This window comes from Babylonia areolata, chromosome 18 (genome assembly GCF_041734735.1).
Source record: "Babylonia areolata isolate BAREFJ2019XMU chromosome 18, ASM4173473v1, whole genome shotgun sequence".
Classification (NCBI taxonomy): domain Eukaryota; kingdom Metazoa; phylum Mollusca; class Gastropoda; order Neogastropoda; family Buccinidae; genus Babylonia; species Babylonia areolata.
The window spans coordinates 9757362-9820844 of NC_134893.1; the positions used below are offsets into that span (position 1 = coordinate 9757362).

General features: G+C 41.8%; 2 protein-coding genes across 3 annotated transcripts in view; both read left to right on the forward strand.

Moving 5' to 3' along the window:
• Window positions 1-1265: 1265 nt before the first annotated feature.
• LOC143292425 (protein flightless-1 homolog) lies at window positions 1266-34263 on the forward strand. 2 transcript variants are annotated; one of them, XM_076602693.1, is made up of 34 exons: window positions 1266-1347; window positions 3048-3155; window positions 3358-3510; window positions 4480-4565; window positions 5784-5860; window positions 6356-6440; window positions 6883-6986; window positions 7624-7740; window positions 8057-8115; window positions 8867-9024; window positions 9390-9474; window positions 9895-10048; window positions 10813-10892; window positions 11257-11327; window positions 11635-11717; window positions 12396-12446; window positions 12997-13109; window positions 13494-13679; window positions 14303-14359; window positions 15128-15243; window positions 15984-16113; window positions 18053-18094; window positions 19947-20031; window positions 20756-20843; window positions 22117-22230; window positions 22897-23089; window positions 25655-25751; window positions 27051-27234; window positions 27638-27866; window positions 28929-28969; window positions 29589-29712; window positions 30279-30461; window positions 31085-31198; window positions 31497-34263. In XM_076602693.1, exons 1-34 carry the CDS (start codon window positions 1288-1290, stop codon window positions 31629-31631), a joined length of 3762 nt encoding a protein of 1253 aa, XP_076458808.1. In that variant the 5' UTR covers window positions 1266-1287; the 3' UTR covers window positions 31632-34263. The 2 variants fall into 2 exon arrangements, with proteins under 2 accessions (XP_076458808.1, XP_076458809.1); XM_076602694.1 differs by lacking the exon at window positions 18053-18094.
• An 8112-nt stretch (window positions 34264-42375) lies between these two features.
• LOC143292426 (uncharacterized) overlaps window positions 42376-63483 on the forward strand; it is a 91440-nt gene continuing 70332 nt past the window's right edge. The window contains exon 1 of the mRNA XM_076602695.1: window positions 42376-42949. Within this exon, the coding sequence (XP_076458810.1) occupies window positions 42490-42949 (460 nt within the window). The 5' untranslated portion in view covers window positions 42376-42489. The remainder of the gene's footprint in view (window positions 42950-63483) is intronic.

Below are 63483 nucleotides of genomic sequence, written 5' to 3' on the forward strand. Positions count from 1 at the left end.
TTCAGGAATATGCAAGCACTGTGTGGGACCCGTACAAAGAAAGGCCGTGCAACGAAGATCAGCACGTTTCGCTTTAAATCGCAAAAGAACCGCCAGCGTCACCGACAAGTTACACCACCTCGGATGGACATCCCTACAAAGCCGACGTAAGGTCGCAAGGCTTACCATAATGTACAAAATCATTGAACAACATGGTCCAGGTGCATTTTGGCAAACTTAGTTAATCCCAGGAACCAAAATTGAGAGCACCCAAGAAGAAGGACAGAAGAGCACATTCAAGGCAGCTTGCCAGACGGGACTACCGGATTCACTCGTTCCTCCCGCGAACCATCTCTGTGTGGAATAATACTTTGACCGAGGCTGTGGTTGGAGCTGCGTCCCCTGGCGTGTTCACGTTGGGAGCTCGTAAACTCCACCAGTAGTGTGTGTGTGTGTGTGTGTGTGTGTGTGTGTGTGTGTGTGTGTGTGTCAGTGTGTGTGTGTGTGTGTGTGTGACGGTGTGTGTGTGTGTGTGTGTGTGTGTGTGTGTGTGCATAGTACTCCCCCCCCCCCACCTTTAAAAGTGTCAGAATAATCAGCCTGTTGATTGTGGACACTCTACGGATGATGATGATGATGATGATGATATAGTATTTGGTAGATCTGACCAAAACCTGAACTACATTCAGCACTGCCGGTGACAAGACTTCTACACGAAAAGAAAGAGCACTTCGTTTTCGTGTCCGACTATGACCATCAGAACAGCAGAGGAGGCAACTGCTTCTTGAATTTGATTGTGGTGGAGAATGTCTTGCCCCCAGTCACATCCCCACTCTCACGGCCAAGAGGGTTTTAGGACAGACGGCGTTCAGTGGGATGGTTCGCAAAGGCCAACTGGCCCCCAAGGCTGCAACATTGAGAGCCAGTGCTGTCTTGCCTCCTAGTTTGAACAGTCAGCCTGCTAAGCTGCGCACACACCCACCCGTGGCGATAATGCCATAATCTTGGCGACAGCGATGTATTCAACAGATACAGAGTTTGAGAATCGTAGTCCTTCACAAAAGACTAAGCTGTAAATGACCTCTCTTTGTAATGGAGAAACCATTGATCATGCAGCTCTCACATTTTGTGTTGGCCATTGTATTACAACGGAAAGGACACATCAAGAGAGAGGGGGAGAGAGTGGGGTTGTTTCACGGACGTGTCCGTGTAGTGGTTGTTGCAGACGACTAATAACTTTTGCTCCTCACTTTAAGAAGGGTTTAGTTTAGGGGAGATAAGTCGCATGGTGTCAGAGAAAAAGCAAATATGGCGACAGGGGTGCTACCTTTCGTGAGAGGGATAGATCTCACAGGGAATGATTTCAAGGTTGGCGATCCGTTGTAAAATATCATTTTCACACTAACCATATATGTCTGAGTTATGTGATAGGTGTTAGATGGCAGCGGAAAGATGATGTTCGCCCAAAATGATAATCATTTGGCGCTGAAATGCCAAATGATTGAATCATGAAACGTTCGTCTGCTTAAAACTGGTTTTGGATGGGGAAGTTGTTCATTTCAGGGAATGGACGGCATTTAATTCTTTTGTCATCATGTTGCCACTACAACAGTTTAAGGCAGGTTAAATGTCAACAAACTGAATAGGTTGTTGCCTGTTGATGTCATTCTTAAAAAAAAATCTTTTGGGGAGTGTGGGCGGGGGGGTAGAGTAGGGTTCGGGGGGAATGGGGGTTGTCACATCATGTTTACAATCCCCTTCCCTCGGACCCCATCCATTCTCGTGTTCTTTTCTATTGTGCTAGTTTTAATCTCATACCAGTCCTCTTAATCGCTTTCTCACTCATGACTCAGTAATGTGCACACCCACACAAATGTGTGTGCATGCATCCACCTTCACCCACTTGTAAACAGACATGTATACACAGACACTTTATCTGGCCATTCTGTCTTTCACATAGGGACATGCTCACAGAAACAGATGTTCATGCACTTGTGTGTGCACATAAACACACATCTATTACAGAATACAGTGAATTCACATAATTGTCCATTTCCAAGAGAATGAGCAGTATTTGACTTCTGAAAACCCATGTTTCTGCAGTTGACTAAGAAATGCATGTAGATCAGAAATTGTCACAACTCTGATACTTATTTAAACATTTTTTTTTTAATGAACCTTTATATTTATTTTCTTAACGTCAAAGAGAAATAAAAGACAAACACAAGCATAGCAACATTATTTTATAATACTAACTATATGTTGTATCATTTGAGGTCTTTTCATAATACTAACTATATATCATAATCATTTCAGCTGCTTATATATACCAGCTACATGTATACTGTGTATACATGACTCACAGATGGGTAGACTGACATACTATCAACTGTACTCTATAGTCACCTTTTATACACATATTTTCATCCATTAGTGATTACATGAAATGTATACAATATGCATCATGGTATAAAGCATTCATGTCTTTATTACAATACATGATGTCATTAATAAGCAGATAGTAAATAAGTGATAAATAGTTGCATATATCCAGACTTTTTCAGTTTTGTCAGGACTCCCTTCATCCTTCCTTAATTCTTCACTCATCACAGTCAAGGTAGCCTATAGTATTAACTGAGAAGAGAAAACAATGAATGCCAAAGAAAGTACACATCAGAAGTAAGTACATTAATTTTAACATGATCCTTATGTATTGATCAGTTACATGTATGGAAACCAATTGTAAGCACATTTAATGACATATTTGTAAGAGAGATATGTTTCTCTGTATAGTGTATATCCCCAAAAACAGAGTATGGCTGCCTGCATGGTGGGGTAAGAACAGTCATGCACATAAAAGCCCACTCATGTACATGCAAGTGAACGTGGGAGTTGCAGCCCATGAACAAAGAAGTTTCTCTGATCATATACATGTTTTGGACATTATGATACTCTTGGCAAGTCTATGGGAGTACATTTTATTGAGTCCATATGTGGCCATAATGCAAATCAGTTTCATGGAATATGTGTGAAATATGCTTATTTAGTTTGTGTTGAAATGTGTTCAGGAAACCTTTCCTGCCCAAGTGCAGGAAATGACAGGACTGAGATGGCTTCGTCTGAGCAACACAGACCTGCAGGCAATGCCGACTGCTTTGGGGAAACTCAATAAACTGGCAAGTTTTATTATAAGATTTTAAACATGTATGTTTTTTGTTTTTTGTTTTTAAAGTTCACTAGGCATTTGTTGTTACAATATTTATACTCATATACCTTTATTAAAGTGTGTGTGTGTGTGTGTGTGTGTGTGTGTGTGTGTGTGTGTGTATCTACCTGCCTCTGATATGATAACATTGTGAACTTGGTGCTGGGCTATAGGAGGACCTGACCTTGGTGCACAACAGCCTGCAGAGCCTTGGGAAAGACCTGCCTCAATTGCCTTCTCTGCACATGGTGAACTGCCGCTACAACAAACTGACTGATGCAGGGGTGCCACAGCAGCTGTTTGCTCTCAGTGATCTTTCCATTGTTGTAAGTTTCACACAAAATTCAAGTTCCAACTGGCATCTGCTTTAAATGTCTCGCTAGCAACCTAACTTTAGTGGGTAACTACCAAAGTCAGTATACTGTATTTTGTCTCCCAGTTTGGTAGTTATGCAGTATCGTTCATCCTGTCGCTGGTAGAAATAACACACAGTCCACAGCTTATTGAGCTTGTCTGTTTCAGGCCTTCATCTGTAGTCTAGATTGAGAATGCATATCTAGAGTTCATATTAAGAATTTTAATTTTTTCAATAATCATAACATGGCATTTTCCTTCAAAACTGGTCAGAATATCATTTCACTTTACTATTTTTGTTATCTAACACACATGTGGATTGCAGATGACATTTTTGCAAAGCAAATGAATTAACTCACTCAGCATCTGTTCAGCAGGAAAAATATACACACAGGTAAGATTTAGAAAGAATTGTGCAGAGTAAAAGGTGAGTTTTAGAGCTCTTATCTTTTGTGATAAATGTCATATATATTACCTCAAAAAGAATTGTGCTTTATACTTTGTTTTATTCATTAATTTGTTGCTGTTTTATGTGTGTGTTAAGTATTTTTATACAGCACCTAAATTTATATAATTCATGAATTTGTCTTGGGAACCAGAAAATTAAAATGAAAAGCAATAACAATTTCACCTCAATTGTAGATGAACTTAAGAGGATGTTAAAAATGGATGGTTTTAGGATTCATCACGCATTGTCATAGTGGTATAATGTTTATGTTTTTTAGAATGAAGCATTATGCTCTTCAGCATTGTGCTCTACAATTCTTCATAACAGGAAGGTATTATGCTTGTGAAAGTTTAATAGTCATGTAAAAAAAAAAAAAAAAAAAAAAAAAAAAGGCTTGTAAACTGTATGCATATGAATGTGAAGATAATGCATACAGTTTGGAATATTTTTTATGAACATGAAGATAAAATTCTGGACGGCTTTCATGTTGCAGGACCTCAGTCACAACAACTTGAAAGAAGTTCCTCCTGAGCTTGAAAATGCTCGCTCTGTTCTTGTGCTCAACCTCAGCCACAATGAGTAAGTCACACTTCTGATACTTTTTGTATGCTTGTAAAATTAACAAAACGAATGAAAACAACTTATCCATCCAATGGATGGGCTAAATAATGAACCAGATAACCAGCCAACCAAATACAAGCACGCATACAGGCAGACCAGTTGTAAGAAAGATGTTTATGAGTACATGACTGAATGTACACACAAAGCTACGAAGCACTCACTGCACACATGTACACATGCTTGCATAGATGATTGAAAATATGTCACAGAGAGAGAGAGAAAGATAGAACAATCATTTAAACTAGAACAGATTTTAAAACTGCACATTAACAGCCAAAGAAAAATATTCAAAAGTAATTTTTTAGACTCCCAAAATTTTCATTGCTTGTTTACTGGATGTTTTTTTAGTTGTTTGTGTGTTGACATTTTTTCATTTATGAAATGTGGAGAAAAAAACCCACCACGGGTTGAATTTACTTCAGTTGATTACTTAATAGACTGCTGGAGAGTTCCGTGGCCATCTTGGATCTTGCGCATGTGCATCTAACTTTTACTCAAAATCGCAAGCAATGCAAAAGACGATCGACATAGGCAAAAGCAGCAAACCTTTGCTGTCCCCCATTTCTTCTGTTGGTATACTCCATTGCTACAACAAAACACTGTACAATATATGCACAATAAAAAAGAACAAAATATGAAGCAAAAAGTCAAAGAAGGAAGCCTTCTGTTTCACACGTTCTGCATGTGTGTGTGTGTGTGCGTGCGTGCGCGCATGTCATTTTTAGTAATCTATACCCTTTTTTGTTGGATGTTTTCATTTGTTTATATTGCTGTGCAATACCCTATTGTCTTAACATGAGTATGTGTGTGTGTGTGTGGGGGGGGGGGTTAGTATATCGTCAGCTATTGGGAATTCTTATTTGACTAGTTTTAATCTCTTCTTATGTTGCGCATGATGATTTTATGCCAGTGTTTACAATGAGCCTGTGATTGCACAACTTAATTTCCATGTGGATTAATAAAGTGTTTTTGATTTGATTTGATTTGATTTGATTTGATCTCTCGATCACCTTGTTGCTCAAAATTTCGGAGCACAGATCATGTGACGCGCCTCGTAAGTCAAGTCAGCACGGAACTCTCCAGCGGTCTATTGTCCAAACAATATTAAATATATAACAATAAAAGTTTATGCAAATCCATAACATGAATGACATAATTTTTCTTTCTTTGTGGCAGGATTGAAATGATTCCCAACCAACTGTTCATCAACCTCACAGATATTGTGTTTGTGGACTTCAGCAATAATAATCTAGGTGAGCTGTTTTGCATTAGTAGTATTGGTTAAAAATATTTAATCTGTTCTGCAATATAAAGAAAAAATTTGAGGGTAACATGGTTGTTGAAATTGATTGTCTTTTGACAAAAATGGGTGTATCAAAATGCACAGCAAGATTGTGTAATGAAGGACATGGAAATTGGTAATTAAAGATTCTTGGTTTGAACCTACTCTGTTTTTTTTTCCCTTGAAAGTCTTCTTGGTTTATTTTACATACTTTTTGCAGTTTCCAGTATGAATATTATGCAGATATTGAACGTTTTGAAATGTGTAAAGTATATGAGAAGAAGTAAAGCATAATCATTCACCAGTTCACAGGTGTAAGACATGTAAAGCAAATATTTGATGTGGTTTTTTCTCAATACGAAACTGTCAAAGAATATTTGATGACATCTTAAAATTTACACACACATACCCAGCTCTATTGTTGTTGTGATAGATGGTTTGTGGAATTTTGTGTACCCTTGTGCAGAAATGCTGCCACCCCAAATGAGAAGGCTGACTAGTCTGCAGACCTTGATACTGAACAACAACCCTCTCATTCATGCTCAGCTCAGGTTTGGTCCTTTTCTCATTGACATGTTGGTGACATGGAATATTAAAATAATTTGGAGGGGTAGTGGGGATAGGGGAGGATGGAAGAGGAAAGAGGAGGAACAGTTGGAACTGGACAGAGAGAAAACAGGTTGACCGGTTTCAAACATATCAACAGTTTTCTTGAAATAATTTGTTAGCCTGAATGGGCGTGTGTGGTAAATTTGCTTGGTGAGCTACATGTGTCCAGTAATGAAAGCTACTGGGGATGTATGTCACATGTCTTGGCCTGAAATTCTTTTTTGTCCAGTCCAGTTCAGCTTTGCAATGATTTACGTGATACAGGCTTCCTCTTATAATGTGTGGTCTTGAAAGAACAGTATGATTTCATTGGGTCTTGAGTTGTGACATGTCCATGATTCTTGTGGATGTCAGCTATACATATCACGAAGGGTGTGTGTGCAGACAACTGCCTGTGCTGACAGCACTGCAGACACTACACATGCGGAACACTCAGCGCACATTGAACAACTTTCCCACTGGCCTGGATACTCTCACAAACCTGCAAGGTAAAGTGTATTGGTAAATCATGGGATGGTTTGGCGGGTTGATTGGTGAACAGACTGATTGATTTGTGAACTGACTGATCAATGTGTTTAGTTAAAACAAGGTGAGTTCTGTGAGTCAGCCTGATGTCTCCCATTTATTCACTTTTTCAGCTCTTCATTTAGCTTCACTTATCCAATGTTTTGTGAGGTACTTGAATTAGATTATCCAGGAAAAGGAAGCAACAATTGATGACAGGTTTTTGCAAGATTAAAACCAAGAAATAATAAATGTTATTGAAAATGCTGTATCCATACTTGCTGCAGCCTTGGGGGCTAGTTGGCCTTTGGGAACTATCCCAATGCCGACTATCCTGAAACTGTCTTGGCAGAGAGAGTGGGAATGTAACTTGGGCAAGACACTCTCCACTGTAATCAAATCTTAGCCCAGATAGTTCGGACACCAGTTGCCTCCTCTGCTGTTCTGATGGTCATAGTCGACAAGACTGACTATCATACATATACGAAATCATCTATCTAAATTTATTTGTTTTCTTCTGTGATACTGCTGACTGATTCAGCAGACAGGCTTTGCTTACTGATTCATAGTTCTGTCATAAATGTGCACGATTTGATCTGAATACATGGATGTGTTTTGCAGATGTGGATCTTTCTGAAAATGCTCTACCGAGAGTACCTGAAGCCTTGTACAAACTTGGATCTCTCAAACGCTTGAATCTCAGTGACAATGAAATTACTGAGCTTTCTCTTATGATTGGTAAGTTTATTATAGCATATGTTTGTTTAGAATTTTGTTTATACCTTTTACACATGCAAATACACCACATGCACGGTTAGGCACATGTACACACACACACATGTCTGTGCCCATGCATCTTGTCAGTCATCCATCACTCATCCATCCACATGCTCTCGCACACTGTTGTGTATGATCAAATATTTCTGATGTCTACTTAGCTGTTCCAAAAGTTACATGTTTCATACATTTATTGGTATTTCTGTTTTTTATTCACTCGTGTAGTACTCATGAAGTACTAGGAAGTAACCTACTAATTAGTTTTTAATTGTTCCAGATGTGTGGGTGAATTTGGAGACACTGAATCTTTCAAGGAATAAGCTGGCAGCTCTGCCTGTAAGTTCATGGGTGTTTATATTTTCAGAGAACAAAAGAATTTTTGTTTTGGATGTTATTGTTCATTCCTCAGTAGTGTTGAAAGGTAGCATTAATCAACTAGTAGGTTATTTATTGAGACATGTACGCCTATGAGGGGATATCTCTATCTCTGTTTGTATCTATCGATCTATCTATCTATCTATCTATCTATCTATCTATCTATCTATCTGTGTGTGTGTGTGTGTGCGTGAGTGTGCATGAAAAAATACGACAGATGAAAGAGAAAAAAAAATTGACTGAGGTTTTTACTGGAATGAGTCCCGTGTTATTCTGTAATTTGTCACAGTTTGATTTTCATTAATCATCTCATAATATAACCACTGGTGTTTCATTTAAATTATGAATGTTATGTTAAATAGAACCAAAACTATGTTCCTAAGCACTGTCAATGCAGGCTTATTCATGGAGATTTGACTGGAGTATGGTTTGTTCTATGATAATTGCTATAAAATTGCACTCCATTGTTTATGTTCTCAAGTTAATATAAAAATATTTTCATTATTGTATGTTCTGTCACAATTGATAGCAGCAATAGTATTACAAGGAAAAAAATGCAGGTCATGGGCGCTTTATATGTATGCATTCTTTTGCATGCATGTTGAAGTTACGCATACACGTTTGTCCATCCTTTTGAGTATGTACAGGATGTGCGTTCATGATTTTGTGTTTCTGTAGATGTGTGTTTCTGATAATGCTTTTATGTATGCAGGTGTCCATTCACAAGTTGGCATCACTGCGCAAGCTGTATGTCAACTGCAACCAGCTGGATTTTGAAGGGATCCCTGCCAATATTGGCAAGCTGCATGACCTGGAGATCTTCAGTGCTGCCAAAAACAACCTGGAGATGATACCAGAAGGGCTGTGCAGGTTAGACACAGCAGCTCTTGATAAGAGTGTTATGCTGTTGTTTGTTTAACTTATCAGTTATGTTATTGGATGGATGAGAGATGATAATATAAATCTGTTGAACAGTGTTTCGTTTCTGTGCAACTGATGACTGTTGCTGTTTTGAATTGAGAGACTGAAATGAGATTATTTGTTATTGGGAATAACTGCTTTGTTTGATTAGGAAGGCACGGTTATGTTACGAAAAGACAATGATGAAAGTACTGATGAATAAAAAAAAAATAAAGTTCTTGTGTAATTTGTTTTCATGTATTTTATTTATTTCTTCACTGGTCATGATTTTTTATAACCTGCAGTCAGGCCTTAACATTCTGTTTTGTTTACAGATGCGGAAAATTGAAGAAACTGATTTTGAACAACAATCGCCTAATAACACTGCCAGATATTCTTCACTTGTTGCCTGAATTAGAGGTATGATCATCAGCCTTTTGATATGTTCATCGGGGACACACATAAAGTAACGGAATACATTATTAATGGATTAAAAAAGATCTAGCTTTCATTTGCCTTGTGGAATGCATTTATTGGCTTTTAAGATTGTGTGTTTATTAGGTACAGATAGAATTAATGGGAGAGTACATTGACTGTATATGTATATGCATAGTGGTGTCCATTGTATTGGCCAAGATAATGGATGCTTTAGATATCTGGCTTACAATATTGTTTGTTGGCTGCATTTACTAAGTGAATACTACAGCTAAGCATAACAGCGGACGGCATAGAACACAGTTTAGTCACTTCACTGTTAAGAATATGATCTGTGACAACTCAGTCACACACCAAAAATCCAGCAGTTTTGAAAGCTCAGGTTGGTGTTTTGTTCCCCAACAGACGTTGGATGTGCGTGACAACCCTGACCTGGTCATGCCCCCCAAGCCAGCAGAACTGAGGAAGAACATGGAGTTCTACAACATTGATTTCTCTCTCAACACCCAGCTTCGTCTGGCAGGCGCTGCACCTGTGCCCGCCTCTGGCAACACACCTCGTATGTTTGTGCTTCTGAGAAACCTGTGACGTCTGTGTCTGTCTGCGTTTAACCACTGTTTTGTGTCAACTGCAAGACACCATTACCGTTGCTCTTTTCACTAGGACTAAGGTGCACAACTTCAGTTAAACTAAAACTATTGCTGTATAACGCTTTCCATTAACATGCAGGTAAATATGGAAAGAGGTACATAGTAGCAAACTCAGAAACTTTATATGGTAATTGTCAAACTGTCCGTTTTATGTCGGTACTCTTTTTTATTTTCGTTCGAGTGTTCGATTTTCTGCTTTTATTATGGTACTGTTTTTGTATACTTGATCTGCTTTGGTTGTTGTAGGTCTATTACTCTACTGTGTTTTTCATTGAGCTTTCTTAAACTTTTCATGCATTCAGAACAATTTTTCGCAATTTGCTTGAAGCTTCCATTGTATTGGATAAATAATGATTTGGCAAGATTTCAAGCCCAAGCCCTTGGGATCTTTCCTTTATTCTGTCCAAGATGTAACTGTTCATGAAGGAGTGTTTTTTTTTAAGTTCTTTGTGACTTTTGTGGCAGACATGATAGTAAGTTACAGGTTCTTTATGTTGAAAAGCCCCAGACGATGAAAATAACTTTTATGATGAGTGATGAATGCAGGAAGTGCTGGTGATAAAAAGTGTCAGAAACTAGATCATCTGTTTTGTATTGTCTTGCCATATGTTTTTCTGTCTTAATTAATTTTTGTACTCAGAGCAAACATTCATGAGATATGTGGTCTCTGTAGCTGTGAAGAGCGACCCTGTGGCCAGGAAGTTGAGACTGCGCAGACGGCGAGACGGCCAGGAGAGCGAGAAAGTTCTGAAGGTAGGAAAGACAACTGTGTATCAGCCAAATAAATCATGGCAGAATTACCATTCATGATCACACCATCTTTGTTCAGTTGGCTGATCACTGAGCTCCTTATGAATGACAGTTTTATGTTTGTTTTACTCCTTTGACTGATCATAACAAAACAGTTGTTTTCTGATGCTATCAGTATTCATGATACCAATGAAATGGGGTTGTCTGTGCTAATTATGAAAGATTATGTGATAAAAATGAAAACATATCATTATACCAACATTGACAGAGCATGCATGATAAAGATGAAAATGGATGTGCATGTCAACCCTTTCAAGCGTATTGATGTTTAAAAGTGGAAACATGCTCTGTATGTTGACACTGACAGGGTATGCGTGATGTGGCCAAAGACAAAGCAGAGGGGAAAAACAAAGACGATGAAGAGAAGGAGCCAGTGAAGTAAGTACACGGCTATGCTGATAATTCCTTTTGTCTGAAGTAACATCTTTTGTGACTGTGCATCGTCTGAACTATTGTGATTATAATTTCAGTTATGTTTACAGTTGGGTTTGTTTGAGTTGTTTACTTAAAGGTAACATCTCGTGTAACTGCGTATTGTCCTGACTGTTGTGACTGTTATAGTTTCTGCTGAGTTTTTTGTTTTCCATTTTTTTTGTTTTGTTTGTTTATTGGTAAAATCTTCTGTGCCTGTGCATTGTCCAGGCTATTGTAGCTACTATGGATTTTATTTAACCTGTGTGGGCAGACCAAAGAGATGGGATGAGCATCTGGAGCGACCTCATTTGGATTACAGTGAGATTTTTGATGAAGATGTGGGACAGATTCCTGGTGAGTTTAACAGGCTTTTTTTTTTTTTTTTTTTTTTACTTAATTTCTTTTTCAGCAGGCTTTTTAATCCTTTCAGTGCCAATCCTATTTTATGCTCAGTGATAAATATTCGTCAAGGGATTTTGGTCACAGAGGGTAATAATTTTTTTTTTTTAAATAATAAAATCTTCCATAAATCCTACAATGATGCAGATGGATAATGTCATCTTGGGGCACCTTTTTGCACACTGGAAGGGGACGGAAATTTTGGTCCTGAGGCACTTAAGAGGTTGATAGTAATGAATTACTAGTATGGGCAAAAGTATACTTGAGACAGTGTTACTGTGATTTTTGTTATTCCTGTATTTGATTACAAGGTTTATGTGTTTGTCAGTGCTTGGTATTCTGTTTTATAAAGTACTTTGTATCATTTTAACACCTCTTACTGAATGCAATAACCTCAAGAGGGAAGGTATGTGTGTGTAGGTGGGGAGTCAGTCTTAAGCTGGCCTCTCTCACCCAAACATTTGATCTTAGAAGTACATTTTAATGTAAAAATAGAGGCTGGTTGACTCCTCATCAGAAAAAGGTGAATCTGGCAGTTGTTATCATTGTAAGTAAATGAGATTGATTATATTCTTGACATAAAAAGTGAAGTGGTCATTGAAAGAGCTGCAGACTGACTGACTTTGCTTTCAGGAATTTCATGCTGGGAAATTGAGAACTTTCTTCCAAATCCAGTGGAAGATGGTAAGTCTGAACGAAAAGGAGAGATTGACTTGCAGTGTCCATGTACAACAGCTAGTGTCAAAGCCTAAGATGGATTTGTATTCTAGAACTGGGCCATTGTACTATTTGTACTCTTAACAGTAAATTGTTTTTGTGTTGGTTTTTTTCATCTGAAAGGGTAAACGTCTGCATATTTGTGTTAAAGTGTTTGCATGTTTATTTGAATATTTTGTGTGTTTATGAGAGCCTGAATGAATACACATGGAGGGGAGTGGGGGCAGGGGGGGGGTATGTTTGTGCATGTGCACATATGCTTTCATGGTTTTTAGTGGTGCACAGAATGATTCACTACAGAGAGATTACATACAACTAAGATTTTTGAAATTTCAAATGCATGTAGGTACACATCTTCATGAGTAAGGTGAACATAATGGACATTACTGCATAACGCCTTAAAAGAATTTTGGTATTCAGGACTCATACATGTTTTGTGTAGCACTTTGTATAGATACAGTGGACATAATGGACATCAGTATATAACACTTTAAAACAAATCTGCGTGTTTGTGTAGGGCTGATTGGCAAGTTCTACGAGGGTGACTGCTACATCATCCTCAAGACCTACATTGATGACACCAACAGTCTCAACTGGAGTATATGGTACTGGATTGGAGAGAAAGCGTCTGTGAGTATTCTTTATAGTGTACCCTCTGGCTCTCTGTCTTGCTCTAGCTTTCTGTCTTGGATCACGCTCATCATTTCACATGGGCGCATGCATGCGTGTGTGCATGCACAGTCACACACACACACACACACACACACACACAAACATTTACACATGAACTAATACACATACACACACATATAGATAGACACAGACACAGGTGCACAGTCACACACACACACACACACACACACACACACACAGATACACAAGTGCACACACACACACACATACACCCTCAGCCCCCCCACACACACAAAGATACACAGACCCAGGCACACAAACACACACATACACACACACACACAACACCGTGGTCTCTAACTACCAGATTTTGTTGGACAGCTGGACAAGAAAGCCTGCTCTGCCATTCATGCCGTCAACTTGCGGAACCTTCTGGGAGCCCACTGTCGCTCCATCAGACAGGACATGAACGATGAAGACGAAGAATTTCTGAACCTGTTTGACAACGGTGTTTCCTACATTGAGGGGGGTCGTACAGCCAGTGGATTTTTCACCGTGGAGGACCATGTGAGTTTGGGATAGTGGTTACACAGCTTTTTTTTTTTTTTTTTAATCTTTTTATGCTGTCAGATTTTTTTGTGTGTGCAATAATTTTGATTACACATACTTAACCGTGACCCACTAGTGCAGACTCCGGCAGGGGTCTGATATTCCTGTACTGTGCAAACTACTATCCGCCTATGCGGAGAAAACGAAAGTAGCTATGGCCGATAACCTCCTGGAAGTAGGTAACCTCCCCTTTGCCCCCCTGACTAGCGCCCTCTTTTTCTGGCAGCCATCTTGACTCCTGTTCCTGTGCTCTTCATACGGCTAAGTTTTTTTTTTTTGTATTTTCTGTCTGTCTGTCGATTCTCTGGCGTTCTTGTTTTTTTTAGTGTAAGGAGTTAAGGGCCAAAACACTTGATGGAGGGGGGCTCCTTCTCTGAAGACTTGTATTGTCCAGCTCTCCCAAGAGTTTCTTATCACTATCAGTTTGTGACAATGGTTCAATATTATCTTAGTTCTAGTGTTTGGTATTTTGTTAACTGTTTGTTGTTAAATTTCACAGTTGCTTTTGTTGTTTATTTTGTTTATTAACTGATTTGATTATCTATTTATGATTTCATTGTGTATTAATGATTTATTTGCAGGAATATGAGCTGAAATTGTATCGGGCAACAGGAACTCAATCTGTGCACATGGAAAGGGTAAGTATGTTGGTGGTGGTGTTTTAATGATGTTATATTTTGTATATCAGTGATAAAACACCAGGAAGAAGTAGGGCTTCATGCTTCAAGAGTTATGATTCGTGCAGATACAACACACAGCAGCTCACATGTCACTGCACACATGTGCACGCACATGTACTCACACACACAAACATATGCACTCGCATGCATAAACACACACGAAAACACACACACACACACACACACACACATACTCATTCACTCACACACACTCACTCTCTCATACAAACACCCACTTTCACAGATATACAGAACTCTTAATTAAGGTTCTTCCACAGACTCGCTCTTTACTCCTTTGAGTCAAAATTGTATAGAATTATCCATACTTGAACATACACCACAAGAACATTAGTGGCATGCATTTGCGTATGCTTTACTGTTGACAGAGCTACTTGTGTAAGCCAGCCATGGATGCAAGTGCTGAGGAAGAGAGCTATGCTGTTGTCTCGCATCCTGAAGGCAAACATTAACAAACATTATTCAGGGAGAGTATAGGTACAAAACAAAAACTTAAGACAGGACAGAGAAATTTATACTAAAAAGGTAACATGAAGATAACTTAAATTGTGCTTGTTATGAAAAGAGAGAGAGAGAGAGAGAGATGCACTTCTAGAAACAGAAAGACACAATAAGAGAATCAAAGTTGACAAAACAATCAAGCATACTGACTGTAGCGACTCTACGTATTGAAGCATTATATAGCACTGTCTTGTCCTTATCTGTCAGGTGCCTGTGGTTGTGGATGCTCTGGATAAACGCCATGTGTTCCTGTTGGACGGTGGGATGAAACTGATCATCTGGGTGGGCAAGAAATCCAACCTGGTCACTCGCACCAAGTCCAGGTCAGCAACTCAGCTCTCTCTCTCTCTCTCTCTCTCTCTGTCTAGTTCACACAGATGCACAGAGTTTCATATATATGAGTAAATGTAGAGACTTGTGAAAAGAATGTAGAATGTTTATATTAATCCAGATCAGACATAGAGGATAGAAACAGCGCAAGCATGCTCACAAACGCTTTTATTTCTCCACAATGAAAGTACCAGGTGGACAAAGGGGAGGTTACCTACTTCCGGGAGGTTATCAGCCGTAGTACTCTCGTTTTCTCCGCATAGGCAGAAAGTAGTTTGCACAGGACAGGAATGTCAGACCCCTGCCGGAGTCTGCACTAGTTGGGTCACGGTAGGTATGTTATTTAAACTTAATTTTAGGTAGAAAAATTTCCTGTTTGGTTTATGCAAGGAATCAAATCATTTTGTAACGTGTTCCGTTTTGATAAATTCCAAACTGTTCTAAATACTCACTTTATTGAATAGAAACTTAGCCAACAAGAAACTTGCATAGAGTATCACTGTTCATTTTCACCCGAAAGTAGTTAGTACAGAGCACATAATAAATTCAGATCAATGTGAAAAGCTGAAAGTTGTTAAATGTGGTGATTGTCTGATCTTGAAATAGAATTATTTCAGGTGTGTAGGATGAGGGCATATAGGGCAGTAAGTAAGTAAGTAATGTAAGGTAAACAACATTACAAGAATGAACAGGAATGAGCTCTTTCCAATGGTCTTCCCTGTGTTTGTTGCAGGCTGATAGCAGAAAAGATCAACAAGAACGAGCGGAAGGGCAGCGCAGAAATCACAGTGATGCCTCAAGGGCAGGAGACGGCAGAGTTCTGGAAGTTTGTGGGCGGTCCTCCTGTCAATCTGGAGGTTCAGGTCAGGTCACGCAATCAGCCTGGGTCATTTGGTGACCTCTGGCCTGTCCTGTCCTGTCCTGTCTCTCTCTTTTATCTTTTATTTTATAAGATTTTTTTCCCTGTAAGATATTATTGAAGTATGATTTCTCAGAGAAGAAATAAGTGTGATTTGTTGTTAAGGTAGCTGCCTTCTACTTCAGGTGACGGTGGACAGAGTTTGTTTCAATTAGATATTTATATTATTAATATTTATTCGAAAACAGTTTTTTATTAGTTAAAGTATACTTTCAGGATGTGTGTGTCCTGTATGAATGTGCATCTCTTTTTTTACATATCTGCTTGCATGTGTATTTTTTAGTTTGCCTTTACTTTTTTAATATACACATATTTTTGTTGTTGTGATGATGAGTCACACATATTATGATAATATTCATCATAGATGGACAACCCTTTTTAACAGGTAACTGAACATACGTAGATAATGGTGGACAGTTAGTTTGTTGATATAATCTTGTTGAAGATAAAAGGGGTTAGGTGTACAGGTGCAACATTTCCAGTGACCCAAGCTTAGAATTGATGCTCAGAAAAAACACCCAAATCATCCCTTGTGCACCCATGTCAGTATTTTATTGCAGAAAAATGTGCCATGAAAATTCTGAAGAAAATTATAACTTCCAGGTTTGACAGAATAACTGTACCAGTAACGAGATTTTCTTTGGTGGCAAGAGAATTGAATATGCTGCCTCTGCAAAACATGAAACATGCTCTTAGAGGATGAAAACCAGTGCAATGTATGCATCACAAAAAGAACATTTTTTACAATCATCCTTTACAGTGATTTTTTCAGTTTTGTCATCAGAGTTTTAGAAACACTTACTTTTCGAAAGAAAAAGCCTCGTTTCTTAGTAATAGGCTCTGTTTTTGCAAAGTAACATGTGTCGTTTTGATTTATATTGTTCCTGTTGATTAGCAATGAGGCATTGAATTTACAGTTTTATGTATTATTCATGTGTACACAAGAGCTGACGTGTATGTGTGTGTGTGTGTGTGAACATGTATGCACATGTGTGTGTATTTGTGTGTGTGTGAGTGCACATGCGTGTGTGTGTGTGTGTGTGTGTGTGAACATGTATGCACATGTGTGTGTGTGTTCAGTTGGATATACATACGTTTGGTAGGGAAGAATGGATTTTATGTTTGCCATTTTTAAAAACCTGTATCTTAATATGATTTTTTTTCTGTTTTGTTCTCATCTTTCCCTGTCTCTTCCCGTTCTCCATCTCTTTGTGTCACTGTTGTAAACGTGTTTGCCTGTTCCTAATGGCAACCCCCCTTTCATTCTTCGTGGTCTCTTTGTGCTCTGTGTTGATCATGACAATATTATTATTGTCGTTATTATTGGCATTTTCTATGCTTTTTGCATATCACTCGGCTGATTTGCTCGCAATTTTTTAAAACATATTATTCATTTATAACATATATTTTGTAAACATGCGCTTCTTATTCAAATGTTGTGAACGGCTTCATGTCTAATTGTGCCCTTGTCTTTGATATTGATCATTTCGTTCATTTTGCAACATATCATATAAACATGCGCTCTTTAAAAAAAAAACCCAACTTCACAAATGGCTGCTTGTCTAATTCCGCCTTGCCATTTTTGATATTGTACTTGGTCTTTGTTTATGATACGTTGTAAAAACACACGCTGTTATAAAACAAAACTTCGCGAATGGCTGTGTCTGTATGATTCACTGCGTGCTGTTATTGGTGTACCTACCTACCTACCTTCCCTGGAATGCAACTGCTTGCTTCCCCTTGCCTCCTGCTTGCTTGTGTTTTCATCCATCCTCCTTCCCCTGTGGTAACTGTCCCTCCCCCATCCTATCCCCATCCCTACCCTCACTCCCCCTTGTGTAAGGTGTATTCGGGGACCTCGGTGTACTGTTGACGGCAAAAAGGCCAAGATGAGAGCTCATGGTGTGGCTATGAGAGAAGAGGAGGTGAGTTGTACTAAACGCCGTCACCATTCCTTCACCTGTCAAAAGACCAGTCTTATCTGTATAGTTATCTCATGTTTTGTTTTTGTTTTTGTCACTGTGATGGTGAAGATCGTTTTTGTGTTCAAACTTTGTTGGTTTCTGTTTTTCATTTTCCTGGTGATTATAGGTTGCTTTATTTTTGTAATCTCTTATTGTGTGTGTGTGTGTGTGTGTGTGTGTGTGTGTGTGTGTGTGTATTTTATTATTTTATTTTATTGTTGTTGTTTTTTTAAGCTCCAATAATTTTTTTGCTCTTCACATTTGAGTAAAAAAACAAAACCACGTTCTTGTGTGAGAATTTACTACATTGGTCTTTTGTGTGTTGTGAGTTGAAATTGTAGTGTGTGTAGCATGGCAGAACTGAAAAACAGTTCTTACTACTTTTGTAATACATGTATGTGAAGAAATGAGTGTGGGATTCATACACACACAAAAAGAAGCCATGCACACTTCTTACTTCATGCACACCTGTATCCAAGCATGCTTGCTTGTCACTGCACTACTGATGTAAATGAACTTTCCTCATGTATCAAGTACTATCCAACAAACTGACGTCAGTATGTATGAGATGCAATCTGATCTGCTTGATGTGGCCATCGCTGTTAACTCGGTTTCTTGTATATTACTCTTATCTGATGTAATGTGGATCACAATGTTGCTGACCATGCTTTATAGAACCAGAGGAATCACACTGCTACACAGGACTTCGGAGAGGAGAAAAAAAAGTTTTGTCGCAGCAGAACTGCCAGCTTTGGGTGAAGAAAACATTGGACATTTGTCGTTCACAGTTTTCAGTTTGAAGTGGTCTGCCGTGTATCCTCCCCTTTAGGAACAGTGTGTGGAACATGTAGTGTTTTGATTCCTTTAAAACAGTGACAGAGTGTCTTTGAGTTACAGTTTAGAAGAAAACGAGTAGTTTTGTGTTGTTGTTTTTTTTTTTTACTTCCTTTTAGTTTTATTTTCAGTTGATTGAAAGTTTATTTTCCAGTAGATATAGCCTTCAGTTGCATTTTTGCAAAAGGGGTGTGTGAAGAGAGCAGTCGGCCCTCTTTGATCCAGTGGCAGTGAAGCAGTTGACAGTATATCGCACTGAACTCGTGTAACTCTAAGCCTGTTGTACTCCAGAAGCAAAGATACAGGTTTTCAACAGGTTTTCTGCTGGAACCCAAGTATTTCCAACAGTGAAAACTGGGAAAACCTTGACTGACTGACTGACCCTGTCTTTGACCACCTGTAAACAGGTGCAATTGCCACCTTGCTCCTGGTCAAGTCAGACAGGTCAAAGGGTAGTGGCCAAAGGGCAATCCACTTGTCTTCCAGGTTGGACACAGGGCTAGCAACCAGTTCCCATAAGAAGAATTATGTTATCGAAACAGCAACAGAAGAAATCAACACTACGGTGTGTGAAGGGGAAGATACTCGAATGAATGACAGTGGTGAAAGCCAAAAGGGAGCCACTGACAGGAAGACTGGAACTCAAGACCCTGAAACATACCTGGGGTACCATTGACAGAAAAGCCCAAAACAGACAAAAGTGGCTGATTTTTGTTGCTGCCCTACATGCCAGAAGATATAACAGGCAGTAAGTAAGTAAGGCTGTAAGTGAGTAAATTGACTGACTGAAGAATTGTAGATGTACAAACTATCCATATCTTGTATTTTTCTTCCTATTTTCTTTGCAACTAGCTTATCGATAAAATGTTTGTTGTGTCGTCCTGTTGGTCGCTTTGTGTCTGTCTGAAAGCAGTTGTAGATATCACTAAGTAAACACATGTATGAAGCAAATGTAAAACCAATCCGGGTCTGTCCACAGGAATCGGACTATACCACACTGGACCTTCCCACACCCAAACTGTATCGTGTGGGTCTGGGTAAAGGCTACCTGGAGCTGCCTCAGGGTAAGTCCCGCAGAAAAGTGATGCACTCAGTGTGAAAGCCTATTTCAGTGTTTAGAATAAAGAGAGAAAATGCTGCATTAATTGATTGAAAGTATCAGAAAATGTATTCGTCATTTCTTCAAAGCACATTATTTTGTTTCTTGGTGGTTTTTTTGTTTTTGTTTTCGTTTTATTGTTGTTGTTTTTTTAGTTTCTGTGGGGAAGTGTTTAAAAAGTGATAGCAAATTTGTGCTTTTCAAAAAAAAAGATAGAAAATGAAATTTATGGATTATTTGCACAAGAGGGAGATGATAGTTGAAAGATGAACACCTACTTTTCTGCTGTGTTTGTTGGTGTGAGTGTGTGTGTCTGTATTTGTGTGTAGGTGAATATATTCTGTGTCATGTTATTTTGTCAGCACAATGATTTTTCTTGTGAAGCAAATAGAGTTAACTCACTCAGTACGGCCAGTCCTCTCTTCTCCTCTACACAGACCTATCGGATGTCCAGTGGGTGTCTGAATGACCCAACCTTTAGCTTCCGTCATCAGAATTGTGGTATTCTTTGTCAACATTCATGTCTTCAGTATAAGAACCTTCCGCTTGCAATATTTTGATGATGGTAATTGGGGTGAAACGCTGTTAACGTCGTCTGTTTTGCCGTTCGTATGGAGAGAGTTAAACAGTACACTGGAGGATGGCAGTATAGAAATGTTTCTCTTTTTTTTCTTTTTTGCGCATTCCAGTTCACATCCCGAACAACCGCCTGGTCAACAGTATACTGGATACGAAATGTGTCTACATTCTTGACTGCTTATCAGATGTTTTCGTTTGGTGAGTTTGTTTTTTATTTGTTAAACAGCAAGTGCTGTATCTGTGTTGTGTGAGAAGATATTGCAAAAGATGGCATAGAATACCTTTTTGTCTTGTCACAAGCCAGAGTGGATCACCATGACATATTTATCAGTCATCCAGATCCTTGTCAGTCATACTAGAGTTAAGAAAGAATATTTCTGAATAGGTAGGTCGCTATGTTGAGTACCTGTTGTGACCATAGGTTTCCATCTCACGTCAAACTTCAAGCCTGTGGCAAGTTCAAGTCAAAGCCTTCAATCTTGTATTCTGTTGTATTGTATTACTCTTTTTGTCATGACAGATTTCTCTGTGTGAAATTCAGGCTGTTCTCCCCAGGAAGAGCATGTTGCTAAAGTGAGAGCGCCACCCATTGTTTTTGTATTTTTTCCTGCCTGCAATTTTATTTGTTTTCCAGTTGAAGTGGCTTTTCCAACAGAATTTTGCCAGGGACAACCCTTTTGTTGCTGTGGGTTCTTTTATGTGCATTAAGTACATGCTGCTCACAGGACCTCGGTTTATCATCTCATCCAAATGACTAGTTTCCAGACCACCACTCAAGTTCTCGTGGAGTGGAAGAAAATACTGGCGACTGTAGGATACGAACCAGCACATTCAGATTCTCTTGCTTCCTAGGCAGATGTGTTACCACTAGGCCAACAGTCCATTATATTGGTGATTGATAGCTGTGGTAATTGAAATCTAGTTGTTACAATGGTCTCCTCTTGTTTAGGGTACTTGGTCAGTCTGGCCATATCACAGAACATTTATGGTCATCAGTAAGGGCCTTGTCAATACTGTCTCAAGGAAATGAAACAAGAATGATAGCCAATAAAATGCTACTGGAATGAGTCAAAATCATTTCAGGGTCTGTTCTGGCAGGTTAGCTTATTACTTGTCAGACATTTATCATTCTCTGGACTGCTGACACTTACTGGAGCAAAATGAGCCTGTATCAGCGCATGTGAAATTTTTTTGGGAGGCAAGATATATGGCCTAGAATTAACTTCACATACAGGGTAGATGAGACAAGACAAAATCTGTACAGAAGGTACAGAAGATTTGACGCACACACGCTAAAAAAAAAGATTGGCTTAGTTCTCATAGTTCTCTTTCATTTTCAGCTGATAAACTTGGTGAGTAAATTGGTCACGAACAGTCATTTTTTTAGCTTATCTTTACTGATTTCTATGTCTTTTGAAACAAGATTTGTGGAAGGTCTGCATGTCCACCAATGTTCTATGTTATGAAACAGGATCGGCAAAAAGTCAACACGTCTTGTGAGAGCTGCCGCACTCAAGCTTTCCCAAGAGCTACATGCCATGATCAATCGTCCAGAGTATGCAACCATCAGTCGTTGCCTTGAGGCGTGAGTCACAGATTTTTGTTGTCTTTGACCTTTTTGAAATACTGTGTGTCTTGATATAAAATGGGTCAGTACTTTGCTTTGAAACTGTTATTGTAGTGAACTGCTCTTTGTTTCATACAGGTATGAATTGTTGACCTTTTTGGTTTTCGTTTTTCTTGTTATTGGTGGGTTTGGAGACAAGGGTGGCTGGGTTTTTTGTTTTATTTATATTCTTCTTTTTTTTTTAATAAAAAAACCCCAACTTGTTTGCTTACCTTTGCATCCCATTGCTATCAAGACTTTGAACAAAGTGCATCAGTCATCAACGAAAGAAAGGAAACATTTATGGCAGTCATTAGAAATTAAAACATATCAAAACTGTTTTGATCTAAACTGTGAATTACAGAAAGCTTGTGATTACAAGGCGAAGGCTGTTTAAACAAAATTCAGGAGTTGAGAGGTGGAGAGGAGCAGGAGGTTAACGCATGTCTGGTTTCTGAACTGAATCGTTTGTAATTTGAATGATGATAAATTTACTTTGTCACCTTTATTCTTAGCTTGAACGACTTTCATTCTAAGATGCAGTCAGACTTTATTTAAAAAGAAAAAAGAATTGTAATATGTGAAAATGGTGAAAAGCCTGTTCACTGAGATCTGATTTGACATTGTGCCCTGTGGTCCAACCAGAACCGAACCTCAGATCTTCAAAACCAAGTTCATCGGCTGGGACGACGTGATCCCTGTGGACTACACCAGGACGGCTGATTCGGTGATCCGTCGCGGGGCGGACATGAAGGTGATCATGGAGCGTGACAAGCTTCAGACGGACCTGTCTGCCCTCTTCATGCCCCGACAGCCCACCATGCCTGCTGAAGAGGCTGTAAGTGTGTTGTGTGTGTGTGGGAGGCAACTCAAATAGATTGGCGGAAAGTGGTCTTGGAAAGTGTGATTCAGTTCAACAAAGAATGGTTTACACCTCCTTTTTTTTCCAGGTTGACAGAGGTACACAGAGACTGTCTGAAACAGCTAAAGCTGTCTTGGAACTAACGATTCAGTTCTACAAAGAATGGTTTACAGTTCTTAAGGGTTTTTTTTTTCAGGTTAACAGAGGTACACAGAGACTGTCTGAAACAGCTAAAGCTGTCTTGGAACTAATGATTCAGTTTTACAAAGAATGGTTTACAGTTCTTAAGGGTTTTTTTTTCGGGTGAACAGAGGTACACAGAGACTGTCTGAAACACCTAATGTGGTCTTGGAACTTATGATTCAGTTCGACAAAGAATGGTTGACAGCTTCTTTTTCTCAGGTTTACAGAGGTACACAGAGACTGTCTGAAACACCTAATGTGGTCTTGGAAATTATGATTCAGTTCAACAAAGAATGGTTTACAGCTTTCTTTTTTTTTCCAGGTTAGCAGAGGTACACAGAGACTGTTCGAAACATCTAAAGTGGTCTTGGAAATTATGATTCACTTCGACAAAGAATGGTTTACAGCTTCTTTTTCTCAGGTTTACAGAGGTACACAGGGACTGTCTGAAACAGTTAAAGTGGTCTTGGAAATTACGATTCACTTTAACAAAGAATGGTTTACAGGTTCTTTTTTTTTTAGACTAACAGGTACGCAGACTGTCTGAAACAGCTGGGTTACTAGGATAACACATGGGAAGTGTCACAGACAACTGGGTCACTAAGATAATACATTGTGATTTTGGATTATGATTACCACTGACAGTTTGTTCTGATTAGTGACCGACAAAACTGATGGAAAATATTGGTAACATTATTTAAGTTTTTACTTTCATAGGAGCAGTAGTCAGTGGATTGTCTTCAGTGAACTACATACTGTCGTTGACCAGAAAACAAAACAGATGTGACTAGTTCAAAGTGGTTTTAATCACATATACCTTACTGTAACTCAGCAGCATATTCAATGTGGATGTGATTGTTGTTGGGGACAGGAAGTACAATCCATGCCAGATACTGCATCATTGTATTTGTATTTCTTTTTATCACAGCAGATTTCTCTGTGTGAAATTCGGGCTGCTCTCTCCAGGGAGAGCGCATCGCTGTACTACAGTGCCACCCATTTTTTTGTATTTTTTCCTGCGTGTAGTTTGATTTGTTTTTCCTATCAAAGTGGATTTTTCTTTAGAATTTTGCCAGGAACAACCCTTTTGTTGCCGTGGGTTCTTTTACGTGCACTAAGGCTGCGGCCATAGTAAACCCGGCCGTCCGGAGTTTTGACGGCCGTCTCTTTAGCCAGTAGAACGGGTCCGTCAAAGTGGCCATAGTAAACCCGGCTTTCCGGAGTTTTGACGGCCGTCTCTTGCTGAGGCCAAGTGCGGTCAAGGGAAATGTGTCGTCATTATCAAAATGGCGCGGACGAAACGGAACAGATCGTTGTTGTTGCTGTGGTGGTGGTGGAGAAAGAAAAGAGGGAGCCTACGACGTTTCGCTGTTCATCCTATCAACAGATGGAGACACATGTATGGAGAATATCACCATCTGATGCCCCAGCTGCGCAATCACTTGGAGAAGTTTCATCAGTACATCAGAATGACACCTCATTCTTTTGATCATCTTCTTGAACTCTGTGCACCTGTTCTTCGAGAAAAGTCAACTAACTTCTGCCGAGCAGTTCTAGTGTGTACATCTGCGCGCACATATGTGTGTGTGTGTGTGTGTGTGTGTGTGTGTGTGTATGTGTGTGTGTGTGTGTGTGTGTGTGCGTGCGTGTGTGTCATGCGTGCGTGCGTATGTGTGTATATGTGTGTGTGAGAGAGAGAGAGAGACATGTGAATTTTAAAAAAAACAGCAATTTAGTGTGCACACTTATCATTTTCCCCATTTTCGCAATGTTCTCCCATGCAGCCGCCACAAGATCTCTGTCGGCATGTCTTTTGTCACTCCTGCTGTAAATAAATGTTCTGAGCCTCACAGCACTCATCAACTTCTCTTCGTCCATGTTTGCAAGGGAGATAAGTCATTGAAAAATTAGGAACGGAGTTCTTCACCTTCCCCTTTTCCTTTCCGTTGACCCGGCAAACGGACGTTTTGCACGAAAGTCGAAACGACGGGATGAAAATGCCGGGCTGGGCCTGCTCAACTATGGCCACCCACATCCGTCATCGGTGACGCCACAGAGCAATTAAGCCAGGCAGGTTCTTTTACCCGGGCCGGCAAAAAAGACGGCGGTAAAAAACCGGGTTTACTATGACCACAGCCTAAGTGCATGCTGCACACGGGACCTCGCTTTATCGTCTCATCCGAATGACAAGTGCCCAGAAAATATCGGCGGCTGAGCTGTGATTCAAACCAGTGCACTCAGATTCTCTCGCTTCCTAGGTGGATGCGTTACCTCTAGGCCATCACTCCACACATTATGTGGCACATTATGTATCTTATATAAAGCGTAGATTTAGAGGGAAGAAATGTCCTTTTGCAGGAGCAGCTGTCTGCTGACTGGAATGAGGACCTGGATGGCATGGAGTCCTTTGTGCTGGAAGGGAAGAAGTTTGTGCGTCTGCCTGATGAGGAGCTAGGTGAGTGAAACACCTGTTTGTGTTGGTAAAGTGCTTGTTGGAAATTGTTTTGGATCCCTTTTCATGACGTGGCATTCCTGCTCAGTTGTGAACTGAGTTTACTTTTTGACAAAAACATCAGGCACCTCAGTTCTTCCTGTAGATGACACTCATTGGCAGTGCTCGACGGGCGCAATAGCCGAATGGTTAAAGCATTGGACTTTCAATCTGAGGGTCCTGGGTTCGAATCACGGTGACGGCGCCTGGTGGGTAAAGGGTGGAGATTTTTACGATCTCCCAGGTCAGCATATGTGCAGACCTGCTAGTGCCTGAACCCCCTTCATGTGTATATGCAAGCAGAAGATCAAATACGCACGTTAAAGATCCTGTAATCCATGTCAGCGTTCGGTGGGTTATGGAAACAAGAACATGCCCAGCATGCACACCCCCGAAAACGGAGTATGGCTGCCTACATGGCGGGGTAAAAACGGTCATACACGTAAAAGCCTACTCATGTGCATACAAGTGAACGCAGAAGAAGAAGAAGAGGCAGTGCTAAGATTTGGAATTTAATGCACATGATTAATGAGGGGTGTTTTTTTTTTGGAAAGGGTGGTTTGCAGAAGTGAAAGAGAAACATAACTAGGCCATCAAGTTGATCTGATGGTTGACAGCTGGTCAGCAGGAAGGAAGGAAGTTTTGAATGACCCTATCTTTGTGGGAGGCAAGGCACGTGACATCCAGTATCACAGCTGAAATGTGGGGTGGAGGTGGTGGGGGTGCTGTAGACTACTATTTTTATGGACACTTTGCTAAAAACAGCAACAACTTTTTGACTATTACAACCACATCAGGGGAAAAAGAGGAAAAGGAATCATTGGCAGTGGGTTGAGTTTGTGGGCAGGCATGTTCTGTTCAGAGGACTGCTACGTGTTCCTGTGCCGACACTGAGTAAAAAAAAAAAAAAAAAAAAAAAAAAAGTATATATATATATATATAAAGGAATGATTGTCAGTGGGCTGAGTTTGTGATCAAGCATGTTCTATTCGAAGGATTGCTGTGTGTTCCTGTGCTGATACTGAGTAAAAAAAACATAAAGAGGAAAAAGAATGATTATTTGTGGGTTGAGTTTGTGGCCAGGCATGTTCTATTTCGAGGATTGCTGCATGTTCCTTACCGATACTGGGTAAAAAAAAGGAGTGATTGTCAGTGGGTTGAATTTGTGGCCAGGCATGTTCTGCTCAGAGCGCTGCTACATGTTTCTGTGCCGATACTGGGTAAAAAAAGGAGTGATTGTCAATGGGTTGAATTTGTGGCCAGGCATGTTCTACTCGGAGGACTGCTATGTGTTCCTGTGCCGATACTGGGTGCCGGTGGAGCTGCCAGAAGGGGAGGATGAGGACATTGACGAGGACGACCTGCCAGAGGATGAGTACAAGTGCATCGTGTACTTCTGGCAGGGCAGGAATGCTGGCAACATGGGCTGGCTCACCTTCACCTTCAGGTACTGTCTGCATTGAGTCCACCACTTGAGATCAGTGCCATGCACAGTTCAAATGCAGATGTGTTAGCGATGGTGTGTGTGTGTGTGTGTGTGTGTGCGTTGGGGCAGGGTAACAGAAGCTGCAGATATTTTTATGTGAGCTTTGTTTCTTTCCAGTGAAACATTGCATTTCATTTTTGTCTTTGTTGAAGAAGTTTGAATTGATTATTTGTGACAGGTATGTTGTGTATAGTATGTGTGCGAGGAGAAAAAGAGAGTGTATGACAACTTGAAACTTGTGGTCCATGAGGCTGTGATCCTTAACCACCAAAGAAGATAAGATTTGTCCGTTACCACTCTTTAAAATAAACTTGCAGAACTATGAGTATATAAAACATTCATCATCATTTTCTTCTCCCCCCAGCTTGCAGAAGAAGTTTGAGTCGCTGTTTGGAGACAAGCTGGAGGTGGTGCGTCAGCAGCAGCAGCAGGAGAACCTCAAGTTCCTGTCTCACTTCAAGCGCAAGTTCATCATCCGCATGGGCAAGAGGCCCTCGCGGGCAGGCTCCCCTGCTCTGACCCCCGTCAAACCCTCCACAGAGTTCTACCAGCTGAGGGCCAATGGCAGCCCCATTGCCACCCGCTGTGTGCAGGTCAGTGGGACAGGGTTTGTTTCTGCTGTTTGTGGTGATGTGTGTGTGTGTGTGTGTGTTTATGTGTGTTAGAGAGAAAGAGGTAGTGACAACAGTTAAACTCTCCGAGGTGATGGGCGCAGTAGCCGAGTGGTTAAAGCATTGGACTGTCAATCTGAGGGTCCCGGGTTCGAATCACGGTGACGGCGCCTGGTGGGTAAAGGGTGGAGATTTTTACGATCTCCCAGGTCAACATATGTGCAGACCTGCTAGTGCCTGCACCCCCTTCATGTGTATATGCAAGCAGAAGATCAAATACACATGTTAAAGATCCTGTAATCCATGTCAGCGTTCGGTGGGTTATGGAAACAAGAACATACCCATCTTCCATTCAGTTGCAACTTTAATCATCTGGATGAGATGAATAACTGAGGTCTTGTGTGTAGCATGCACTTTGCCCATGGAAACAAAAATATTGTCCCTGGTAAAAAAAACAAAAAAACAAAAAAATTGTCCCTGGCAGAATTCTCAAGAATTATCCACTCAAATATGCATGTGTGTGTGTGTGTGTGTGTGTGTGTGTGTGTGTGTGTGTGTGTGTGATTGAAAGCCTGATTGAATGACACAGGAAACGAATAATGAGTGTCTTAAGGCAGCTGTCAGTGACCCTGGTAGGCAGCCTGTTTTGCAAATGACGTGGTCAAGTGCTAACAGTTTGGTCTGTGGTTGAAGATAGGTGCTATAAATGTATCAATGATAATCACTTCGAGAAACTGAAAAGGTGTATTTGTGACAGAGTGTGGGCAAATGAGTGAGCAAACGTGTGTTAGGGGAAAAAAGAAACTGTGAGGATGGGTGTGGTGCGGGACGCTGAGTGGATGATAGTGCATAATGAAAATATTTAATGTCCGTTGTTACGACGTTCAGGATGTTACAGCTCTTCAGCATATGCTGTTGTTTTTCTGAAAATTGTACAAGATTCTTACACAATAATGTTGTACATTTTATCAATTGGAATATACAGTTATGTTCTTTTCAATGACCTGAATATATGGTTATTTTATAACGTTATGTTTGTTTCAGTTGCTGAAACCTGATTCATCTCTTTTGAATTCTTGCTTCAAGTAAGTTAAGGTTTGGTTAGAGATTGTTCAAACACAAATGAACAGTCAAGTCAAAAGAGTATGTGAAAAAAAATCTTGAACACTTGCACACACACACACACACAAAAGAAAAAGAAAAAAAAAAGAAAGAAAAAACAACACACACACACACACAAACACACACACACATGCACACGCGCACACACATGCACTCAGTACATCCATGCAACACATGCTCAAAACACATGCCCACACATACATATTTACACACACACATGCATACAAACGTATGGGTACACACTCACACACATACCACACACACACATGCTCAAACACATGCACTTACATGTGCACATACACAAGCAAACACACACACACACATACAGTGATACTCTCACACACACTCATGCTCGCTCTCTCTCTCTCTCTCTCTCACATGAAAAGACCAGGGCCGGGTTGTATGAGGTGATCTTTGCTGCGTTAAGTTTGCTTAGAGTTAAGAATGTTCCTAAGTATATGGAATTTGCCATGGAGTTGGGAACATTCTTAGCGATTTGCAAACTTAGCACTGCTAAGTTCACTCATGCTACCCACCCCAGGTGAAGGACTGCAGCCTAGTGGTGTGATGATGTTTGTGCAGCTACATCCTGATGGTGCCGTTTGACAGCGAAGACCTGAAGGGCATCGTGTATGTCTGGGTGGGCAGCAAGGCTGATCATGCTGAAGCTCAGATTGCTGAGGACATTGCCTACACAATGTACAAGGTAGCTTTCATCTTTATATGGCGTTCATCATACATATAATGTTAGATGTTGATTTGAGGAATTATAATGCATCCTTTTGAGTTGTTGGAAATACGGAAGTGGTTTTTTTTTGCTGAGAGAGAGATTAGATAATAATGATAATAATAATAATGGATACTTATATAGCACACTATCCAGAAATCTGCTCTAGGTGCTTTACAAAAACGCTTTGTCAACATAAAACATTACATCTATGTTACATACACACACCACACACACACACACTGCGTACATACATTTTAACAATACATGTGTATCTAACAGCTACCCTAACACATACACACACATAGGCAGGCACAAACTTACATAAACGCACGCGCACACAATACACATTCATATGTAGATTAGCAGGTTAGTTGTTTGGTGCAGTCTGTAGCATACTGTGCCTTCTTTATATTCATTTGAAACTGAGAATGTGAACAAATTATTATGTAATTTCTGATACATGTGGGAAGGCAGGGGAAACTACATGTCAATAAAAGGTGAAAGAGGGAACTGACTGTGAAAACTTCCCCCATGTATTCCAGGACAACTACACCATCCAGATGATCAACGAAGGGGAAGAGCCGGAGAACTTTTTCTGGGTGGGCATCGGAGGCAAAAAGCCCTACGACAAGGACTCCAACTTCATGAACTATGCCCGTCTGTTCCGCTGCTCCAACGAGAAGGGCTACTTCTCCGTGTCTGAGAAATGTGCCGACTTCTGCCAGGTGAGATCTGTCATAGGGGTGTGTGTGGTACAAGAAATTTATTTCATGCCTAATAGCTTTTACATTTGTTAGTATGCTTAAGAGAAAAACAACAACAAAAGAAAAAAATAGAAAAAAATCAATGTTAACATTTAAAAAAAATTTTTTTTAAATAATTTTAATAATTTTTTATGTTCACATTTTATTATGGAATGATTCCATTCACTGTGAGAAAATTTGTTTATATCTGCTTTGAAACCGTGCAGATCAGCTGTCTATTTTGTTGTTCTTTGTGTGTGTGTGTGTGTGTGTGTGTGTGTGTGTGTGCTTTTTCAGGCTGGGTGAAGGTAGTGAAAATAAGCTGTTCAAACATTAGCATCCTAATAATTTTGAAAGTGTTCATGTTTTTTTCACCTCTTAAGGGTACATCTCCCCATAACTTTTGTTGTATCATTCTGGTGCATTTTAACTAAGGTTGAAAAATACTTGTGGATCAATGGGACAATGGCTAATCATGATGGTCAGTAAATTTGAAAAATACCTGTGGATCAGAGGAACGATGGCTGATTGTGATACTCAGTTAATTTGAAAAATACTTGTGCATCAATGGGAAAATGGCTGACTATGATGGCACTGATACTCAGGATGACCTGGCCGATGACGATGTGATGATTCTGGACAACGGGGAGCAGGTGTACCTCTGGGTGGGCAAGAAAACCAGCGACGTGGAAATCAAACTGGCCTTCAAGAGTGCACAGGTGAGTGAATTGTCCAAGCTTGGGTGAGGTTAAAACTTTCTAGGCCTTAATAATTGCGGTAGAAGGTTGCGGGAAGATAAAAAAAAAAAAAAAAAGGTGGATGGTGCTGCATTGTGGTGATGGATACTCTCTTCATAGAGAGCAGCTGAATTTCACACAGAGAAACCTGATGTGACTAGAAACGATACAGTGCAACACAGCACAGCACAATACACAGTAGTATTTACATGCAGACACGTCTTCATACACAAGCACCTACACATGCTCACACTGTCTGAGAGTTTGTGTGTGTGTGCAGGTATATATCCAGCATCTGCGCAACAAGCAGCCAGACTATCCCCGTAAACTCCTGCTGGCCATGAAGTACAAAGAGAACCGCAAATTCACCAAGTGCTTCCACGGCTGGGGCAAGTACAAGGAGGTGCCAAAATGAGTCCTCTGCGCTGCATGCTGGCACGGAAGCCCCCTCTTCCCATCACTTGTGTTCTTATGACTCTGCAGGCAGATGTATGGGAGAGGCACTGTTTTGTGCCTTGTGTGTGGTGTGCAGAGTGTATGTCCAGACTACATGCCAGGTACTTATCTACCCCATTCCTTCTCCTCTCCAAATCCTTTGTTGTGGTTTTTTTCACTCTTGGTGCTGGCTTCCTGAAAGTTAATCAAGATTTATTCATATTTGCTGGCTTAGTCAAGACACTTTATGTGACGATGAGTTCATGTTAGAAAGTCACAGAAACCGTGAAGCTTAATGTTATGATTAGTTCATGTTAGAATATCATTGGTTGCAAAAAGAGAGGTGTGACATTGAAAAGTTGGGCAGTGCCAGTTGGGACTTCAATAATAGCTGAATTGAGTCTTTTATCTTTAGGATGAACTAGTGAACATGCCTTTGGGACACATTCCTTATCTGTTTAGTCACCCTGCGTTTTTGTATGATTTTAATCACACAGCTTCTGAACCACACGGAATCAGTTTTGACAATATTGGGACCCGTTATCATGACATTGACGGAAAAAAGAAACTGAGAGACTGCCTTAGTAACCCCTTGGTATGTCAGGGTTTTTGATGTGGAATGCTTCACAATGAATCACAATTTCTTGTTTTTTGGCTGTTTTTATGTTGAATCAAGGTCTATGGATGTCGATTCATTTATGAGACCACCATTTCAAAATAGGATTTTCTTTTCAGAATTTCAGTTTAAGTTGCAGTATATTGTTTCTTTTCACAAATGAAACTAAGTCAGATGCTGTCAAAATACAACACTTGTTCATTTTGATTTTTGTGTATATGTTTTAGGGGGTTGGAGAGGGGTGTTGGGGTTCCAGTATGACTGTGCATTTGAAGACAGTAGTGTCGTGTGCATGATGACTGCTTTTGAAGGAAAACGTATTGAAAAAAAGTGTTTTGCATTGTGTTCTGACTTAAAAAAAACAAAAACAGTTTGTGAGACTGACAACCTGATTTGAAAGAAAACGTTAACAGTGTGTTTGCGGAACATGAAAATGTACATTGCTTCCCTGATGAGAGTTAAAAAAAAAGATAGTATGCTGTATTAAGTAAGTTATGATTTTGGTTGTTCTTTTAATTTATGAAAACAATTGAAACAGCTAGCAGTCCATCATAAATTTTTGGCATCATTTTTTTTTCGTCAGAAATGTACAGAAACATTCCCTGCATCCTACCTTACCTTTCGTTGATCTGAAATTAAACAAGTATGGCCTAAACTGAAAAAAAAGATGAAAAAAATGCAGATAAATAAAAAAGCAAATTCTTGAAATGGCACCAGAAAGTAATGAAAGTAACAAAGGGGATTAGTGGGTTTTGTTATATTACAAATATGACAGTGTTAATTTCTGCATAGTCATCCATTTTTCTATGAAAAAGAAAGTAAACATATAGTACAGAGGACAATGATTCACTTCTTAATCTTCAATTCATCATACTAGTCTAGTTAAACAAAAGGACAATAGGATGTTTTCTTTCGTGTCTCATAGCAGGCAAAGAGATACTGATTGATCAGAGTATTTCCCATGACAGGCAAAATGATTGCGATTGGTCAGAGTATCTGCTGCTTTGGTGTACATGAACGGTACAACATCTGAATATTTCTTCACCGTATAGAAGAAAGTCAGTAGCTTTGTACTTTTCCACAGATTTGACAGTGTTACTGTGTTACTAACTTCCACCCCTTCTGTCAACATATCAAGTTGGTCATCTCTGCAATATTATATACTGAGATCATCAGGTATACTCTGAATGAAATATGTATACAGTAACTTCTGGTGCTATAAACTGCTTGTAAAGAAATGCATTTAAAATTTAGGACAGTTTAATTGCATGTTCACTGTTTTCCTGTGATATGCGGTTTGGCAAAGGGGGGTTAAGAAGACAATGTTGTAATCACCAAAATTTATATACCCTGTTTATATTGAGGAGTCCATGTTTTACATCATTTGATTGTGATATAAATTTCCTGGTTTGGTCTTTTTGTTTGTCAGTAAATCAGTTGTATGAGATAGGTCTGAGGACCTGGAAAATAAACTCTCACCTTGTAAATAAGCATTATTGTGAACAGCACATGCTTGCACAGATTGAAGAATTGGTGACAGGATTGTGAGTGTATGGAGCATGAACAGTTAACAGAATCAAATATACATTTTTATGCATCAGTTGGCATGATTGACTTTTCATCTGTGCAAATAGCATGTAGTTATTTAAAACCTGGAAATGGATTTTGTTTAAAAGGTGATGATGTTTGTTTCAAGCCAGTTTTGTAAGAAGAATGATGTGAAGTTTGGTTTTACTAACACTTTATAGGAAGACATCGGGTTTGCTAAAGTACTGTGGGGTTTTATTTTTCATTTGATGTACTGTTTGCTTTTATGTTTCTGTTATGCGTAAAGACTTTAGATACGATTCTCAATCTTTGTTTACATTACATTTGTATTTATATTAATAGTTTGCTGTTTCATGCATGTTCAATCACTGAAATTGTTAATACTCCTTTATTTTGACGCAAGCCCAACAATATTTTCCCATAATTAGCATTAAATCTTGCTTGGATCTGAAGTGTGTCAGTGTATACATCATACACGCAGCGTGTGTATTTGAGTGTGTGTGTGTGTGTGTGAGCACATTTTCTGTTTCCACAACAAATGAAAGGTACATAAAATAAAATAAAATGTTTTGAGTTAGCTACTCTTATTAAGGTATGCAATTTGTAGAAACTGAATGGCTTATAATTGATTGATTTTGTTACACTTTACCTGCTTCAGGCACAAACACAATGTGCAGGCAGTGCAAGGCATTATATATATCAGGTGTCCCCCCAAAAATGAACCACTTTTTGACAAGTATTTTCTCAGTGATAGAGAAACCAAATTCATTGAAAATTTTCACACAGTAACCTTAGGGTATCATCAACAAGTCTGCAAAATATCTAAAAGTTTGGATGCAAATTTATGCGAGTATTGTCAAAAAAATCCAATATCAGAGTTGTGCAATGTGACCTTCATCATGTTCATGCCAGCTGCCAGGTGTTGGCATCTGTCAATCAGTGTCAGTCTAATAATAGCCTGTCTGGGTGTCAAGTCTATTGATTTTTTTTTTATTACTACTGTAGTGCATATTTACAGTGACATGACTCTACCCTTTGCCTGGAAATTCCTTTACGATCCTTCTTCCACCCCAGCCTCTCTCCTTGAAACAGTTTTCTATGGTAACCTTGTCACTTGAACTCAAAGGCATGGTTGATCCTTCCAAACTGAAACTTTGGACAGAACTGATTTTGGATACAGACGACAATTAAAAAAAAAAATAAATAAATAAATAGACATGCCACCCAGACAGGGTTGTTGTTGTTTTTTTTTCAATGATTTTGGTTTCTCTATCACTGAGAAAACACTTGTCAAAAGCGGTTCACTTTTTGGGGGACACCCAATATATATATAGAAACAGGTTTCTTTAAAGGTTTTCCTCTAAAGAAGTCTCATAAACAGAAGAGGAAACATATCTGTAGCATTGCACATCTTCCAAAGGTACACTTGCCCAATGAAGTTTTCCCACAAAAAAAAGGTCACAGAGGAAAATGGAAAAATTGTTATGCTTCAAGAAACTTGTGAAACAATGTTTGTCTTCTGTCAATGAGAGCAGCACCAGCACCTAGTAATGTCAAAAGAGGGCGCTAGCCAGCGGGACAAAGGGAAGGTTACCTACTTCCTGGAGGTTATCGGCCGTAGTTTCGTTTTCTCCGCATAGGCGGATAGTAGTTTGCACAGGACAGGAATGTCAGACCCCTGCTGGAGTCTGCACTAGTTGGGTCACGGTAAGTATGTTATTTAAACGTAATTTTATATAGAAAATTTCCTTTGTACGGGGTTCCCATTATTGCAGCTTGGGGTGTGTGGGAGGGGGGAGGGAACTTGCTATTTATGGGAGCCTGTGACAGAAGTTACAGGAGTTTATAGCGTTATTGGGCACAGAAAGAATCAGTGAATGAATCTTTATTTTCCAATGGTGAAGATATTAGCACTTTGGCCAACTTACACATCAGCTATTGTTCTAAGAGACACAAACATATACGCATATAAATGTTGTTACACTAAATACATGTATAATGTACAAGTATAACACAGCGTCAAACTGAGAGACACAACATCACTCACATCTGTACAAAACGGAAGCGAGTAACACACACACACACACACACACACACACCAAAGGAACTGAAAGGGTTAGAGAACAAAAGAGGTACACAAGAAAAATTCAGTATAACTGCTTATTCCGATAACACAAGGTGATGCTTTTTACTTACGGCTTCTTTGGTATACTTTGAAATTGGGTTATTTAGACCTCATGGAAAACTGTAATGCTCTGACCTCTGAAAATCTGTAGCAGCTGTTTGATTAAACCTGAATACTTACTGACCTACAGTATGAAGGTGGAAAGAGAATCCCTGTCAGATTCTATTGTGGGGTCTGCAAACATCTCTGAATATCATTACCAGAATATATCCTCGATCCCATGGCACATCAGACCCACATTAACCCTTTCAGTTACAATCTGTTTTATGCTCAGTGAAAAATATTTGCCAAGGGATGGTTTCATCATGGAGGCTAATATTTAAAAAAAAAAATTCTTGCATGCAAACTACTATATAAAAAAAAGTGTGTATAATCTCTACTTTTCTTAAAGCAGGATGACACACTATCAAATGATGGCAATTTTACATGAATTTGATAATTTTGTAATAGGAAATTTTCCTACAATAATGTGAATGGAAATTTGCACACTGGAAGGGGATGTGAATTTCTGTTCTGAGGCACTCAAGGGGTTGGTCCATGAATTAGAGCCTATACACAAACCCAGTCAAATCTGGATGTAGCACAAGGAACCTGTTTGACAGTGTCAGAGGGCGCAGCATTAGGAATACCTTTGCAAGTGGAAGCTGCGATATGTAGCCTAGAAATGAGTGTGTGAAGGGGAATAGAGGGGGTGCAGGGTAATGTGTGTGTGTGTATGTTGGGGCTCATGTATGTTTATGTGTATTTGGCTGTGCTTTCATATCTGTGAAACTGCATGTTTGGTGCATATCTGTTATGCATATGTGTGTGAATGTGTGTCTCCTTTTTTTTTTTTTTTTTTTTTTTTACATTTATTTGCTTATTTATCATCATGGTTGTCTTTTTCATTTATTTATTTTATTTATTTATTTATCTATTTATTTATTTCATTTTCATTATTTTTTATAATTATATTATTGTTATTATTTAGTTAGTTATCTTTTTTTTTTCTCAAGGCCTGACAAAGCGCGTTGGGTTACACTGCTGGTCAGGCATCTGCTTGGCAGATGTGGTGTAGCGTATATGGATTTGTCCAAACGCAGTGACGCCTCCTTGAGCTACTGAAACTGAAACTTTGCAAGGCATTGCACTGAAATACTTGCAGGAAGTGTTTTTGTGCATGTGCCTACATTGTGTGTGTGTGTGTGTGTTGATGTTTGTAGCTGAAAACATTACCAGTTTTGCTGGTGATGGGGTCACTGGCAACTGTTAGTGAATGACTAGGTCCAGATAACAAAGGAACAAGGCCTTTAGAGGGGAGGGACCCTCAGGAGTGGGCTTGGTGGGCCGGGGGTGTTTTTGGACTGAGGTGGAGGTTGGGGTTGCTTGCATATTATCATGGAGAGAGAAGACATGGACAGAGGGGTTACTCCAGGGTGTTGGAGAATAGATGATTTATTTAATTTTTTATTGCATTTGAAACAATGTGAATATTATCTAAATGATTATGAAAAAAAAACAGCAGAACAGTTTACTTAGTTGTCTGTAATTCCATTTTACTAGCATCTGGAGCTGTTGCCACTGGTTGACTCTGTGAATATATTTATGATTGTACAACATTAATAATTTTTATACATGATAACTTTTACCCATATATGATTTGATTCTGACACATTTATCCAAACATATTTTTTCTTTCAACATTTAAAAAAAAGGTGTTACTGAACAAAGGTAACGAACAGATAGCTTTGACCAGTCAGTTGAAGTTTTTTTGACCTTGCACACACACACACACGGCACACACACACACAGACCCTGCACACACACACACACACACACACACACACTCCCTCCCTCAGAGCCTGCACACGTACGCACACACACACACGCCACCAACACAACAACAACAACACACACACTCACACACTCGATTTCTGGACCATGGATCTGCAGATTCAATGTGACTCCAACGACAGCACAGTATACCCCACCACTACCACCACCAACACAAATACCAAACAGCACCCCGAAGACATTTTCCGATGTGTCACCATCAACGAAAACAGGAACTAAAAATAGTTTATTCCCACACCGCCCCAACCTCCCTCACCCACTTCCCCACCAACAATAACAATGCCTGGCATGGACAGTTTTCTTTTCAAACAGTTCAAGTGGGGGATAAAAGCCTCGTTGGTTGGTCAGTATCCTGTTGACGTGTTTGTACCGCTTCTAACGGTTGGTCAACGGTTTGATGGTGTTTGGCTTCAGTTCGGAAAGTTTTATGAATGACACGCCAGAGGCAGCAAAACTTGTTGCCCTAGCGTAGTAGCCCAGACTGGCACGACGTTTGTAGAAAATTACTGTCCAGTGAACTACCCATGCAGCGAAAAACCGGAGGCAAGACCAAAGGCATACTAAGATAATTTGATAGTCAACTTCTTTACACACACACACGCGCGCTAACACACACACACACACACACACACACACATATTTTACTCCATGAGCGAGACGGAGAAGCATTACAAGAACCACATCTCCAGTCTTACTGAGACAAGCGGGACGGCTGACAGCCAACAGAATAGAAACGGAAAACTTCGCACAGCACTGTTGACTCGTAACTACGTTTTCGTTTGAAGTTTATGGAGGAGGAAATGCATTCCTGGGCACACCAAGAGGAGAGGGGAAATGCTTGTCTCCAAAGCACATTCCGCACTGCTTCATGTCTTGGAATATATTTTCAAAAAGATACAGACAGATGGAGGAAAGTTCACAGAGATCAGTATCTCGGTTATGGTACATTTGAAAACGAAGTAGCAGGCAGGAATGCTGAACTGCTCGCAGTATCAGTTTGCCAAGAAGGGGAATGTTAGTTTCTCTAAATGGAAATTTATCTTTGAAAAGAAACACACGTAGCGCATTTCCTGTCTTAATTTTCTATCGTCCCCGAAGCTGTACCGTAGACTCATGTATATTTCCGCTGTGGTTCGCTTGTTAGAGAACTTTATTTAAAAAAAAAAAAAAAAAAAAAAAAAATTTTTTTACTGATGCCGGGCCTACACGTGCGCACGACTGCGATTTAGCAACCACTGTCTGTTTTTGGAGCAGATGCATGTTCTGGATAATATATGTTCGTGATAAGCAATTGGAGGAATGATCAGTAGAGGGGTTAATCTATATTGTGTGTTCTGGTGGATATTTTTCTTTTATTTCCTTTCCTCACAACATCATAATATGCCCTCTTCTTTACATCCCTCTTGAAATCCGATCGTACAGCCCCGGGAAAAGCTGGTGAAAAGTGTAAAAAGCTCCTTTTTTTTCATACACCAGCACTGTTGAACCACTGATATGGATGTGAAAGAAGGATATGTATCACATCGAGTCCGTATGTTAATGTACTAGAAGACCGTCGGTTTGCAACGACTGTCACGTTTAGTGTACTGTATGACCCCTCTGTTGTACACGACACTGTTTTGAAAGACCGTTATTGTTGATATGAATCAGAGTCACGGTCCGGTCCCCTCACCCCTCCACTTTGTTTCTGAATGCAAAATATGGACATTTTCACAGTAGCCTGTCACTGACAGAGTATCCCTGAGGCATTTGTATCAATCGTGAACAGAGTGTGGTCATCAACAATGCACACAATAGTAAGGATAATTTATGATTGTAGTTCCCTAAGCATGATTTGAACGTGGTAATGTTTCAGTGAATGAATTCATGAAACTAATTATCTTCTCTTTACATACAGCAGTCATGTTTTGTCCTACACGCGCCGTGCCATTGGCTACTGATTTCTGGAGCGGCCAGTTTGTTTCGGCTACTGATGTGAAATCCCCGGCTTTGGATTGCTAACTGCATGAAATATAACCGTCTTTCCCATTTGTAGCCTCTGCCGTAAGTTCAGGTTGCGGAAGCACTATGTCAATGTCAGTAATCTTTGAGAAAGACCATTTTGACACTGACCATATTTTTACACCGTGACACTGGTATCAAGTGTTTGATCTTCCGTGGCGCGCCCACGTATCACTGAGAGCAGAACTGTTCGTTGTTTCAGATAAATTCTGGATAGTAAGGAAGTAGTCCCACCAGAACCATTTGATTCAATATGAAATTTATTTTCAAAACGCAAAGAGAGACTGAGAGAGAGACAGACAGAGAGACAGAGAGAGAAAGAGAGAGAGCCTGGAGAGACAGCAACGCCATTTAATGCTTTAAGTTTGGAGAAAAGATCGTCAAAGGCCTCCTCTTTGCAGACGGCTTGTTTGGAGTTAGTTGTTTCTGCTGTTGCCCGCTGGTTTTTTTGTGTTTTTTTTCCCCGCCGTTCTCACTCCTCAACTGCTACATTGCCGGCACACGCATGTATGCTTGATTGTCTTGTCATCTGCAGGTGTAAAAACTTATTCATTCATTCACTTTTTTTTTTTAATTCATCCATTTACTTATTTATTCATTTAATGTATTTTGTATATCAAGTTGACTTTGTCACGGTTTCTTCTATACTGGGCTGCAACTCCTGCATTTATCTATATGAGGTGGTTCAGTTTTGTCTGTGACATTTTTCATTGTTTCTGTGCGTGTTGTAAATCCAGCTATATGTGCATCGTCATCATGCTGTCTCATAAGTATATGAAGCGAAAGTATTTCGTTCTCAATAGGGTACTGACGTCATGGTTAGTATCTTTTTCATGTTTCTTTTACTCACAGAATGCTCACATGAGTGAGGGCTGTGTCTTCGTTTAACTGGCGTTATTATCTAATAAAATATTCTGCGTTCACATACACTGAGGAAAAAGCATATTACTGAAATTTGAAGCGTACCAAGCAGGCCTGCACAAATGCTGGCAAGAGACAGGAAAAATCTTCTTTCCCACTTCACCCACATGTACTGTGAAACCGTGAATATGGCATGCATTCCTGGATGGCTTAGGCTTCAGTGCCAAGGATATTAACTCAGTCACCACGCACCGCCAAGCCTTTGTGGACCCTCCAGATGGATGTCCGACTCGGACACCGTAGGCCGACTATTTGGCTACTGCGCGCCTGCAACAAGCAATAGTCCAGCAATACCGTCAAATTTAAATAGCCAATATAAGACAGGGACGCGTGACACCAAATATGCCCCCCCCCCCGCCCCCGCACCCCCCACCCACCAGTTCTCCTATGCCTATGTGGTAAGAGAAAACCGCGGCACTCAAGGACAACTGAAATGTGACTTGTTTTGCTTTGCTCATCCCTAGAAACTGAGTCGGCGGGTTGACTGAAACAACTCACATATTCAAAAAACAAAAACGTAACAAAAGCTGACACTGTAACCTGTCTTTATGTGTTCGCCATTACATTGCGAGGTAAAAAATGAATTAGTAATAAAAGTGACAATATTTACACTGAATACTAAAAGGCACGGACAAGTCTTAACGTTATCAGTACTGACGGTGTGACCTGTCTTGCTCTGTTCACAAAGTGAACTGAAAACGAAATATTAAAAAAAAAAAAAAAAAAAAAAAGAAGAAGAAGAAGAAAAAAAGAAGCCGTGACAGTATCAATTATAAAATGGGAAAAGGCACGGGCATGTCTTAGCGTGTTTTGACCGTACACGTTTTTTCAAAGCTTTTTTTGTTTTTGTTTTGTTTTGTTTTGTTTAAACTTCCAAAGGAAAATACAGTGACTATCCAAATAAAGGTAGCACTGAAATAGTCACTGAGTATGTTCAACTCGGCGAAGAAGAGAATAAGTCTTAATGCTAAAACATGGCGGCTTAAAATATCATATGAAAGTTACTGAAATACGCTTTCAGAAAGACTGACTTGACTAATAAGGTCTTTGTACTCAACACGTTAAGATATAATCATGCACATTGGTTGATACATATATACGTTTCACTTCTCGAACAATATGTCAGTGGAGGCGGGGAATTCTGACTCATGCACATTGGTTGAAACGTTTCATTTCTCGAACAATGTCAGTGGAGGGGAATTTTGTCGACTGAGTAGTAGTTACTACAACGGCAATAGTAGTAGTAGTAGTAGTAGTCAGTAGTAGTTGTTGTTGTTGTTCAGTGTTGTTCTTGTAACAGCCGGCAGCAGCAATACTGAATAATTACAATCGAATATTTTAGGGTCTGTTCAACCCAAACCTCGCTGCTTACTCGCCCTTTTTTTCTTCTTCTTTTTAAGATTATTCTAATATTCGTGACCATTTTATCACAAAGAACAGTTCACCAGCGCAGCGACGCTACGCTGAGCTATGTCTGTGGCAAGAGCTCGCTTTGCTACGGGGTAAGCAGAGGAGACGGTGACTTCAATGGTGAGAGATCAACAATGGCACAGCGCGCGGAGCGGGAGATGCGAGTGGAGGAGTGAGTGTTGCGGTCTGCCTGCCGGGCGGTGACTGGGCCAACGGAGCGGCAGGTGCAACACCGACCAGACAGTAAAGCGAGGCTGTTATCGGAACATGTGAAACGGTTTTGAATCGAGCGGCGCGGAGCTCGCTCCGGTTTCAAACCAAGCAATGTCTCAACGTCATCCGAGGGAAGAGAAACGCGGTACAGGCAGCAAGCACCTTCCCGTGGCGTCCAAGTGTTTGGCTATTGTGCTTTTACCCAAGAAAAAACTCGCCAAGCCGCCGCAGGATGGCGACAACAACAAAGAGGAGGAAGAGAAGAAACACAGTACTGCAGTGAGTGCAGGGAATAATACCACCAACAACACAACGAAAGGTGTGTGTCCAGTGTCTGCTCAGCCACCGGTGTACAACGGCAAGGAGATACTGGACGACTTCAAACAACAGAACAAGACCTGTTACTGGAACCCGGCGCTGATCGAAAGCATCAAGAAGTTGGAGTACCTGGGTTTTGTAGAACCGTGCACGGTGCTTGTAGGGGGAGAGGACATTCACTTGGAAAACCTACGATCAGCGTGGGGACGTCGGGTGCTGAAAGCCCCCAACCACTTCACTATTGACCGCATAGGTGAGTGCTTGGGGGCAACAGAGGCTGGGCAGAGGGTGGTTGTGTTAGTGTCGGTGATATTTTCTTTCTTTCCGCTTGCTTTCATTCAGTCACGCCCACCATTTGTTCGGAAAGTAGTGTGTTTTGTTTGTGTACACCGGTGTTACCTGAGCACGCATGCCTGATGTGGTGTCTTCTGTCTCCTGTCTCTGCATCTATCGATCCGTCAGTCGGCGTCTGCATCATTCTTTGTGTTCGTGAGAGATTTGTGTTTCGTGCTAATTTTTTCTCACAGTGTTGGAGGGCTGCTGTCACGCCATATGACAGAAAGTCCCCAAAATACATTGGCAGTGATAGATGTTCCAAACTTATGAATGACACAACAACTGATTATGATACTGATAGTGATAGTGACAAAGCAGACACTATCCATTTCTGACAAAGCAAAATGTCATCTATACTTAAAACTAAATGAGCCAAAATAAACTGCACATGACCAAGAATATAAAAAGGATATGACCGTGTATACACACACTCACATACACACACAGACACAGACACACACAGACACACACATATGACACACACACACATATGACACACATGCACCCGACCCCCTCCCCCCCCCCCCCCCCACACACACAAAAGGCCAGTTGCTGAACTGTTAGCCAAAACCCCCATTTTTTCAAAACTAACATGTGCCAGATGCAAACCAAAGAGTTAAAACTGAATAATATTCCCTTTCATTTTTCTGTGATGAAAGAGATGAAGAAGCTGGATAGAGGCAACTGGGGAACGGACTGCCTGTGACTTGTGGGGATAGGAATGAATGATTAATCACACTAGCCGCTGGGGGACAGCTGTGACCAGATAATGATGTGCCTCTGTACACATTATTCATCTGCATCAAGTGTCTGACACTCCGTCCTTTTCCGTCTGTCCTTTTCCGGCCCCCCAAATCCTGGGGTGACAGGAGGGATAAATGTACATGGTGATAGGTGATAGAGGATGTATTATATTTATAACTAGATAAGGTGGCTGGTTGTCAAGGCCATGTCGAGAGGAGATGAGCATTTGATGCATTCTGTCACAGTGTCAGTGTGTTGGCATAGTTGGTGAGTCACGCAAAGTGTGACAAGACATGCATGTGCACATGTGCATGTGTTTGTGTACACACACACATACACGTACACGCACATGCACATGCACTGATGCATGTAATATTTGTTTGAATGCTTTCATACTCACACAGTTGTGCACACACACATTTTTCTGTGAACACACACAGCATGCAAACACTTACATGCGCACGCACACACACACACACACACACACACACACACACACACACAAACAGTGAAACACACACACACAGACTGCTTTAAATGAAACAATCTTTTATGTTGTAGGAAACCTATATTTCTTCTTTCTTCCAACTTCTTTCCTCCTGTCTGAATTAATAACATTCCCAACCATTTCTTTCTCACTTTTTCTCGGTCTTCCCCTGTTCCTAGAGCTCTCCCTCCCCACCCCCTGTCCCCTGCCCCATGGTAAACAGATACACTTCCACAGAGTGAAGACATTTGATTTGATGCATTCAGTCCCTCATGGAGCTGTTTTCCTTTCCTTTTGTTTTTCTTTCTTTCCTTTATAAAAAAATAAATCTTACTGTTTTCTTATAATTCTTTTTGTCTGTGGAGTATGTTGACTTGCAGTGCTGCATTTGATTTTGGTTTTTTGTTTGTTTTGAGATGGGTTGGATTCAGTTTGTTTATTTGCATGGGGAGAAAGGAAAGAGGTTATTCAAGTGTAATCTATACCATATATATATGAACAACATGTTCAAGGTCTGATCTGAATGCTCACTTGTTCAGAGATCTCATGTCCACCTCTTATTTGGATTCATGAGCCTATGAGACCTAAGTTGATGAATTTCTTTGATTTTTGGCATTTAAACTTAGATAAATTTAAAAGATATTTTAAAAAAAACTTAATTTGATTTTGAGTCATGTTTGAAAAAAAGTTGTGAATGGTGATGGTGATTAATTTAAAAAAAAATTAATAAAGAGGGCAGTACAGGATTTCCTGACATTGAACATATGTCATTTATGTGAAAGTATGATGTAAACTTAAGAAGACTTGGTGTTTGAAAGATTGAATAGTGTACAGTATACATGTATCAAATAATGAGTCATTCAGTGTCAATTTAACCAGACTATTCAAAAGAAAAGTCTAGTCAAGTGCATTCACAATCACAGTTATTGTGCCATGATAAAAGTACTAATGAAATGATGAATGAAAATGGAACAGTTTCACCTGAGTTTGAAAACTAGTATTGTCATGAATGATAATTATACTGATTGAATTAATGCCTTGTTTTTATCCTATTCATCCATGATTAGTTGCTGATAGATATAGTGTCATTGGGAAAGTTATAGTATGTAAAGTTCTTGGGATGTATGCATGATCAAGAAGTTGGAATTAATTAGCATGGTGCTTTGTTGGTTTGTGGTGGTTTGAGTAAGAATCATGTGTATAATACTGTAATAGCTGTAGTATTTGTTGCACACACACACACACACACACACACACACACACACACACACACACACACACACACACACTGAGACATCTATAGCCTAGTCAGACAGACAGAAAGGAGTGTTCAAGTCAGCCCACAAGACAAGTAAGGCCCAGTCCTCACCCCCCCTCCCCCTCCCCCTCCCCCCCCCCCCACCCCCCCCATCCACCATCCTCTTCCTGTTCACACACAGCAAACTCCCAGGTGTACCCATCAAACATTGTAGGCAGTCTCCAAGCATTAGTCAAGCATCCGCAGCATGGTGTTAGCAGAGAAAGCAGACAACGCAGAAAAAGGAGGCAAAGAAAGAGTGAAGATGTACATTGGGAGAGCTGCTTAAAGTCAAACTAAAGGTGAAGGAAGCAGTTAGACTGGGTTGCATGCTTCTCTGTGGACAGCTTAGCTTAACTAAATGTTGGCGGTCTCTGTCTCTCTCTCTCTGTGTCCGTGTAGACTTGCCCGTAGAGTCTTTCCCCTCTTTCTCTGTCTCTCTCTCCCCATCTTGTTGCATGAAGTACTGACTTTTGTGTGAAGTTACCCAGGTTGAAGTGGGGTGGGGGGTTTGGGGGGAGGGTGAAGGAATTTTCTCAAGAAGTCTGGAAGTTCTCTGGACTGACATGTTTATGGGTTTCTTTCCTTACTTTCTTTTCTTTTGTTTCCATCTTTTTTTTCTTTCTTTCTTCCGTGTCCGTCCTTCTTAACCCTCTGTTTTTCCTGGACAATGGACATTGTTATTTCACTGTGAGGTTTTGTTTACACAGTTTTATTTAGGATTCATCACCAGAGCATGCATACTTCAACTGAATTAGATTTTTTTCTTTGACCAATCTGTTGAAGATGTTGACTTGTACCCCCCAACACCCCCTCACCCCAACCCCCACCCCCCTAAAAAAAAGAAGAAAAAAAAAGCCAACAACGACAAACAACAAAACCAACAATGAAAAAAACACACCCCCCAGTCAATTAAAACTAATGAACTAATGGTGTGTGTGGTGCAGCATGACAGCAGACCTGTGCATACATAATTGATTTTTTTTTCTTAATACATGTGTGCATGCATTTGCACAATAGTATGCACACACATGGCTGACACTGACACAGACACACACACTCTCGATCTCTCTCACTCATCCATGTGCACATGTGCACAGAGGCTCACACACATGAGCACAGCATGAATGCATGCATGCAAGTGCACACGCATTGACTGAGTTGATAAACCACAAGTTTTAAGTCTGAAGTAGGAAACAGACAGACGGACAGAAGCACACACACACACACACACACACACACACACACAGCGTGCACCAACACGCGCGCGCGCGCGCACACACACACACACACATCTTGCGACAAAGATGTGTGAAAAGAGAGAGAGAGAGAGGGCGGGGGGAGGGGGGGTGCTGTGGGGAGGGAGGGAGACAAGAGCCGAGCAAACGACCCAACCAGCAAGTAAACAACTAGCGGCCGAAGAGGATGTAACGATGTAAACACGGTCGCTGTGAGAGACTATCGGCGCAAACTCACAGTACAGACCCACAGAGAACAGAAAACAACGCATGTTGTTTTGCTTGCAGTTTGGAGCAGTGTCCCGAACTGCGTGAAATGTGCTCAGAAATAAAACGGGCACACCCACGTCTGGTGTTTGTGGAGTCAGTTGAAGTTTCGTACATGTACAAGACCGTTGCCTTACACTTAGACATATTCAAAACAATGAGCGAAACTGTTCATTATTGCTTCCTTTACTTTTGTGAAAACCTTTCTTTACTGAGCCCCAGTCCCACCCTTAAAATTGCTGTAGCCGCGTCAAATGCTTTCTTTTCATAAAAAAAAAAAAATCAAACTAAAGGGGGGTAAGGGAGAAGGTGGCGGTGGCTGTATCGAAATCATAACCGCCATCTTTGGTTGGAGGTTGGAGCAACATCACGAGTTTCCGTCAGACTGGCGGTCTTTTATGTTGCTGTAAGTTACAAACTCATACTGACGGCAAAAGATACAGACTGAAACTGAAGCAACGTTCATTTTTCAACACGCTGATTTACTGGAATGCCACTTAGGAAAGAGTCATCAGCATACTGATCTTGGACGATTGCCGGTGGTGCCGTTAACTAAGCCCGAACATTGCAAGCTGCAGTCCCGATCGTACAGAAAGAAACTACCATTTATTTTCTGACGTGCATTGGTAAATTATTGGAACAATGAAAAAATGAATGAAGTAATTAACATTTCTGGCAAAAACTGCGAATTAAATCTTTACAACTTTCATAGTTCTTTATTAGGCACTTTGAAAATGTCGGGATTTGGAACCGTGCTAAAACCCTCCAAACTAATGGGTTTTTACAAACCACTGACAAGGGGCGTTAACTATCGCCGGTTGAGACAAAATACGGATTGGCGTGTAGATCTACTGGATCCTACGAACAGAGAAGGTCGGGTTGGCGTTATCAGCAAGACACGCCGTACGTACTTGAAGGTGGGGGCTGAAGTGCCACAAGAGAGTAGTGGGGGCCTGGTAATGAGTGTGAAGGAGGAAATTATGATTACATGGACCGGCAACGTGTCTTGCTGATAGTACACCGTGCTGAGAGAGAGAGAGAGAGAGAGAGAGAGAGATTGCTGGGTGTGTTGGGGGAGGGGGTACACCCAGACGAGAGAAAGACAGAGACAGAGACACAGAGATTGCTGGTTGTGTGTGGGGGAGGGTACACCCAGATGAGAGAGAGAGAGAGAGAGAGAGATTGTTGGGTAGGGGTGGGGGAATGGGGGGGTGGGGGTCACCCAGACTGACAATTTATTGGCGTTACCGTTTCAACCCCTTCTGCCAAGGGGTTCAGTTCATGAGAGAAAGAGAGAGAGAGAGAGGGTTGAGAGGAGAGCCTGTCAGTGTCTGTCACTCAAAGAGACTTTGACACTTTGACAGTCTATTGGGAGTGGGGGGGGGGGGGGGGGAGTCAGTCAGACTTCATTCACCGTTTCAACCTCTTGTGCCAAGAGGTTCTGTTCGTTGTTGGTGAGAGGGAGATAGGTTGGGGTGTAGAAGGGAGAAGAGTGTGTGTCACTTAAAGAAACTGACAATTTATTGATGTTGAAAGTGTTTTAAGAGAGAAAGAGAGAGAGAGAGAGAGAGAGAGAGAGAGAGAGAGATTTAAAGAATGAAGAGATTTTAACGTTGTTTATTTGGGTCAGACGAGCATGATCGGGTTACCATTTGAGTGAAGAGCCCTGTGTTTATTTATTTATTTTTGTGTGTCGGACAGTGTGCATTATCATTTCCCATTACCACGAATTCTGCTGAACTACATTATCATACTAATACTTGACAATTGATTTTAATGAATTTGTGATATCAACAGGAAGGAAGAAAAATCGTGGTCCGTATTTTTCAGATCGCATAAATTATGTATTCCACTTGAGTTATGATATTTGAGTGATTGAAACTTCAACATCTGTAATGACAGAAAGAAAGAAAAAAAGTGGTCAAAAAACATGTTTTGCATGTGATGTGTTTCAAGTGTGTAGTTAACCTTGGACTGCAGTTTGTACACCGATTACGCAGAGGATGTCCTGTTTACATGGCATTGGGTTGGGCTGTCAGTGTTGAACAGCCCTGTTGAAGGCTTATCATTTGTAGTCTCACGCCTCCCCATCTCCTTCTTCTCTCTATTGTGTCTCTCTGTTTCGGTCTGTATGCCTCTCTGCCTCCCAACCTCTCTCTTTCCTGTGTGCAGGCGTGTCTGCTTGTGTGTAAGTGTAAGCTGTTTGGCTGCCTCTTCCGGAGGTCTTGTTAGATCTGAAAACTTAACGTGTGTTTTCTGACGAGTTTTTAACTGAAGATCAATTTTGACATTGAAAGTGATGTGTGTGTGTGTGTGTGTGTGTGTGTGTGTGTGTGTGTTCATTAAGAGTGATATTAGACGAAAAATGTGTGTGTGTGTGTGTGTGTGTGTGTGTGTGTCTGTGTCTGTGTTTCTGTGTGTGTCTGTGTCTGTCTGTCTGTCAGTGTCTGTGTCTGTGTTCTGTTTAAGTTACTCAAGGACTGAAGGAGGCTTCACTGCATTCGGACGAATCCTTTATACGCCACACCACATCTGCTAAGCAGATGCCCGCCTGACCAGCAGCGTAACCCAACGCGTTTAGCGAGGCCTTGAGACAAATGAAGAGTCCAGAAAGTGGGCGCCAGAACTTTCCGTTTCAGCCACGTCCACCGTTACTAGTATTTTCTTGTTTCCATAGGGTAAAACAAACTTTATGAAACACGTTTATAATTGTGTTCATTCATATTCCTTCGAAATACGTCTATAATCTGTTCATTGTACTTTCCAAACATTTTATGCTTTAATTTATTCATTGTCCATTCCTTTCAGTCAGCGCACAGAGTGAGTATTATCGGATGTGTTAAACCACGGGTAATTCATGTTTTTGCCTTGACCAGCCTATACACATAAACTAAGCCAGCAACATGGACAACTGTCAACACCATATATATCTTATAATCCTACGCGTGCTTGTGCTTGCATACCTGCTCAAGGTTGGGGGGGGGGGGGGGTATTTGTGCACTCTTATTGCTTGCTTGCGCGAACTTGTTTGCTCCCGACAGCAATAGTCTACTTTCACAATCCTACCCCCCCCACCCCCCGTGTCCCCCACCCCCAACCCCCGCCATCGCCCTCTCCCTCTCGTTTTCATCCTTAATCCCAGTTGTGTTCGTTTCTGGAAGTGGAACACACCACTGAGGCTTAATGCTTCCCCATAGTGTCATTCTAAATCTTATCCGGCTGCCGAAGAAAGAAAACCAGGAAAAATATATGTATACCCCAGACAGGTGTTAATGCTCTGAACAGAGTTTCTTTACATGCTATGAAAGAGTGAGTGGGAACGTGTGCGGTCTATATCGCGGATACCCATGCTTTTCTGTCATTTTCCTTAGAAATCTCACGGCAAAAGGCCCCATTGAAATGAAGTGCAACCCAATACGGTAAACTGTGTATGGGGCGAACGGAATACCGACAAGAGCCTTTTGAAAGATCGAGGTAGAACTCGATGTGGAGTCTTTTGAAGGTTTCAGACGTTGATAAAAATATTAATAATAATCAGTATTTGTATAGCGCTGAATCTTGTGCAGAGACAAATCAAAGCGATGACATTTCTGTCAGTCTGCGGTCAGACTGTCAAGAATTTTCTTGTTGTGAAATGCAAGCATCTGTTGTAGTTTTTGTGTATAATTTATGAATTTGGGGTTCGTCTGTGAACACCCTGTGGTATCTTGGCATTGAGAGTAACATGGTTGCGGGGGGTGATGGAGGGGGGTTTGGTTGAAAGAGCCTTTCCCTACCCCTCCTCCCTTATCATCCACTGCGCCTTTTTGCTTCGTCGATCTTCCATGGATACATCACGATAAAGATTTTCACACCCACCAAATAATCACACTGTGTGTGTGTGTGTGTGTGTGTGTGTGTGTGTGTGTGTGTGTGTGTGTGTGTGTCTGTGTGTGTGTGTGTGTGTGATACGCTGTACAGCCTGCACCATACACACGTTGCTCGATACAGGCATTACCGCACACTGCACACACCACTTCAAGACGCCAGATCGGGTTTCTCCATTTGAAATCATGACAGCCCCCTGCTGGTTCCTTACACAGCCCAGACGAGATCTCGTAAGTCTCATGACGGCGTTAAAAGAGTTTTTACGCATACAATGTGCTCGCGCGTACACTCACACAGACACACATAAGCACACAACCACAGATACAAACACAGACACACTCGGATCTATACATGTGCACTCACACGCACCAACAACCACTTCCAGAACACACACAGAGATGGGGGTGGGGGTTTGGGGGCATGGGGAGTTGGGGGTAGGTGGGTACATTATGTGTACATATATATTTATCTGAGCCCGATGCCGCGCTATCCAGTTTTATTGACTGACTTCGTGATGCGAATCAGCTCCAGAACACAGCCTTTGTTCGTTGTCACATAGTACCACGCCATTTAAAGGTATAAATTCCAGTACTTCGGTAAATCTTCAGCTTGATCTACGTTTCCCAGTCTGTCAAGTTCTACAACACTGTGCAAGGTGATTTGTGGAGGGTGAATAATGGGAGACATACCATACGGTAAGCTGACAGCACACATACACACACACGCACACGCATACACATACGCACACGCACACATAATATCATTGAACACATTCGGGACAGAGTCATCTCGGAACTGACAGCGACGTTTAGCGGAATGTGACTGCCATACATGTACCATCTGTGTTTTAAAACTGTTCGTCTCTTGTTTACATTAATAACTCAAACCGTAATTCGTGCTTATGAATGTATACATTTGGGATAAAGTGTATGAGAACACAGTCATTAATTTGTTTTGGAGCGTTTTTGAGAAATTCTGAACATGGTAACTCAAAACTGATTTTTTTTTCTCACTAAAATAATCAGTATTTTGGTCTGTACGTCTGTCGGTCCTTTTTAAGCAGAAGGCGATGAACAGGATCACAGACAACTCACCTATGTTACTCAACCCAGTTGAAACTTTCTAGAGACAACAATTGATTAACCGGGAACTTGTATAAATTAAAAAAAAGAAAAAGAGAATCGAAACACGGATGTACATTATTTAGCCAGCATGCGCTCTACCAAAAAAAAACACACCAAAAAAACGGAGTACAGCTGATTGTACTGCAGGGAGCTAACAGTCATACCATGAAACCGAGCATTATATAAAAAGCCACGACTCGTTGCAGTAAATACGAGTGAACTAGGGAACTGAAAGTCAGAATAATAATAATGATTCCCCAACCATGTCTTTGGAGTCAGGTGAAAGCTCTCTGTACTCATGCACGTGATAAACAGCAGGTTGGTTAATTAAAGCCGTGTCTGGGGGCCGTTGGATCGTGCTTACGTGTGGTGGAGACAGAAACACAGCACACTGTAATTGTATCGATCTCTGTCCCGTAGGTTGGCAGTCATGGAGGAGTCTGTGCTGAGCAGACTGCATGTGGGGCATACTTTTTTTAAAAAATTTATTTTATTTTATACTTTCTGACTTGTTGAAGGGGAAGAGGCCCTTCGATGTATTCCCTGTGATGAGCCTCTCACCGTGAAACACGTGCTCCTTGACTGTTGGGATCTGCATGACGTTAGACACAGACATTACCTGGCGGTTTCTTTGAAGACCTTGTTTCGTGATGTCCCTCCGTGGGCGCTGATGGACTTCTTGAAAGAAGTGAACATTTTTAATCAGATTTGAAGGTTTCAAACTATGGAAGTTTTTTAAACTTTGAGTGGAAAGTTTGAAGTGGTGACTCGTTTTAATTGTTTGTTTTTTACACTTGTAGTAATAATAATGGATACTTATATAGCACACTATCCAGAAATCTGCTCTAGGTGCTTTACAAAAACGCTTTTGTTAACATAATACATCATATCTATGTTACATACACACACCAAAATGTGACTACACACACACACACGCACACACACACACGCACACACACACACACACACACACGCGCTGCATACATACATTTTAACATATGTGTATCTAACAGCTACCCTAACACATACGCACACATAGGCAGGCACAAACTTACATAAACACACGCACACACAATACACGTTCATATATATGCATGTAGTTATGTACACATACATATATGTATACACACATAGTCAAGCACAGCTAACGCCAAGGAAGTGGACCTGCCACAATTGAACTTATTGCTGAGTGAAAAGATGAGTTTTGAGACGAGATTTAAAAGATGCGAGGGAATCAGAATGACGGAGGTTATCAGGGAGCTTGTTCCACGTCTTTGGCGATTGAAAAGAAAACGATCTGTGTCCATAGGTCTTACTTCTAACGTGAGGTATCCTGAGAAGTCGAGTTGCAGTGAAGTATTAATGTGGCGATAGCCTTGAGATGGCCTTAGTGGTCGGCGAGGCTCTAAGCACCATAATTTCATTTCATTACACACACACACACACACGCACTCACGCACACACACACACACACGAGTCGAAACAAGATTTTGTGGCCTCCTTCTGCACTGGAGAAGATTTTGTTCATCATGTTTGCTGTCACAGAAGGATGTAATATTTATGGTTTTCGATACTTTCTCTCCAGTTATATATATATTTTTTGTTTGTTGTTTTCGTTGTCAGTAGGACTAGGAAAAAGAATTATTTTAAAAACATTTTACAACATGGACAGGGAGCTTATTTGCCTGTTTTGGTTTCGTTTGTACTTTGGGGTAAAAAAAAAAAAAGAAAAAAAAAGAAGAAAAAAAAAAAGTTGTGTGTAAATGTTACGGAGTGAATTAAAGACAGAGTTACCATGTGACGCTGACAAAAGACGACATGTCCCCGTCTATTATCATAATTCATAAGATTAACCATTCTTATTAATGGGAGAGGGGGGGTAGCAGTACTGCTCCACACAAGCAGTTTGTTTTTTCTTTTTCTTTTTCAAGTGGTTTCGTCCTGCCACGCTGGTGAAGGGAATAGTGTCCAGAGGGAGAGGGTTGATCTGAGGCGTGCACACGCATATTTATAAACTGCCCCACTCTCATAGAGTCTGTGCCGCCGCCGCCACTGTCAGCGGCAAGGGGGGGTGACTGTCATGGGTGGGACAAAGTTCTCTTTCATCGCCTTACCCAGATAAGCTGGCTGATCACTCCGGAGAACTTTTATATTCAGCGGCGTGTGTGTGTGTGTGTGTGTGTGTGTGTGTGTGTGTGTGTGTGTGCGCACGCGTGATTTCGTATATATCTATATATATATATATATATATATGTTATATTACATACGCGCGCGCGCGCGCGTGTGTGTGTGTGTGTGTGTGTGTGTGTGTGTGTTCGTCACTTTCTCTTTTCCTGCCTGCTTGTCTGTCACTTTTTGTTTAATAATTTCTTTCGATACTCTGCCTGTCTGTCTCTTTGAGTACAGTACCGGTAACTGTCACAGTGACAGTCTGTCTCATTCTCTGTCACTCTCTGTCACTTTTTAATGTTTGCCACGGTACCAACACCCACCCCCTTCTCTCTCTTTCTCTCTCCTTCTCCCCTCGGTACCTCTTTTCATTTGTGTGCATGTGTGTGTGTGTGTGCGTGTGCGTGTGTGTGTGTGTGTGTGTGTGTGTGTGTTTTCCGTCCGTCATGTATACTAGAGTAAGTGCGTGCATGTATGTTGTGTGTTGTGAATTACGGTAGTCTATGAAGGATGGTGTCAACAGAGAAATAAATCGTCATTTGATCGTCTCTCTTTTCAACAGCTCTCGTAACCGGCGATTTGAATGGCGCATTATATTACCCAATCTCCTAGCATTAGATATGTATTTTACTTCACCGTATGCGTGTCTAAGCGGGCATTGAAACGGGAATGGCATTATGTATTGTACAAACGTTTTATTTATAGCGTGTGTGTGTGTGTGTGTGTGTGTGTGTGTGTGTGTGTGTGTGTGAGAGAGAGAGAGAGAGTGTGTGTCAAGCTTGTTTTGGTTCTTGCTTACAAGTTTTATTATGAGTCTATCTCCCTTTTATCAGCTTTCGTAATTCTTCTCCATCAATCTCATTCAGTCTTTCCGTGAAGTTGAGACGGTTCTTTTTATGTTAATTTCTATTGCATGTGTGTTCTTTTTTTTTTTTCCTTCACCTTTTTTTTCTTCTCTTTTCTCCTCCTGTTTCTCTCTCTTTTTTTCTCTTGTTTTTTGGTTTTCTTCCTTAATCCATTCTTTCTGATCTCTTTTTCTGTCCTTCTCTTATCCCTCTCTTCCTTGAATTTTTTTTCCACCTATCTTTTTATTTTGAAACCCCCGCCCAAGGAAGAAGAAGAGGGGAGGGGTTTATTCTATTTCAGGCATGGCTTAATCTCAGCTCAAGCTATGACACTCAGCGTTTGGAGTCTAACAGAATGGGGCGAAAATCAACAACAACAACAAAACAACAACAGCCAAACAAACCAATATAATATATATGTTCAACACACACACACACACACACACATACACACACACACACACACACACACACACACACACACAGAGAGAGAGAGAGAGAGAGAGAGAGAGAGAGAGAGAGAGACTAAAGAACGAATAGACAAACAAACAAAAAAACCCAGCACGTCTAAGCTGTTTAATCCCCATTTTTCATGGGCGTCGGATGAGATGGGCCGTTGCGCTGCGCAATACAGGCAATGGGCGTGGACCTGGGGAAAAAAAAAAGCCAACACGGCGCCGTGATTTGAGAGAGACAGAGACAGACAGACAGACAGACAGAGAGAGAGAGAGAGAGGGAGGTGATGACCACTCGAGGTTTGATGAGCCCGAGGATCGGGGAATGGGTGGGTGGGAAAGGGTTGGGGCTAGAGCCCCATTGGGAACGGGGGTTGTGGGTGGGTGGAAGTTGGGGGGGGGGGGTGTTAGAGGAAGTGGGTTGAAGAGAGCTGGAGGTGGGGGGGGGGAGGGTGAGGAAGGAGAGGGCGGATTGTTTGTGGCTGTGTGGAGAGCAAACAGATTGAGAATCTGCGGGACCTTTGGAAGCACTGGGGCTGACGATCCATGGAGGGACAGACACACCCCCCCCGCCCCGAATCCCCACCTCCGTTCCCTCCGCCCTGCCCTCCCCCCCTACCGCCCCCGGGGGGGTCAGATGGCATTGCCTGACAAGTCTGAGGCGCTATTTGGCAAACAGTGGCGCTGGGTCTGTGTCTCTCCTGTCACTTCCTCACCGCCTCCTCTCTCTGTGTAAATGCATCATCAAGCAGGAGAGGCTGTTTCGGTGAATACGCTAAAAGTAGCTCCACCGTCGGTGATTACCCTGGATTTTTTTTTTTCATGGATATAATATTACAATCCTTATACTGCCATTTTCGGCGAAAAGAACCGTGTTACAAGTCAAACATTTTTACACTTGCTGCCAGCTTAAATGAAGACTGACCCGCATGCCAAGAATGCCATGACACAGCACCACACGCACATGCAGGCACGCATACACACAAGCCGAATCGCCTCTGTTTCTATCTATTCATCCCCTCCTGTCATCCAACACTGTCATCATCTTCGTGTGTTTTATTTCATCTTCCTCTGTATGCCTTTTTTTTTCTTTCTTCAACCATAGGGGAATATCGTCTCACCTACATCATGCTTCAACATAGTAAAGGTTTGCCGGCGTGGTCACCGTTGACGTGTGACTGTTGAGTACATTTCGTAGGGTTTGGTGCATTGCGAGTCTGATTACTCTCGGCCCTTTCCTTACCATCACGAGGCTTCGCCTTGCCCCACCCGTATAGGTGATGAATGCTGTCAGGTTTAAAACGTCAACACCCACACCCACGGGATTTAAACTCAAGTCAGTGGGGGTAACTAGCCCAAGGAAGAGGGGGCTGGGACCCCAGTGTGACACCACACTGACACCACCGGAAGGTGGACAGTGAGAACTTCAGTGTTTATCTTTAGACACCCACGGGGATCCGAACTTTGAGCCTTGTGTATCATTGTATGTGAGCCCGGCGCCCAACCACCTGAAATTAAGTAGTATGCAGTCTCCCTTCATTTCTCCAGCCCCCCCCCCCCGCCCCCTCCCAGCCCCCCTTCTCCTACACACACACACTTCCATGTGGGTCGTCTGTCTGTCTTGGGTGTTCGCTGCCTCTCCATTGAGGGTGACCAGTGAGATGTGTACATCTCTACAGTGGTGGGAGTGGGGGCGAGGGGTGGGGGTGGGGGTGGGGGGACAGTGATGAAAGGAATTGCGGATAAAACGTAAAATGTTCATTGAAACTTTGAAAGAAAAGAAGATGGAAGAAGTAGGAGGAAGAGGAGGAGGTGGAGGAGGAAGAGAACAGAGAGAGAGAGAGAGAGAGAGAGAGAGAGAGAGGTGTACAACACATGAAATCGTTTCGAAAGATGAATTTTATTTGCTTCTCAGGACTAATAAAAACAAAGTACCGCTAAACAGCATTAGGACAGGATCATCTTCTACCAGGGTGAATGAGATGGTTGTGGGAGAAGGGACAAATTGAAAGCAAGGCAGTTTTGGTGTGAAAACGAACGTGCAGATGTCTCTTCAGGTTTCACAGGCAGATATTAAAAAGAAATAAAAACAAAAGAACCACCCCACATTAAACAACAAATAAACAGAGAGAGAGAGAGAGAGAGAGAGAGAGAGAGTAAAAAATGGACAGGGGCAATATTTGAGGGGGGTGGGGGGGGGGGGGGGGGGAGGGGTGTGTAAAATCAACGGGCACGTGGCTAGCATGTTCCTCTCTGTGTCACTTGAGTGTTGTGTGTGGAGAGAGAACGAGAGCTCTAGAGTGCCAGACTCAAAGACCCAAGTGGCTTGCTGTGAGGGGCCACAGGCATCCAGCCAGAGACAGTTGCTTCATTTCTGTCGCCGTGGCTATCTCACTCATGGCTGCTTTTGAGAAAAGAGGAGCGATTTTTGTTTTTTTTAGTATTTGCACACCCTCCAACCAGCAGACACTTCTGTAAAAAGAGCGTTTGTGTGTGTTTTGTTTTGTTTTTTGTTTTTTTGATTAAAAGAAACATGTTCTGCCTCCGTCTCCTCGAACCCCATAATATCTCCCCCAGCCCCCTCACCCTTCATCAAACTCCTGACATTCCTCTGGGTTGCCGTACGTGTCGTGGAAAGACGGAAGCTATTAGGTTTATTGGCTCTGTTCGTTTGTCACGTGCAGTTTGGTTACAGTGTGCACCGAACTGTTAGCGCGCGCGCGCGCGTGTGTGTGTACTCTCGCACATGCTAGATTCACTGTTACTGATTACTCACATAATCTTATGAATGAGGAATTGCACGTGATATTTATAATACAGGGCACTAAAAACAAATCTTGTCTGATTACCACCGTCACGATTTTGCAGTACCATATTGCACAGCTACAAACTGGCCAACTTGCCAGACTATACATGTTACAAAAACACACACGAAAAAAGTATACCCTCTCCCTCTTTTCCTCTCCCCTCTCCCCTTTTCCTCTCCCCTCTCCCCTTTTCCACTTTTCCTCTCCCCTCTCCCCTGTCGTGTCTCTCTACCTCCAAGACTTCCCCCATGTTTCTCTTAAAGCCTGTGAGTGGTGATCTGGTGGTGAAATGAGCTCGGACACCAAGACCGGAAAGAAAAACTCGTCGACTTCAGAATGGGCGGCGAAGGCAATACAACGCCCCCACAAACCGTTGTTGTCCATCCTCATCACCTTGCGGTGTGCTCTTGAACTAGGTTGGAGCTGTTACACGTCGGAACAAATTACGCCACTGGCTCGTAGGAAGGTGAGAAAAAGGGGTGTGTGTTGGGAGGGGGTGGGGGTGGGGGGGCGCACGCGTGCGTGCGTGCGAAAGAGAGAGAGAGAGAGAGGGGAAGGGAGGGAAGATGGCTGGGCTGGAAGCTCGTTAACTTTGTAACACTGGGCGGCAGTACCGGCCGTGCCCCCCATGGTGTTTTTCACAGTTTGCTGGAAGCGAAAGGGTTCATTAACTAGTTACTCCAGCCACCTATTCTGTCAACGTGACAGGCGTGTGTGTGTGTGTGTGTGTGTGTGTGTGTGAGTGTCTGTCAGTGTCTGTGTCTGTGTTCTGTTTAACCATTTCATCGTGTGCATATGACGAATGTGTGTGTGTGTGAGTGATTGTGTGTGTGCGTGCGTTTGTGTGTGTGTGTGTGTGTGTGTGTGTGTGTGTGTGTGTGTGTGTGTGTGTGTGTAAAATCAGATTAGGAGACCAGTCCATCTTCCCTTTCCCAACGGACAAGCAAGGAAAGGCCACGGGTACGTTACGTGGTCATTGAGTATGGTAACCGCTTTTGACTCGGGGCCTTCTCCCACTCCCCACCTAATGGCCACGAATCGCCACGGGAGGAGCTGCAATAAGGAGAGAAACTCTGTGTGTGTGTGTGTGTATGTGTGTGTGTGTGTCCGTGTGTGTGTGTCCGTGTGTGTGTGTGTGTGTGTGTGTGTGTGTGTGTGTGTGTGTGTGTTTTAGCTAGCTGGTATGCTAATCGGTGATATATGTTTTCGACTTTTTTGCCGATCGCATCAAATGGTTGGCCTGATCTCCTCACGGTTGGTTAGCAGTGCGAAAATTTGTTTCCAATCTACATTTTTTCCCTTCACCACTTCAAGTACAAAATCCCACAAAGCTGGGATAATAGGAAGATAATGTTAGCACGTGTGTGGCAGATGGGTTGGTGTATAGTGGATGAAGAGAGAGAGTGAGAGGGAGAGGGGGGGGGGTATTTATTGAATCAGTCAGTACGGGTAGTTCAGTCAAAGGACCTTTTTGGTTCAACTGCTTTCCATTCAGTGTGCAAAACCCTTGACTGATTGTCACCACGGTTGGTCAGCGACGCTGAAAACGTGTTGACAGAACTCAACTGGACGGTTTGGACTGACACCTGACTGGAGTGTGTGGCCAGTGGTCTGAGTTCTGTCGATCCCACGCCTTTGAGGACTCCGTTTGTCAACAACTTGATCCAAAAGACAAACCAGTGGATCCAAAACTGGATCTTCTGCTCTTATCGTGTTTTGCCTGGACGTCTCTTCCTGTCGCCTTGTTTACTGGTAACTCTGGCAGACACAGGAGGGGGGATGAAGACGGGTGTGGCTGGGTTGGGGTGGTGATTTGGGGTACATTATTTGGCTGAAGTCACACCCAGATGTAACGGCATATAGATCACAATGAAAGAAACGCTCTACAGATTATACATCCACATGTCTCGACCGGTGGTGTATTGAAACGAGAATTCTCCATCGTTCCTCCATATCATGCTGCTTTTGGTGTTTTGTTTGGTGTTTTCAGATTATATACTTGTATGATTGTATTGTCATAAGCTTAGCGTATAGTGACTGTTTGTTGTGTGTATGTTCAGTTGGCATATTGTGGGGGTGGGGGTGGGGGAATCGTAAATATTGTGGGAAAAATCGAGAGGAAAAACATATGCAAAGAACAGAATAATTTTGTTTATTTGGAGAGAGAGAGAGAGAGAGAGAGAGAGAGAGAGGGGGGGGGGTTGGGAGAATATGACTGACTGAAATATTTTTTAATCTTCGGAAAATGAAATTACGCACATAAAGCTTGTTTACAGGATTCCCTCATAACAAAATGAAAGAGGGAGAAGGAAAGAAAACGCTATCTTGTGCTTAGTGTCAGAGGTTTTGAAAACAGAAGGGAAGACTAGGTAAACATATTCTTGGACCGTTGTCAAGGTTTTCCTTGTGGCTGCCTACAACACCTCCCCCCCCCCTCACCCCAAGTTTGTTGCTCTTCCTGCTCATCTTTCGTTCGTGTTGTGTTGACACGCTTATTTTGTCAACAACCGGCAGCAGCCCTCCTCACCTCACCACCCCCTCCACACACACCATACACCACTCTGGGTGACTCTCGACAGAATGGCTTGTACAAACAAACACCCCACCGTCGATCGGAGAACCGCTAGACTCATGGTGAACCGACAAGTGGGACACTTTCTATCTGATCTCAGGTAAAGGTGAACAAATCGTGTTCGTCAGGGTCTGTGGTCAGCCTACCGATCTGTACTGTTTATCGTACAGTATACCTCGATAACATCCAAGAATGGACAGGCACGAATCTGGCGGAATCCCAAAGAGCGGTGGAGGAGAGTTGTACTTGTAGCGTTGTCTTCGCTGGTGCTCAACATCAGCAGACGTCAGGGGATTATCGGTGAAGGTGATAGCTCGGCGGGTTTACCCGGTATGCTGTCAGAGTCTGGAGGCTAGGACAAAACAACAAATATAGTAGTAAATAACCAGGAAAGTTCGTCTTCTATCAGCCAGCGCCTGACCTCAAGGCGTCTCTGGTGTTCTTGGTTTCTGGAGCGAACGGGAGGAGTGTTGACGTTGGTTCGCTGCCATGGTGTATCTACAGGAGAACGCCAAGACGCCGCGGTTTCCATGTGGTACCCTTGGCGAGGTGCAGGCTTTGGGTAGCAGCTCGTGCTAATCTGCTGTTCGCTTCACTGACCGTGACCAGCGGCGCGTGGCTGGCTGAGGGTGTGATGCTGGTGCAGCAGGCTGGCATCACAGTTCTATGCACGCTGACGTGGAATACCGGCTGCTATGATATGACGTGCGAGCGAGGTGTTTGGGGGTTGCGATTGGAGTTTCACCCCAGTGCAGTTTATGCATCATTGACACGCATTCTCAAAGTGCGCCTTTTCATGGTTCCAGGTATCTCGCTGCAGGTTCAGTGGGTTTCTTTGGAGCATGAATTTCAGACTGTTCGTCCTTCTGAGTCTCTGAACAGATTCACGCGTACAATTCAACTATTAATACAATGTGTGTTGCTACCCAAAGAACAAGTCCTGAAAGGCAACCAGTAAGCGCATATTTTGATACCATTAGATGTGATGGCCTTTTAAAGAAAATGGCATCTCATAGAAGTTTTAGTCCCTTGGTGCTCCCGGCAACCCAGTGTGCATCCTAGATGCGCCCCAGTACGGGTAGAATGGGGGTAACTACCCGTGGGCACCAGCCATACTGTGACCCAAACCCCAAGGGTCACTGGTGCATTGACCTCCATGAAGGGAACAACCTGGCCAAGTCGGAGGGAGGTCAGGTCCGACTTGGGTGTCAGTCCCGCCCGAAGACGAGCGGGCTGACTGCCCGGAACCGCCTGACACGCACGGGCCTCCCCCAGCAGGGGAGACCGGCCGGATAGCGGGAAGACCTGCAGAGCAGGTTGCCACGCGCCCCGAATCCCCTCCCGTGGGGAGACTGGGGTGGCTTGGCCCGGGGTGGGCAAAGTAGAGATCCCCCCCCGGAACCAAATTTTTCTCCCCCCCCAAAAGGAGGTGGGGGAGGGGGGTCGACAGAGAAGGGAGGAGGGGGAACAACAATGGGGCACGTGAGGGCCGTCTCCGAGTGGGGACCCGGGTAATGGCCGGGCGCGGCCTCCCCTCGGGAGTCCGCGCCTAGCTGCGAGTCCCCACAGCACGGAGATGACTTGCCATTCCCCCTTCTCCCTGCCTCGCGCTGGGACACCTCGGGAGGCGACGCTCGTACCTCTTTCCCCCCGGTCCCCTTCATGACCGTTTTACTGGTACGAACGTCGCCTCCGCGATCAGCGTCTAACGACGCATCGCCGCGGTCCGTATCGGGAGGAATCATGAGCTCCGGGCCTGGGAGAGTCTCTTACCGAGTCTCAATCCCAGCATCATGATTCCCTGCCTTCGTGGTATGGCACACGAGGCATGGAACCCGCGCTTAGGCACCCAGCGAAAATCCGACCCCCAACAGAGAAAGGAAAGACAGGATCGACTTAGAGGCAGAAAAAATCGAACGAATCGAGGGTGCCGAGTCGAATCGAGTACACAGAATGTAAGAATACAATAAACACAAGCCGCATGCAACAAAATAAGGCCAAAAGGATACGCTGAACAGCCGAAAAAAGCGTAAGACGAGACAGAGCGTAAACCTGACAAGATGGCGTGGAGAGCCTTGGCCAAAGGAATGATTAAGCGCTTATAGTTTTTAGAGGCGTTTGATTGGCTGAGAGCGGTGGGCCCATCTTTTCACTGTTAGCCGCGCGAAATTTGGCCAAGCAGAGCAAACCAATAGGCCTAGTTTGCATCAGTTTGACATGGTAAGTATATTTAACACCAAACATGGAGTATAATACAAACTCCTCCTTTCTGTTGATTGCTGGTCTGATAATATCCGTTTGACCAATAGTCAAGCAAGAAGGCATAGCACTGCGTGCATTAAAAACCAAACAAAAAACCTCTTGGTTTGGAAGAAAACACAGCAGAACGGAAGAGGCGTGGTGTGTCGTTCACAGCCAGACATGTGCAGTCCATCTTAAGATGAATTAATTAAACGGCCGTTGTTTCAAGTTCCATTAGTATTATTCAAAACCAGTATCCGTTCTCACTGGCCTTTTTGTTTTCATCCAAATATTTACTCGGATTTTTTGCGACTTTCTTAATTTCAGTGTAGGGCTCT

Bases quoted from the DNA above. Each gene is read 5' to 3' on its own strand.
- LOC143292425 (XM_076602693.1), top strand. From the start codon at position 1,288: ATGGCGACAGGGGTGCTACCTTTCGTGAGAGGGATAGATCTCACAGGG. The intron at 12,447-12,996 runs GTAAGTCTGAAC...GTGTTTGTGTAG, and splicing joins TCCAAATCCAGTGGAAGATG to GGCTGATTGGCAAGTTCTAC. The intron at 27,235-27,637 runs GTACTGTCTGCA...TTCTCCCCCCAG, and splicing joins TGGCTCACCTTCACCTTCAG to CTTGCAGAAGAAGTTTGAGT.